The 72,089-nt window shown below is 39.0% G+C and overlaps 1 long non-coding RNA gene across 1 annotated transcript; it reads left to right on the forward strand.

Moving 5' to 3' along the window:
* The first annotated feature begins 3,738 nt into the window (after positions 1–3,738).
* On the forward strand, positions 3,739–39,578 carry LOC137188965 (uncharacterized). The gene is made up of 3 exons (XR_010929565.1): positions 3,739–4,448; positions 34,104–38,190; positions 38,295–39,578. It is a non-coding gene; the product is annotated as an uncharacterized lncRNA (long non-coding RNA).
* Positions 39,579–72,089: the final 32,511 nt, after the last annotated feature.

Consider the following 72,089-nt stretch of genomic DNA (forward strand, 5'->3'; position numbering starts at 1 on the left):
ATCATAATAATGATTATAATAAGAATCATTTAGGCCTCAAGACCCTTTCTAAACAAAGTTACAAGATGCTTCCCAATAAGCAAATTGTAGATTAGATTTAGATTATAAAAATTAGTGATTTCATGGTCATGCCTGTAATATGGAATTATTTTATTAAATCTTATACAATAGTGTTGTCTTTTTGGAGAAAGAGAGAGGACCCCATTGAGCACATGACCTACTGCCATACTTCCATTTTAATCTCAGATGGCATCTAAACCCAAGAGGCACTATTCCATGGGGGTTTGCCACTACATGTGTTTGGTCTACTGACGCTGGGAATAGCCCAGCCCCTAGGCAAAAGACATGGCATGACCTTTATCATAAGGTATAGCTATTTGTATATGTCAGTACCAACAATTAATGCCATGTATTCTGGTGATTTTTAATTTTGATTTGTTACAGATAGGAAAGTGTCCACTCCAACATCAGGGACAGATGTTTGTTTGGTGGAGCACAGGGCTGCCTGTGTGGATTTCACACTTGGAAGGTCAAGTTAATTGGGATACTTAAAGGATAGAAATAGACTAAAGATGCAACCATAATATATGTTGACTTGTATTCATGGGTGTGGGTATCTTTGTTATTTTATCAGACACCTCATGAGCAGACAGCCACATCTGCTGCTGCAGCTGGCCCAGCTCCTTCAACAGCTGCTGGCTCTGCTGCAGTTTCTACCAGTGGTGCTGTACCCTCTGCTGGTCAAGTGTGACCGAAACTAAACCTTGAAATGGTACTTAGCAGTACTAAAATCAAATCAAAAGCAAAACCTGCAAACTGTAGCAACACAATGACAAAGTTCCAAAACACTTTTTAAGTACATGTATATTGCTTAGACCTGTACACCTCTGTGATCATTTAATTTGTGACATTTCATACTCTCCCAGTTTGTCAAACCATGGTTTGGTGGCTCACGTAGCTCAGCACTGAAGCCTAACCTTAGTCTCGCCACACAGAGCCTGAGGCCTCCTCTGCTTCCACACGACCTGCGGCCTTCTCCGGCTCCACATAGCCTGCAGCCTTCTCTGCCTCCACACAGCCCACAGCCGCCTCTGTGTCCACCCAGCCTGCTGCCCTTTCTGTTAAACCCGCTGGCACCACTCCTGCATGAAGGACAGCTGGTAAGGGGGCTTGAACAAGAGCTGGAAAAGAAAATACCCAAAGGGTAATGATCCCATAGTATTGTTTACATAACATAAGTGATGCCATTACTTGTTTGTTGTCTTTTTTCAGGTTGTGGATGAGCCCAGTAGTCCTGTACAGCTTAACCTGCCCCCTAGCACTGCAGGATTGGCAAGGACGAAGTGGTGGGCTGAAGCTGTCACTGCTGCCCTACAGGCTATCGAGCCAAAGCCATCAACCCAGAAGCAGCTTTTTCCACAGCCTCCTGCTTCTGGTCCTGTTTGTCTTCCCCCAAGCAACCTCTGCCTGTCCTCAAGCCCCAACTACTTTCACTGCGATTGCTGTTCTGTATAGGGTGATGCATACCATTTATACTTTTTCAGCTATTTTAAGTTTTACACATTTTGTAGAATGTATGAGTTTGTTGTCTTGTTGTTGAGGCTCTCTCTTTCCTAACTGGTGTCAAACAATAAACTTTGATACAAAGTTTTGTTCTAAAACATGCAGTCAGTCATTTCTTTGAGTCTATGAAAATATTACTTGAATATGACGTAAACTAGTTGTACACTAGTGAAATCAGGGTGTCTGTGGGTCTAAAAAGTAATTGTCTTAAATTCAATTTTACAGATGTTGAGCCTTAAAAGTCATTAAATATGCCAGTTGTTTATGAATGAATGAGGTCTTGATTTCAGTGTCGTCCAAAATAGTCAAGTCTACATATAAAACCTGAAACTGCTGAGCTTAATACTTGCCTTTATACTTCCCTGTTAATGACCCTTCACACTTAACTGTAGTGAAGAGAGAAAAATCTAAGAGAATACTTGGTTTTACCTGTCAGACACTCTGTTTAAAAAAGAGAGAAATTATATTGCATTATCACCTTGATATGTGACCTTAACGAAACTGTTGTTCATACACTCACCTAGTTAACAGGCAACTGAATACATACCAAACTACTTTTAATAGTGACCAAATATAGTAGGATACATTTATACTTATCTGCAGTGCAAATTTAAATAAGAAACTTTGGATGATTTGTCCAAAAGTCAATCTCAAATTTATTTAGAATTTGTTTCACAAGCATCTTAAAAATATCAAAATAAACCAAAACAACATTGTTAGGTACACAGTAGTGGACAGTATTTCTTTCTAAGGTGTAAAGACAACTCACTAAGCTCACCAGTAAGCTTCAGATCCTCTGCGTTAGGTGGGAATTGAACCAGCAACCTTTGGATACGCATCAATCTTCCCATATCTAACAGAAACTGCACAATTTCAGCTATTAAATCAAAATTCCACTAAGTAGCAACTAGGAAACTTTTAAACAACTCGAGTATTTCAGCCTCTGTCTCATCTTTTCTCTCATTCTTTCTTTTTTCCTCATTTTCTCCTCATTTTTCCTCTTTCCCCTTCTCCCCCCACTTCTATTCAGAAGGTCAGTGGTTCCATTCCCGCCTCCTCCAGTCCGCATGACGCCCAAATTGCTGTGAGTGTGTGTGTGAATGAGCATTAGAAACTCCTCTTGATGAGCGGATTGGCACCTTGCATGGCAGCCTCTGTCATCAGTGTATGAATGTGTGTGTGTGTGAATGGGTGAATGTTGTCTTGTTGTGTTGTAAAGTGCTTTGAGTGGTCGGTAGACTAGAAAAGCGCTATATAAAAGCAGTCCATTTAATAACTGTCTTTGAAGTCGACAGACTGTAAAACCATTCAAATGAAAAGCTTTGTAATGCTGACAGAAATAAGAAGTGACACCACACAAACACGACACACAAACACACAGCAGATGGCAAAGTACACATTTCACAAGGCACTTTGTAATAATGCATGTGTTTTTGTTTTCTCTTTCCTCTCTGCACCCTGAAATTGTCAGTATGTGTTGCTGAAGCAGCGTGTGAATGGTACATAGCAAAGACAATAATACTGTAATATTGGATGTGCGAAAAGCTGTGTCTCAAGTATCTGTTATGGAGGTTGGACAGGAAGCAATCTTTACATCAAGTCCTCTGCACCTTTTCACCTCATAGCAACAGTATATCTACAGTGTTTCTGTACCCGCCTCACTCAACTTTTCTACCCTTTTTTTCCTGCTTGGTTTCCCTTCCTATTAAGTTGCTTATTTCTTTGGAAACTGTACAAGCCAGAGGCGCACACACACACACACGCAACCACAACCACACACACACACACAGAAGCTGGAGCAAAGCCAGATGAGTAAAGTAAGGGTTCGTCAGGGCATGTGCTGGAGGGATGGATAATAATCGACCCACACAACGTCTGATGCTACATCCTGTTCAGCTATGCGCTATAAACAAACAGGCTGTTTGCAGTGTGTGTGTGTGCATGTGTGTGTGCATGTGTGTGTATTTGCATTACAGTTTGTCTGCATTTGGTTACACCACTTTCTAATTACGGTTGTAGCCAGGTGTGAAAATAAGGGGTTAAAATAAGTTAGCTCCAAATAAAGTTAAAGGAAAACTTAGTAAAACCAGTAAACTAAAAGTAATTTAGTTTTAATAAAGGAAAGATGGTTAACTGAGATTTAAATAATTTATTCCTAAATTTGGGCGAGGCCAGCGGGGGAAACACTACTGCGCATATTCAGTGGGCCGCACAACGCGGAAGCAAACCCGGAAGCTAGAAACTTTTCTTGGCGTATGCGCCAGGCGAGCAATTCCTATAGGGCTGAGTGGGCGCCATTTTTAGTCCGGTATCCAGCTCTTCTAATACATCCATGGTGCCACCTGTGTTAATTGGTCGTAGGTAGGGAAGGGAACCACGAAGGGCGGGATTTGGAAAAAAAACAACAACGAGAGAGAGAGATACGAAAACAGAGAGAAACAGACGGAGCAGGAGAAATGCGGAGAGACGATAACTGAGATATTTTGGTGTATTTTTAGCTAAACAGAAGAAAAGTGTAGCTGTTGTCAACTACGCACATTTTTGCTTAATCACAGTTGATTAGCGAGACAGTTTATGCGAGTGTGTGGCTGTGCTAAGCTAAAGTCTGTGAGCTCTGGACCAGAGGACGCCGTTGCTGACCGGGAAGGACTGTCTGTGCTTTCTGACGGAGAGTTCACGTCCGCTGCCGTCTGGTTTTATTTTTCGGACCACGAAGTGTTGGTCCGGGACTGGCATCGAGCTGTTTGCGTCTTCGCTGTCGTCTGGTTTCCTACTGCTGACCAAGAACTGTTGTTCCAGGACTGACGTCGAACTGTTTCATCGTCGCTGCTGTCTGGTTTCATGTTTTGGACCACGGATTGTTTCCCCGTGTCTGACATCGAACTGTAAGTTGGATTTTCTGTGTCTTTGAGGTTAAGTCGGCCGCACCGCGACACACAGGCCTGCAACTTTGTTTATTTTGTGTTATATTAGTAAATATACTGTGAAGTTTGACATTTCATTTGTTTATTAGAGTATTGTTGCACACAAAACAGGTAAACCTTCGTGGTATCTACTTCATGAAACCAAACCCAAGCACCCCATCATTTCAGTCTAAAGTTAGTGAGAGCAACATGGGCACAGTATAGAGTCTCCCAGTGATGTTTTTTATATCAAGGTATACTACTTTATTGCTTTATCAAGTGGTATAAATGTAAAACGATAATAGCCAAACAATCAAAAACTGTATGCATAAAAAATAAATAAGCACCATAAACCAGATGTGAACACTATGTATGTAACATTTAAGTATCATTGGCACAAAAATATGTTAGTCGTCAATAACTGACAATTTGTGATTATGGATAAGACAGGATATTAATCAGCTATTTTACAGTTCTGAATTATAAGGGCCCTATTTTAACGATCTGAAGCGCATGGTCTGAAGTTCATGGTGCAAGTGCATTTAGGGTGTGTCTAAATCCACTTTCACTACTTTAATGGCAGAAAAAATGGTCGGAGCGCCAGGCACATGGTTCAAAGGGGTTCTTCATAGTCTCCTAATTAATCATGGATGCCTTTTTGGCGTAACATGCAATAAATCAGTCAGTGTCATCTCCCATTCCCTTTAAAAGCCATGTGTGCTGGCACCTTGACGGATTGCTATTATGATGGCGCATTTGCCAAGTAGTAAGAAGGAGCGCTTCTCTGCAGCGGAAATGGATCTGCTCATATGCAAAATGAAAGCACATGATCCATAACAAGCACACTGGCCCCTGCTGCTCCTGGACCCTCCCGTGGTCACCCCCAAACCACCAGTTTAACATCCTCTTCATTAATTTGTTACAAATTTATTTTCGTTTGGTTTTTGAAAAGGTTTATTAATTGTTTTGTTCAGTCATGGAACAACAGGTCAAATCAGCAGGGTTTTAACTGCTGAAAGTATGGAAACCTGATCGCTGTACTCTCAAAAATGTTAAAGAATATTTATTAAATATTGTTAGAAAATTAAATCATTAATTTTAATCATGTAAAGAATCACCAACACAGTTGTCAGGACTTGATCAGCTCTCCAAGGTTCTGATCCTGCTGCTGGCAGCAGCTAGAAGCTGTGCAGATTTATTTCCTTCTTTAGTTTAATCATTGTTTTCACCTCATTCATCTCCTCATATGTTCCTCATGTCATCATGTATTGATGCTGCAGGAAAGTTGATCTGTATCTGATCTGTTGTTGTCCGTCTGTTTAAATACCTATGTGTATTGCCAGGATTTGGTCAAACAATTTAATCTGTCATTACTGCGATTAGTTAATTCTGATAAATATCATGACTAAGCATTATGACATGTATTTTTAAAAATATGTTAATGTACACAATAATAGTCTTTCACATTGTAATCCTTTTATTTATCATCATTTGAATGCCTGTGCACTGCTGTGCGTCCTGTGTGTGTGTAACAAGCAGGGTTTATGTTGTGCACCCGCCTATGTAGGTTAGTATTACTGTCTTGAGAATGCTTCTTAAAATAACAGTGAAACACTGCGCCATTGACTTCAGATCAGGTTTTTGTTGGTCAATAGTGCAATCGCTCTCTGCTGCCTCAAGATAGCAATACCCAACAATGCACCTGACCACACTTCATTTTAAGACCAACACACCAATGGGTGCTCAGATGGGCACAAATGCATTTGCTATTTAAACAACGTGGGTGCTGGATGGGAAAATGACAACTGTGTTGGTCTTAAACTAACAAAGATACTTGCATCACGCCTGGCACTGCGTTGCGTTGGGCGTAAGATAGGGCCCTAAAATGACTTTATCAGAAGGGCCCCTTGAGAATGCTTCACCCCCTCTGTGCTGAGAGTCTAGCTCCGGCCCTGCTGTCAACCCTGATTTTACTTTATTATTTTATTAAAACAACATAAAGCCAAGCAACCACTACTGATTACCATTGTAGCTGTAGATGTACTGGTATGATTTGTAGCAATGCTAGCTGCATGGATCTGGATGGTAATGTTGGTCTATTGGTTGCTCTGGTGGAATATGAAATATTCCACTAAAATATTTTAACTATTGGAGAGATTAACATGATTTTTTCCCTTCTGAACCCGACTGACTTTTGTCATTGTTTGACTTTTCGGGTTGGTGCAAAACCACATTTTTGGTTTACAGTGAAATATATGGACAACTAATGGATGGGTTTCCATGAAATTTGAATGTCCTTTTAAAAAAAGAAAAATAAATGAATAAATTAGCCAAAATTTCAATTTGTACAATACTTTGGTTTATGACCAAATACCTACAAAAGTAATGATATTCCCATCAGCCTGTACTCTGCAGTACTAGCACATGGTAACATGCTAACACGATAAACTAAGATAGTGAACATGGTGAACATTATACCTGCTACATTACGAGTATGTTTCTCGTTATTTTATTATTCTATTATTGTTGCTTTCTTCTTTTGTTTCACTTTCATTGAACAAACTGAAGAGGAGAAACATGTCAGGATGAAACAGTTGTAAGGATCTCAAGTACAGTATATGTCCAGGTAAAAACCAAATGAACCGCAGCACTACCGTAGCAGTAACTCTTATGTTCCCTTGTAGATTTATGTCAGAGAATCATAAAGTTTGAACTCGGTCCAAACATGGCAGTGAGTAAGGCCTGGGAGCAGAGCAGCAGTGTATGTGCACAAAGGTCCTATCAGCACAGTGTGTATGTGCAGCGTGTAGTAATATCCTCTGATGGATTGCTGCCACATAAACTGTTAATTGGACTGTACAACACAGAGTGCCCTTAATTTCATTCCTGGATGACCTCAGTGGAAGGACTGTGCCAGGTGAAATTTGCAGTTTGTAGCTGTGTAAGAAAATTACCCCCCACTTTAATATACACATCTTAACCCCACTGAGGAAATATCCACATGGAGGTGTTACGTTCTTTTTTTACTCTTTACATGAGAGATGGGAAGTGTCATTGTTGTTAATAAGAACATGATTAAAGTTAATCATAATTTCTCTCTATGGGTTTTTTTAAAAAATATACTACGTAGTGTTCTATTGCATTTCTAAAATCAAATCTGCAGTGAGAGTAGCCACAGTGTGGACGTGTATCAAAGTGTCAGTGTGGATATGATTAATTGAAACTGTTGGCTGCCATTCATTTGTTTGTGCCACTCTGTGGTTGACTTGCTCGTAACACTGTGTGTTGGAAAACAGTTCCAGTGTTTTAACTGAGCACAGCGGGCTGCTTTTGATAGTTGGCACACACAGAGTACAAACACAGGATGGATCAGCTTTGTACTCATATCAATCAAATCTAAAATGCTTTGAATAGTCCAGATTCCGACTGTATTACAGACCTGGAATTAATGTAATTGCATCTGAGTGTTTTAAATAAATCAACACATAAATGAGAAAAAAAAATCAAACTCGCATGACAGAATGTTTGATTTATTCATGCAACATAAGACTGTTGCTTTTGGGAGGGAACATTTACTAGACTAAGTAGATTAAGACTTACTGTAAGTGAAGTGTTGTGGTGATTTTGATGATGCAAGACTAACCTCTGTGCATAGCCACGTTAGCAATTCAGCTAGTTTTCAAAAAAAAAGTGATGGCAGTATTCAAAAATGCACATAATGATAAAAATGTGAATTTGAAAATGACACCTGCATATGCAACCAGTGAACCATGATGAATGAAAAGCCTATCAAGTCAGGTTTCTCTGCGTTACATGTACTGACTGATCTGACTAGCCTCATGAAATCGAAAAATAAAAAAGACCAAAATTTGAAGTTTCATGGCTTAAACTACAGAATTGGCATTATCAATTTTTTTTTCCCATTTCACCTTTCATATAATTCCTCATACCTGGATTTCAAACCTGCTTGTTTTGCTCTGGCTAGGAAGTCATCCAAGAAAGCCCTCAAAATGAAGGCACTTTGGCTCGGTTACTGTCCCTTAATTAGAAGCAAATATTGTTGTAGACCTGATTACCATACACTCCATACACCCCAGAGCCAAGAAAACCAAAGCTACTATCATTTATTTCACAGGAATGCAGCATTAGCATTCAGCTGCACAACTTCACCAATACAGACAGTAAAAATGTTTTGCAACATATTTAATTGCTTCAATTTTGTGGTTAAAACTCTCAAAGCAGCTGCAAGTCTGTATGCTGTAGAAGAACAGTGAGTTATTCCTTTATATGCAATAAAGAAACCAGCAAAATACAACTATATCTAAATCAGTGGCCTGCATCATAAATGCTGTATGGAGACTGCCAGGAGTTACAGTGGTTGTTTTGTTTGGACATGGAAAATAAAAGTTTCAAATGAATGAAAATCACTTTTAATATTGTACTTTTCAAATCCAAGAAGTACAAGTAGCTAAAAAAAACAGATCAGGTTAAGGAAGCCCCAGTATGATGTTAGATGAGATTTGAAAAACTTTTTCTGATCCATTCCCAGAGTGAGACTGTTCCATAACCTGGGAGGAAAACCTCGGTCACCACAAGCCTTGGTCTTTGAATTGGACACCAACCGAAGCCCTTACTATAATGACCGAAGAGGCCTGGTAGACCTGTATGGGAGCAGCCACTGAATGAAATCAATGCTAAACTGGGAATCAAAAAATGGCTCTGAGTTAGATGCAAACACTGAGTTAGATGGATTTTACATGCTGTCAAAATTTTCAAAAGTCTGATTAGGGGCAAAGACAAGAACTTCAGTTTGGTTGGTATTTAACTGCAGAAAACTATGAGACACACATCTCTTCAGGACAATTAGCATGTGCAAAGTAGCCAAAGTTCCCCTGATTTCACAAGGACATAAAGCTGAACATCAGCATAGCAATGATAACAGATACAGCTAAACTACTAGATAAGGTGCACTGAAGAGAGCATGTAGAAGGAGATTAAGTAGTGCCAGGACTGACCTCAGTAGAACTCCACAGGTCAGAGGAGAACATTCAGACACTTTGTCAGCAGTGAATACAAAGAACTTGTGATTGGATAAATGTATAGAAAACCATCTAATTGCTGCACCAGCTATCGCAACCTTCTTCCTTGGACAATTTAACAAAATAGTACGATCTACAACAGGGATCTGCAATTAGGTTCAACTTGTTCCGCATTACTCATTGGGGGGGGCAACATTTCATAGGCTTGATGAAAATGCAGGGATGCATTTTTTCTATACACTTAATAGAAGAAGAAAATTGATTTATAAAACATTTCTTCCCATTGGTGAGGGCTAAGAGAGTTACAGCCGCTTAAAGTTACAAGGAATTTTTAACTGGTTGAATGAATCAGTCTCATGATGCCTCTGATGCCTCTATATGACCTACATATGCAAACGAGACCATCAGTGAGAAAATGTTTGTTGGCTGTTTATATATAATTATTCTAAATGCCTGCCACTGAACAATTTACAGCACATAGACCAGAAGAGCTGACGTTTACATTACATGTAGCATTGTAGCAAGAGGGAGTACAAAGATGTTACTAGGACAAGGCCATTTCTCTTCATTTCATAACATTAAATGTAAAGTTAGACTTGTTATATGGTGGTGAATGCAGCCTTACATGTAACCTGACCAGGTGTATGAACAGTACTAAAACAAAGTTTAGGCTACTTTGCTTCACAATCACCATATTACTATTATTAATCTTACATAGCCACAAATAGATACATTCCCTCATCACTATGCATCTTGCAAACAGCTGTGTCGAAAAAAAGAAAAATAGTATTCAAAATAAGTAGTCTTTCTTTCACTTCCAAAACAAATACAAATGCTAGCCAAGATTTTTATGACACGAGGTGGTGGTGCTCATGGGAAATGCAGTCTTCATTCTGGGAAAACACTACCGCTTTTGTCCACAGGGGGCACTAAAATCAACACAAAATGAAAGTTCCTTGTAGTAACTTTGAGTTGATACTCATTTAGCCAAAAATGCTTCACATACACAAATGTAAATTCTGTTTCGCACTATGAGACTGGAGATATAATTGATAAATAGTAGCCTGCTTCATTAATGATGAAAGGATATTAACAATACTGTTGTTGCCTTAAAAAAATGTCCTCAGCAAAATGCCACCTATTTGTGGAACAAGAAATTTATAGGCAAAAACCATGGAGTTAAAACAGTTTGAATCCATGAAGTACATGTTTAGTTTAAATGAAATGGATATCATTTATCTGAGTTATTCATCTGGCACATTCACCAGACCTTACTTCAGCACCATGCACTGTTCAAATAGTCTGGTGCAGAAGTTGCGGTTTGCCTGCCTCATTTCACGCAGTGTCATTGATTATATGTTATAAGGTCATTTAGGAGATCCGGTGCCCTCCCTCCTTTTCTTCTGCTAATGCCTTTGAAAGCCTAAAGAAGGTCTGGGCTTAATAAATGGTAGCCTTTAACCTCAAGAATATGGATGTATATTCAACTTTGGTTTGGAATTTCCTTCAAAGGTAAACTGAGAGTACTTTCTCAATGTTAAAGTGTCAGTCTGCCTCTTCACAGAACAATCCCCCTTTCATTCTGGCTCCAGAGACTCCCAGGCCGTGTCAGGAAGTGGGATTTATGACACAGACTAAAAAGCAGTTAAATTCTTTCATGAACTCTTCAAGTCTCAGAAAACACTGGATTAAAAGACTTTGGACTGTGTTACCATAATTTAACCTCAGCTTATTTTTGATGAGTTGGGACAATCCTATCACTAGGTTTCTATCTATCTAAAAATGTTCCTTCTCTCCCCTCTAACTCCATGCTCACACACACACCAACACACTTACTCTCCCCTTTGGTTTTTCACTCTGGTGTGACTTCAGATAAGAACATTTACCAGATGCAAGTTGTAAATTAAAGGAAAGGCTTTGCTTGAGTCTTCTGTGTGTCTTAGGCCATAGTTTGATTCAATGTTTATTAAGGATATAATCATCTTGCAACCTATTTATTATTGGTTACAAAGTAATGCCAGTGAAAATGGTCAAAGTCTGTATTTCCTATGATAGCTGCGTAATCATGGATAGATTAAATTGCCACACATTGCATGTACCAACATAGACCTCCAGTGGTCACTTTAGTAAAGTTTTGAACACTGACGAGAGACCTCATGTAAGAATGTAGGTTATTCACTAAAGTGTTGTTTACATGACTTGTAGTAGGAATTTTATTTGTATATGAAGGATTATTTAGAGGTGTAGTCTGATTGGGTGACAACCATGAAAAGTGTGGTGACTACTGGAGAGTCAGTGACAGCTTGGAGAGATGGCAAGCGGGGCAGAACGGGCTAGCAACCCAATCTGTGTCCTCTGTGAAGAGAGTCCCCACAAAAGCTACAATGAATTTAATGGAAAGATACCCCCAGGGTGCCCGAGGGGGGGGGGGGGGTGAGCACCCCAGTCTGATGGACACAACTGCATCAGAGCCAGGCAACAAACAAATGACAATGAGTAAGCAGTGAGCATGTGGCAAAATCTGCAAGAACAATTAAGGCTTGAAGATCCACCAAGCAAGGATGAAGTGTTTGGTGGGAACAGGAGCAGCACAATGCACAGATGTCCAACCTGGTGAGACACAGGAGGTGCCAGGCCTGGAGTCACCCTATAGTGCCTGGAAGTCTCCAAGTGTTGCAAACTAATCCCACTAACATCAAGTCTGAGAGGAGGCGGATCAAAGGGCCTGCAGCTAATATGACTTCACTGTGGAATCAGCTTGTCGAAGATGTCAGCCAAATTCTGGAGGCAACGGTAAAGGGAAATGCCAATAGGAAGCTACAAGCCATGACAACAATCATTGTCAGCATCGCAGCTGAATAGTTCAGAGAAGAGGAGAAGAAAGGCTCCAGAACACCTTACTCGGAGAACCAAAGAGCGGTGAGGATCCACAACATCAGGCAGGAGACGAAAACACTGCAGTCCCAGTACAAGGAGGTAGGAGAAGAGGAACGTATTGGCCTGGTCCAGCTCATGTGCATCCTATTAAAGAGGATCAGGGTCCTCCGCTGGGCAGAGTGGCATCAGAGGTGGTGTCGTGAAAGGCCCTGAAACCCCTTCAAGTTCACCAAAGAGTTGCTGGGGAGAAGTGCAGTGGGAGACTGGCCTGCTCACAGGATGACAGACTAACATCTGAAGCAGACATGCAGTGACCCTGAAAAAGAGCAGGAGTTGGGAGATTGCAACATCCTTATAGACCCCCCTGAACTGGATGTACAGTTCGACAACCATTACAGAGAAGCCAGAAGAGCTTAGGCAAGATTTTTGAAGGTTCTCCAAGGGACACAGCATCCACCCAGTCGACCTCCACTGAGTTGGATGGCTGACTGAAATCCCTGGACAAGTCTGACCTACCTGAGAAGTTCAAAGCATTAGTGTATCAGCTTGCCATTCTTCCTAGAATCCTGTGGCCCTTCCTCGGCTATGCAGTTCCAATGTCAATAGTTGAGACCTTAGAGAGGAGATGGCTGGGGCTGCTAAAGAGCCTGAGCAGTATCGCACTCTGCGGACACTACGATAAACTGCAATGCCCTTCAAATCCTTGGAGGAGGAAATGAGATTATAAGAGCCACCTTTGGATCACTCAAGTGATCCAAAGGTGTAAAGCAGGGATCCAAGTGAAGACTGGCAGGAAGTGGAGGCAGAGGAACCTGTTCAGGAAGCAGAGGCAAGGCTGTGTCACGGGAGGCTGGTGGGTAGTCACACAACACTGAGCTGGGCTAGGATCCTTTCCAACTCCCCAAATGAGCACCATCAGAGAGAAGTAAAGTTGCCACCTAGTTCAGGAGGAAGTGAGAGCTGCAGTGGAGGAGATGAGAACCTGCAAGTCGGTGGGAATGAAGCAACAGGGAGCTTGGACAAGATAGGAGAATGCAAAGAGGACCACGCAATGAAAAGTAGGATAAACAGACCTCTCCCGCTCTTCATTTGCTTCTGTGATTAGTGTCATTTAAATTAAACGCTCCAGTTAAATTCTTAGAGAAGTTGGTTTGTCAAATTATTTTAGCTTCAATTATAATTTTCAATAGTTACATTATCATTCCTACAAATTTTCACTATCGTCCATTCATAACGTCTAATTTGCCATTTACAACCTATCTCACTCATCCTGGTTGATAATTCATTTATCCCTCATTTATTCACTAGTTCACCAATTTAGTTAAATGAATATGCATTTATCAGTATGTCGTTGTCTGTGGCTTCAATTTAAAGTAGAAATTTAGATCCCTGTATCGTTACACACTACTTCAGGCGTGAAATTGATAAAAATAGTTTTCTGTGTCTCCTCTCAGCACAGGTGGAAAATAAAAGGGGGGGAGGTGTCTATTACACAACAGAGTTTTAATGTTTTTCATTTAACTATGGAACAGAAAACTTATTTTCACCTATTTATGTCAAAATAAGTCAAATTAGAATCAAGGGGAACTACAATGCCGATGTGTACATGGTACAAGTATTCCAGTGCCATAAAGCAGCAAAGAAGTGACAACTCAGGGGTTGATTTTCTTCTTTCCTTGCATGTGACACATTCAGCTAGATTAGGTATTCATCCATTACAACCCTAAAAATAACAATCATACACCAGCTACACACATTACACACAAACACACTACCAGCACTCCCTTCTGCTGGGCTCCCACAAACTGGAATTTACAAATATTTGCTCTTTTCTTGATTTGGATTCTGGATGCATCATTGCTTATCCTCTTTACAACCTGCATTTTAAACACACACACACACACACACACACACTAACACACACACAGTAGCTATTTGCACGACTCTCCCTCTCTATGTTGCTCACAATAAGCTGAATGTAACACCTCATGGTTGAGCAGGCAGGAATCAAATTTTCTTTTTAGAGTAAGCCTAATATACCGCCGGCTATGACAACTGAATCAAGTCAAAAGTTGCAAGATCCACAAATGTATTCTGACAATGAATGTGTGCGGTTTCGCTCACAGTGTGTGTGCACGCGGCACCACAGATTTTGGCCAACAGGGTCAAATCCTCACAGTGCGGTCAAATTGAGTCTAGTAAAAACAAGTAAACGGTGCATGTGTTTGTGTCTCTGTGAGTGTTAGCCCCCTAAAGATAATATTTTTTCAAAGGAATAAAATGTCATGAAAGTACAAGGCCAGATCTGGTTCACTGGAAACACTAAAATAAGAGCTCCTGTCTCTGAACACGTAGATGTGTCTCTGCAAAATGTTCCATTTTGTCAAGAAGCATGTGTAGTGTACACAAACACATCTCAGCAATGATTATCTCTTCACATAAACTTATTGTTAAGGCCCCATGAAATGAAAAATACATTTCACCAGTTTTAATCCTGTGTCCCTGTGTTAATTGTTCATTTATCTCTTGTTATATGTCAAATATATGTTAAAAAAAATCTGTATCAGAGTGTTTTTACATCAAAATCCCAGTCTTTTCTGTTCCTGTAAAACAGCTTGATGACTCATCCTGCACTCAGGGCGATTCACAAAAGTTCATCCAATCAAATGTGACTTTGGGCGAGTAGCTAGCCACACCGGCAATATATAACCACACTTCACCATTTGGGTCATAGTAGCTAACAGAGTAATATGGAGAGAGATAGAGAGAGATATGTGTGTGTACACTAAACTCTAAGCCCCACCCACTTTTATATCTATAAACTATAAATCTGTCTTGTTGAAATATTCTGTTTCACTGGGAAATACGTCTCCGTACAGAAGCTAAAGATGCTCTAGCTTCCGTTTCATGGAGCCTTTAACAATGCAAGCACCATCCCTGCAGCTTTGTCACGACAACATCAGTCCGCACCACGTGTTCTCGTCCGTCAGACTCCATGATTACATGCAGAAATAAATAAATCAGTTCATGTGCAGGCAACTGTGATAAATAAAGGGTGCGCACGTATTTTAAAGGTCTTCAGATGTCATAGAGTCGCATGCTAAATGTTTCCTGGCAACTATGTTGAGTGTGCCTGATGTATTTTGCTGGTGTGATTTTGATGCCCTGAACCCCCCCCCTGGTAGGAAACTCAAATGCCAAAAAACAAAACACAAAGGCACAGTGAGTGATCGTGTTCTTCCCTGTGGTGAAGCAGTTCTACACTAATGGGGGTGGAATCTTAGAAAATGAGAAAGCCTCCATCCATTTGGCACGAACATTTACTGAATAATTGGACGGGTATGAAAAGGATCTGGAGGTCTAATGTACGGTAAAGTGCATCTAAGTTGTACTGCGGTGCCTTATTTAGAAACTCTTTCAACATTTTGGCAGTTACCTGTGTGTCTGATTAGAGATTTGCATTACAAATTCAGCATGTGCAAGAATAAATAGACAAACAGTTCAGTGAGTGGATAAATATTCATCCTAAGCTCAGCCTTCTGCACTTTGGAGGTTTGTGTTAACTTATTCATATACTGTAGGCTCTGCAGCTGTAATGCAACTTCTCTAGAATGGACTATTAAAGGAGATAGAGTTAAGAGATAGATGTAAGGAAAATAAAAGGAATGCTATACAGTTAGATACTTAAGCAGATATTTATGTTAAACATAGTCAAAGTTCCAAAACCTGAGGTGCACATATGTAAAAATACTCCCTGAAAGTCAAAAGTCATTTGCAATGTTAACTCTACTTCATCCCCATGATGACGTCAGATTGTTCTCACGTGCCCATAAACGGCCGTCCATTCCACAGCCTTGGTTGCTAAGGTTGTTGCTAAGGTTTTTCCACAGGTTGTTCATCCACTCGTATATCTCTGTCTTAAAGGCTGTTCAGGCTCATTTCTGGCTCAAACATGTACAGATGTTTTTGAGAAGTTGACATTTTGAGTAAAGAACGAGAAAAAGAAGTGAAGTCTTGCTACTGTTGTTTGTTTACCATCAGAAGTCTGAAGCTAACCAATCAGAACAGAGTGGGCTCATCAGTAGGGGGAGATTAAAACAGCCTGTTTCAGACAGAGGTTGAACTGAGGGGCTGCATAGAGGGCCAGTATAAGATAAATAATAGGGATAAGCGAGTACAACATTATCTGTATCTGTATCTGTTCAACCAACTAAAGTATCTGTATCCATATCTGTACGACGTGGCTTAAACCAGAGGTGGACAAGGTTTAACCAGAAGTTGGTATTTTAAGTCTGAAGTGGATATGGTTGATCATAGTTTGCTATATAAATTGGTTATCAGCAAACTCTACAGAACAGCCTCAGAGTTGAGCCTCAGATCAATGTTTTTGATCACAAGAGTAAGAGAACTATAGAACAAGTTTTTATAATGAACAAACTTCAGTGAATCAATGAACACAACACATACAGTATTAAGAAGCATAGCAGGTTTGACACTTTTAAGTGAGAGGGATGCTGGCCAGAGTTATGTCTGACAAGTAATAATTATAAAGTAGAAAGAAAATAGCTCTGTTAAACCACACACAACAATAAAGCCAGTAGCAACGAAATATACGTCACCAAAAACCAGCACTGCATTAACAAACAGACCACAACTCAATTCACTTTTCAATAATTGTGTTAAATCAAGCAAGAATAGCAATATTGGTGTGTGTGTTGTGTGTATGTGTGTGTGTGTGTGTGTGTGTGTCTGTGTGTGTGTGTCTGTGTGTGTGTGTGTGTGTGTGTGTGTGTGTGTGTGTATGTGTGTGTGTGTGTGTGTGTGTGTGTGTGTGTGTGTGTGTGTGTGTGTACGTATGTAACTCGTCCCACAGGCTCTGAGTTCACTCCACTCGGTAAAGAGTTAGTTGAAGTCACTAAGTGTAAACGGCGTCCACTTAAAGAATATTAGGAGACGAGAGAAAAGGGAGAAAAATCGGAGACAAATAAAAGATCTGGATGTTTTTGGTAAGATTTGAGAGAAATTAAGGGAAACACACACCGGCAGTGTCTTGAGACGTGCCACTGGGGGGTCAACTGTTGAAACAGCAGCACTTTTATTACATTCACACATCTCTGCTACTGGACCACGACTACGTCTTCTGTCTGTATGATGTGTCCAGTGTGTGCCAGGGGGCATCTTTTCATGTACATAAAACCCCCCAAACATACAGAGGCAGTCCACAGTATGTTGCTGTACACCGGCTGTATTTAGTGAACAAACATGGACTCAAACAGTGGAGCAGTCAGAATAAAGTAAGATGACAGGTAGCTTTGTGTTCAGTTGAAACACATGTAGAAGTCAGGCTGTCAAAGTTGTAATATTGGCAAATATATAATAAATGTCCTCACTTAGAATCAGCTTTCTACACTGTCAACATCAGATGCTCATATTCCTCTATAAGATAATAAGGAAGAGTGTGTGTGTGTATGTGTAACTGAGTAGTGGGGTTAAGGGAAAGGGAGGGGGACAAGAGGGCAGAAATTGCAGTTTGGAGAGAAACTCCTAATCATGATGTGCTTGCACATTCAGCATGCATCACAGTTTTATCCTTTGAGTTTTAATTAATTGAAAGGAGGAAAATTGGATTCAATCAGAGGGAAAGAAAAGATAAAACATCCCCACATGTGTCTCTCTCTCTCTCTCACCTGCTGCGTTCCTGTGTCCCTCATCCTCTCTCTCTGTCTCTCTCCTCCGCCCTCCTCCCACAGCGCTTCTGTAACAAAGCAGAAGGATCCTGTTATTAAAACTCATTACAGAAAGATATTTGCATTGCAGCTTGTTCTAATGCACCTCATGGAGTTGTGAGCTTTGAGGAGGTGGGGGAGCTCTGCCTCTGTACGCTGGCTGTAAGGTAATGACAGTGTGACATCTAATTTCATCTCGACAGACGTGCAGATTTACAGCGAAGAAGGCCAACTTTTCAGCTCTCAGCTCGTTGCGCTACAGCAAGGCCTTGATGCATGGGAGTTTCCTGGAGGATTTAAGTCGTTTGAAATTCAAGTTGTGATCGCTCCTTTAATCTGACTGCGATGTGGTTATTGATTAAGAGAAATGATTTTACTTTTTTTTTGAAGTACTTCAAATGCTGTAGCCAGTGAAATACTAATGTATAGATCATAGAAATATAATATTGAATCTGATTTAACTTCGGCTCTACAGTAATTATAAATTACATTCAGTTTCACATCACTGGGTGTGTGTGCAGTGTGCAGTGTGGGTTTGCTTTTATTTCCAAATCACTTGGATTGTAATCTGTTTACTTTGACATATATTGCATGAACATGACTAATAAATAACAGCAGACAAAACATCTTGTTGATTTTTCACTGATTAATGAAGTAATAAAGTAAGAGTAATTGATTGAAAGAGCCCATTTCTGTCTGGGATTAACGTGATCTGGATCTTGAATCAAATTAGGTTGGCTGGACAATCAACATATAGACATTTGATGCTCTAGTGAGTATTTCTGGCAGCAATAAAGTATTACTACATTATTTGTTTTCATGGTAATGAAGGAACATGTCACCCAGTGCAACAGTAAGGCTCACTGATGTGTCGTAAATCATTTTTGGATGACAATAGAGGTCTACGGCACAGAGGAATTTGATATAGGCTATCAGAGTTTGATACACAAACACACATAATACTTGAAAGTAGTAGTAGAAAGTATTCATTGTTAGTTTGGTCTTTTCATGGGATTTGCCGATAATAATGAATGTGGACAAACTAAACAGATGACATTTCCTGGCTGAGGTTCAGCCAACATGTGGTCTGGTTGATCCAATCACATTCCCATCACAATGCACTCAAACTCCCAGGCCTCTAGTAGAGGACCCATTTTTTATATTTTGTTATATAATCCAACAGTGTAGATATTCCAGCTGTTTCTCAATCATACTCCAGTAGTCCAGATCAAATAATTCTTCTTTAATTTAATTTCTAGCAGACTAGATTTTAATTGGTTGGTTCTTATTGGGATTGAGCATATTCTTTAGCGTGATAGTCCAAAGAAAGCCCCACTACTCCCTCTTTATTTATCATAACTTTCTTTATTTCAGATTCCAGTAAGAGTACATAGTGCTCCTTCTTCATCTATAAAACACTTTGTATTGGAGTAAACCAACCGTCCATCAGTCAACACCACTACTGCTTGCTTCCAGGCAGCAGGAAGGGTTCCTTCTTTCCAAACAGTGTTTCATGTAACACTGAATCATCTTATCTCTTAAGTATCTCATCACTAAGACCTTTTCTTCCCCCCATTCTATAGCACTTCAGTTCCTCCACTGACAAACGCAGGTTAACGGCATCAGAAATATCTTCAAGTTCAAACTTGTGTTACCTTGGTGTTTCATTCCTTCTCCTGACACCCTTTACCCCTTTGTTAACCCCACTGTGAACAACTTCATATTTGCTTCTTTCAAATCACTTGTGACAACCGTCCCTCTTCCTCTAACACTAGCATCTCTGTTTTCCTTAACACACCTGACAAACAGTAAACTGCTACCCACTTGCAAACTTAACTTCCCTTGCCTTAGGTCTCAACTATTTTTATCTATTTTCCATCGACCACTTTCTCGATGTCCTGATTCCTGTCTAACAGCTTTATCACATTCTTTATTCCACCAAGGTACACTGAGTCTCCTTTTATCAGTTTTCTTTAAAAGGAAGGCATTGTGCTAAAGCCCAGCACATATACTCAATTCATCTATTCTTCCTCCCACATTTACCCTCTTGAGGTCCCTTCCAGAAATCTCAGCGAATCCCCTCCAGTTTGCCTTACTTTGCAGAAATATGTTGGTCCTTTTCACTCCTCAGTCAATAATTATTTCCCAGATCTCAATAATAATGCAAAGTGATCACTTTGTGTTGTGTATCTTTCCATAAAATCCTATTCTCCTACTCTTGAAACCACATTGGATGCTAATGCCAAAACTATAAATGAAACCTATTTCAAAACCTATCCGGTGTTATCATCAGTCAAGCCAACTAATCCATATCTATACATAAATTCCTCTACAGTGTTTCAGTTATTGTTGTTCAAATGACTGGTGTCTCTGTCTGTTCCATAACCTCCTTGAAATACCTGATGCTAATTATTCACCCATTTGTGCTTTTCCCATAACCTGACTACCACACACTCTAGTGAAGATTCAAGTTCCACCCTCTATTACTGCACATCTGAGGTCAGATGCATAAATGATGCGTACACACAAAACCATGCATACGCCATTTCCCGCACATAAATTGTTATTTATAAAGACAGAATGTGCACCTCATGCATTCTTCAGACTGTAACATGTTTTTCTAAAGGGATCAGAGGGTGGTGTGATGAGGTGGAGATGAAATATAAGGTGAGAGACACAATCTTTTTAGTAAAACATTGTTTGTTTTGGTTGATAATAGGGGTGTGCCCGAATACAAATATGTTATTCGGCAAAGCACAAATAGTGGGGTTTTTTTGTTTGTTTTTTTTAAGAATATTTGTTTCATACAAATATTTTAAAAATTATTTGTTTTCAGGAAGAAAAATAAACCATGTCAAATACCTGAGTGCAGGTCAGTGACATTGCTATCTCAGTCTCTCTCCTCTGCTCCGCTGTAATATCTATCAGCACGTCTCAGTGAGGGGATTCACATCCACCTGCTACATGACGCATATTTCCTAATCTGGACATGGACATCACTCCCAGAGTTGGGGGTGTTCCCCAGAGATAAGGCTGAGCTACTGACACGCTTCATGAACAAGCTTCATGAACACTTATTGTAACACTTTAATTAAAAGCGTAATAAAAACAAAAACAGGATTTTTAAGCCTCTTTCCACTTTTATTCGAATACAAATACAAATAATTTTGCTGCCTCAACAAATACAGATACAAATACAAATACTGGGCCCTCTGCTCATCCCTAGTTGATAACCAGCAGCACTGATTGTGTGATTTTTTTTTTTTTTTTTTTTTTTTTTTGTTTACAGAGATTTGTAAAATGCCAACCAAAGACACATTTACAGACATAATATTGATTAATCTTATTAATTAATTAATTATTGTATGATTCATTTTATCATTCTTTTAATTAACAGGGAGTCAACATTTGCTGTTAATACTCTTTTAATTTATCCTTAATTATGTCACACCTTGTAAAGTTGGTTTAGATATGAGAGCTACAAACTAATCATTGATGACATTTCTGAGATATCACTTCCGACGATGGTTTACATGTCCATGTGATGAATTAATTATATGGACAGAATAAAGATATGCACAGCCGTGTGTAATGGTCGTGTGTAATGACAGCTGTTCTGGCTGATGGAGAACCTCACTCGTGCAACACAATCTGTGAAACGACACGTCTTCTTTCTTGTCTGTTTCATTGGCAGGTGTGAAGTCTGGTGGAGCAGGTGGAAAATTGATATAAAAACCAGCTGGTTAAGGACGTGTCTTCATCCATTTATGGATAATTGTGGGAGTGAAAATGAGGCTCGTGCACATGCGCCCTGTTCCACAATGACTGAGATTCATGAGACAGAACCATGCCTTATGCACGACTGTACAAATCTGACAAAAACAATGCATATGCATATTTCTGGCTTTGTGTTTGCACACAGTTTTAGTCATGAATCTACAGATTTTTATGCATCTGGCAACAGATTTTACAAATATTGCACACACACCCCTGACTCTCTCTCACTCAGTTCAGTCCTCTCTGATACTGTCAAATCCTGCTACTGCAAAGTCCGCATGTTACCTCAGCCACTTCTGGCTTCTCTTAATACATCCACAAGCTCCTATCAGTTTGTCACTAAACTCCATTCATTGCATCTCCTTTCCCTTGCCTTCCCTCTCTCATGCATGTCCTTCTTATGTCTTATATAATTGTGCAGTTCCTCTGGGCCTTGTTGCACCTCCTCAAGAAGTCTTTCAGCAGCATCCACCACAACATTAATAATATCTGATCTTCTGGTTTGGTTTCTAGATACCCACAGAACATCTTCAATAAATGTAAGAATGAATGCACTCCATGACCCGTCTTCTTGTATGTTTGGACACAGACGGTAAAGACAGAGTACTAACTAGCCTAGTAGATTCCACTCCTCCCCTTACTTTCCTAAACGTGTCTGCAAGACACTTTCCCCACCAGCTCTCACTTTTTCAACTTCTTTTACATGATACTCACCTCCCTTGGAAGATGCCATATGGTTACTGGTACTCCAGGCTTACTCTTGATGGCATTGTGTTGTATTTGAATGTTAGCAATACAGTTGTTCCAGTCTCTTTTAATGTACAATAAGTCTCAGTTTCAGCTCGCTTTAAGCTTGTTACTATGGAACTTAAATTTATCTCCACTTCATTTGGTACACCTGTGCAATCTAATGCAATCCAATACAAAAGCTCTGCCATGAATTCTACTTTTAAGAAGCCTCTACATTTTCAGTTTTTGTTGACATTGTCAGAAAGGTGATAATTCTGCTTTATGTTTATTATTGAGTTCGTAGTGGGTGGTGTACTGGAGTGCATTATATTGAAAAGTATTCCTAATATTTTGCCCCCTCATGTATGTAAATGGAGTGGACAAAATATTAGGAACACTTTTCAAGATACGCACCCCAGTACACCACCATCACTAACACCATCCTGCCTTAGGTTAGACTGTTGTTGTTGGTTTTTAGGTGTAAAATCTGAATTCGTGGCCTACAGTAGAATCTTATAAATATATATATTTTTTTATACTAGGAGGTGCGGACGTGGCAGTTATATGGCATGCGTCTTATCCGATGGGCTACCAGGGCACACCAGAATGTTTAACATCAAGTAAGCATTTGAATTCTGTATCTAAACATGACAGAGCACCTCTGAGATCAGTTTACCTTGAAGATTTCAAGATGGCAAATGGGAGGTATAACCTGAGACCAGGTGTTGATGTCTGTGCTTGATAAGTTTATCAGATAATTTGAACACCGCTCTGACTCAGCTTATCCTTCACATTAGTTATAGCTGGCTCTTCAGTTAGTATAAGGCAGAATATATCATTGCCAATTAAAACTCTCCAAAACAGTGAAATTGTTTTTCTCTCAGCAAAATGTTACCACACATCCAGATGCACAACTTGAGACATATCCTTAGGATAAATTCTCTGTCTTCTGAATCACATATAACCAGTTAGAGAAAAAAAGCTGTAAAGTAGTGACAGTGGCAGACAGATATAATTGCATGTCTGGTGCTTGTCCATGACTTCATCATCAGTGTAGATATTTCACAGTTTAACTTCAGGTCCAGTCTAGACACGGTGTGATTTAAATATTACTAAATCCCAACAGTTTGCTGAAACGACATTAGGCGTAAGTATACTAAAAATGAGAGTTGATTTTATTCCTGTCTCATTCCTGATGCATATGTCACTCCAGTTTGCATAATCTCCCTGGAATCCTATTTCCATTTGCACAGGAAAGGCAAACATCCATATGTGGTAATAATCTCAGATATGGTGACTTCACACACATTCACACAGGGGAGTGGGTGATGGATATGCACATCGGATGATATGCATGCATTAAAGCCAAGCATGCAATACATCACATATAGCGCAAGCCTTCTGTCTGATGGAGTCAGAGGGTGGATGGATCTGCTCTGTCTTTGATGTGTTATGTAAAACCTGAAAGTGAGTTTTGGAGAAAAGGGAGCTTTCAAACTTAAATGAAGTGAGGAAACCTTTAAACTGAGTAGTTTGAATCCAATTTATGATTTTCAGACTAACTTTGACCCAGTAATATGATGCAATAAAGTGCAAAACATTTCTTTAAATTGCACTATTATAGTTAAATACTAAGATGGCCCTGAAACTGAACCACGACTGCACTTATCAATATTTTCATATTAATAATGGATCAAATGACTGATATGTAATGAAAGGCATTGTGCTTCAGAACCCACAGCTTGTGAAAGCGTTTCAGCATCTTTCAGCTCATTGTTTTGGCCAGCACTTTTTTTTCAATTTTTTGGTTGACTCTCTCAGCTCTCATCAGCCTTGTTTCCAGATGCAGCAAGCAGCTGTTTTCTGTGATAAGGCTTAGAAACAGCAGACATACTGTACAGTAATGAATGGAAGCTAACGGCTACCTGGGAGGCTAGAGCAATCAGTCACCTCCTCAAACATTTCAAACATCTAAAACACAACAAATGAGTAGAAAAGTGTAAAGTATGTGACTTCTAATACTAAAACTTGCAAAATAACTATAATCCTTTGGAGCTTTTTTTTTTGCTGGAAAGAGCTGCCTGCTGGGAAGGAGGTTGATTAAAGCTGAGCTGCAGGTTGGAAAACCAAAGCCTGCTGAAAAATAGACTCAAAGGTTCAATAGAACTGAAGGCTGCTGATTTGCTGATAATTCTCTATGGGTTCATCACTACAAGCAACACATTTCTCATTATACATACTATAGTCATTTGACACATTGTTAATATAAAAAATATTGATAAGTGCAGCTCTCAATCTGCACTTTTGCAATACAATTATAAACACTGGTCCAAAAGGACAGCATACATTAAGAATAAATACATAACCACAAGCCATGTCATTGTATACCAAATAAGCAGTGAAAGGTCAGTGAGTTTATTTCTCTGTTTGAAATACTTTCTCATTAATTTTTAGGATACATGTGTTTTCACCCTCCGTGAGTTTGTCAATTCTCCACTTCTTGTGAAAATTTCCCTCAGGTGACCTGAGAGACACCAGCATTAGTACATATTTATTGCATCCTAGTTTGTGAGAGGAAATGTTCCCTCTCAGCTGCAACCCCACTTTGTGATTTAGCTTGATAAAAGGGTGTATTTTTATATCAAGACCCTGCCGGCTGCAGCTTTAATCCCCAGAGAGCAGCAACTAAAGGCTGCAGCTGCACAGTGAAACTCCCAGGTGTGCATGTGTGGAACAAGATGATTGTCAAGTCCTGGCTATGAGCACTGAATAAAACTTTTCAAATGATTGTTCTTAGCCAAGGGTGTATATTTCATGTAATACAGCGATGTCAGGAATAAAACCGACTCCCTGCTGAGTCCCCAGTTACCATGGTAACCACTTGCTGAGCAGTCCCCGTGAGTCGAAGCAGTCGTTGTCATTATTTTGGAGCGTGTAAAAAAAAAAAAAAAAAAAAAAAAAAAGCCATTTACACCTCAAGCTACAATGAATTCTAATTTAACTTGACAGTCAATCAAGCCATGCTCAACTTTTTTTTTTTTCCTCCAGACCTGTCAATCTTCCTCCACTTTGTTGCCCTCGTGCTAATAGCGACTCTGGTAAGCAGCTAATGGCTGACTAACAAGTCACACACACACTTCCTGCTCTCATCCAGTTATCTCAGGTGGTAGTGTGTGATAGCACAGCAACAATTGTGTGACAGTGGGCAAACTCTCATTAACTTTGTATCCTCGTGCTTCTTCTTCCCTTCTTCTAACGTCCTCTCTCACTCACACACATGTTCACACGCATACACAGTCCTTCACAGTCTGCTGCTCAGATGGTCCTTATCACAGTTCTAGTCTGCTGTGTCAGTGACATTCTGGGTATGTACAGCCTCTCATTAGCCCCTCCCCCCCCCTCCCCTCCTCCCCCCTTTGCTGCTCTCTCTCCTTTGTCACTCTTTCTGGATTCTCTCTGTTCCTTCTTCCCTCATTAGTCCCTCTCTTTCAGCTTCTCTTTCTCTGTGTGTGTGTGTGTGCGTATGTATGTGCGTCTGTGTGTATGGTATCTATGCCTCTCTTTGTTTGTTCTTTGAGCTTAATGGCTTGTGTAATGTGAAACCAGCTATACCCGTGGCATAGGCAGAGAGAGAGAGAGAACTGTGTGTTCACTGTGGTTGTTTCAGTTGCTGCTGTTCTTATGAAAAAAAGTCTTCAAAAAATACAGAAAACAGAATGATACTGAATATTTACTGATATATACTGAACCCTCCCAAGTAAGAAGGCAGTATCATACACTCCATATGCATAACACTGGGTATATCTAGAGTGGATTTATGCTCAATGAGTGTAAGAAATCAATTCACTAACAGTCATATAGTTTTGATCACAAATGCTAGAAAGCTGGATCACCTATAGGATATATTGTAACCTAATCAGGTTCATTTTTGTCATAATAAGTTGTCTTCTTACGTTACATGAGTGGATCAGAAATGGTAGGCTTAAAAAAAATCCCCCTAGTTTGGCTTCATCCAGGAAAAGGAACCAAATGAGCATGACAGATCAAAGCTTTTCTAATAGAGAGAACTGACTGATCCTGAATTTAGAAGGCAGAGAGGAGGCTGTTGTCAAATTGGGGAATGTATGAGAGAAGTGATATGACCACTACTGTGGCCAAGTTTGCTCACAAGAAGAGATAAGTGAAGTCATTCAGAAATGAGTATCAAATAAGGAAATCATCTATGGCTTAAACTAATATCACAACTAAGTGAATTTTAGACTTCAGATTACATATAAAGACAATGCAAAGAAGTGAGAGAGTGCGAAGTTGTAACAAGTCCTCCAAATTAAATGACCACATACGACATTTGACCATGTGACTCCAGAACCACACATAGGAGCGTTTTCTAATCTGGCGCCCATATTGGCAGTAATGAGCAGGACGCTGTACTTAAGGTCAAGTTAGGTTTAGGCAAAAAAAACACTTAGTACGGTTTAGGGAAAGATCATGGTTTGGGTTAAAATGATCACTTTAAGGTTAGAGAAACATGTTAGGCAAACGTCGTTGTCTTGGCTACAAAAATAACCATGTGGTCATTGGTTACGATTTTTAAAAATCTGTCCCAACTCACAATTGTAAATGTATACACTGTTGGGTTATACCATCCACCCAACTCACCACCTCCAAATGATTTTGTCAACATATACAGTATATATGTCACCTGAACTGCCACTGCTCCGGGTCATAATTACTACGGCCACTAGATGGCATCTGTCACTACACAAACACAAACTATATGTTGTTTTTGGGCAACTGACAATACAACCTATTGTGTCGTGGAGAGTCTCTGAATTTGCCCTGCGCAGTTCAAATTTAGTTAAAGATGTATTCTCACACACATTTGCACAACAAAAATGTCCTTATCCCGAGGATTTCTGATTTATGTAAAGTACCAGGATGCTGGAAGTTGATCAGAAATGGGCGGACTGAGAGAAAGTCATTCTGTATAATGGTTTTTACATCTGTAATCCCTGGTCTCTGCCTCCATATTGAAGCTGTCCTCTGGCTCCGGCTACAGATTGTGACCATTTCAACGTCTTAACCAATAGTCAAAGGAGTTTATTGCACATATGTAATCAAGGAAATAGATTGGATCAACAGTGTGAAGGCCATGTGCTCGTCTATTCATTCCATACATCTTGCTTTTCTGGAAAATCAATATCAAGGTATTGCCATAAATTTTAAGGAAGGGGGTGCAGAAAGATAGTTCATTAATTGCAGTACATCTGGCTCCTACATCTACCAGCTGGCCTAGTACAAAAGCTCCTGAAAAGACCGCCAACTGCTGCTGTGATCTTGACCTCTGACCTCCTCCTCCTTTATCATCTCCTATCATTAACATTTTGCACACAGCAGACTAAATGCCGGTGAAAGTGCCAGAAAAAATGATGATGTTAAAGGGAAAAAATCATGCAAAGAAAGCTATTCAGTATTTATTGATTAGAACAGCGCTTTTTGCTGCCTGTTGGTCATGTATTTAAGTATTATTAGGGATAAGCTATTCTCAAAGGAGCACCACAATGCAGATTTGGGGAGAAAAAAAACTGCAAAGCCTCTACTGAACACCGCTTATGTTATCTCTCCTCGCTGTATTTCACAGTTCAAATTCAACCGTGGCCCACCTTTTCTCCTACATGACCACACAAATAGAGATAAGCAGAGGAAGAAGGCAGTAGATGAGGTTTTCTTTACATTAGAGGTCTGACATTGTTTGAAGGGAGCAGGAGACTGATTGAAAGAAGACTCAGACACAGAGAAAAGTGTCAAACAATAATAAGTAGGATCTCATTCTAAGAGAGAGAGAGTCAGAGATAGAGTAATGCTGTAGTTTATATTCTGTAGTCAACACCCATAAAAAGGAGTGCGAATGAGAAGCCGAGCGCACACAAGCAGCGAGAGAGAAAGCACGACTGAAAGTGTATTTATTGTAAGAGCCAGGATAAGAGCTGGAATGAGTTAGTAATAAGTAGGTTCCTGTTGCAACCTGCAAACGCACACGCCTTGTTACAGACTTCAGTTCACTTCAAAGTAGCTTGACAATTAAAGAAAAAAGAAAACATATTACTAATGAACAACAGCTGCTGAATAGTCATATTTAAACCATGAAGTTATAATTAGTGGGTTGCTTAGATGTGAAAGACAACAGAAAACTTGGGAAAGATTGAATTCCAAATGTGATGGTGGACTGAAAGAACCAGTCGATACCAGTACATAATTATAGCACGTCATTATATTTTTTCAAACTGTTGTTTTTGTCATGAGTACTTTCACACAGAAGGTGAATATTACACCGCAAGAAAGCAACTTTTTTTCTTTTTTTTTTTTTAACCTCAGAAAAGCTCGGAAAAATCTACCTTAATAGTTTGCATGCCGGCTCCACGAGAAGAAATCTACAGTGTTTGTATTTATAAATACATAATGATGATACATGATTGTATGTTTGAATACATATAGTTAAACAAAGCGGTCCGACCTATCTGATGTTTCTGCTGGCTTTATTTTAAGTGCTGTGTTGCTTTGCTAGCATTGTTGGTTTGTTTTGTTTTGTGGGATCAGCAGTAAAACCCAGAGCAGACTTTTGAGTTGTGTTTCTTTTATGTTTGTGAAACTGGGTTGAACTGATTTGGGGTCGTGGAGAAAACAAAACGGAGCCTTTACTGAGTGCATTGAACTCTGAGACAGTGGGATGAGTTACACACACACACACACACACACACTGAAAAAGCCGAACCTTTCTCCACTCTTTATTGACACGGTGCAACTAGCTTAAAAATGTCTGTGAAATTCACGGTCATAGTAGTTAAATCTGTCCATGGAAAAATAAATTTTCAGCAGATATCTTAGTTACAACAAGACTGAGCTAGCAAAGCAGTTTTGTGTTTTTATGTGAAGTATTTACTCAGTTTTGGGAATCCCACAGTCTCTAGAAAGCATTAGCTGAAGTTGGCTAGCTGACTCAACAGGGACTAGAAATTGTCTCTGTTGCTAGGTCGTTGCTAAGGGTGGGTCTACTTGCTGGAGTAGTTAAGTTAAGTTGGCTCTGTGTCAGTGTGGAGGAGACAATGAAGAATAGCTTCAACAACAAAACAATCAAACAAATGTGTTTCTGAAATAATTTTTTTGAAGTAAATCTTGGTGTTTGACACATTCTTTTTAAGCTAAGTAGCAAAGGTCATATTGACTATGTTTTTACTCTTCACAGTCACTGTATGTACTGTATTAAAGGTGCAATATATGACATTCAGCCTCACTAAATGACACACTACAGCACCAGAATCTAGGACTAAAACAACTGCGTGTCGTTTATGCAGTAAAGTTGGAAAACTTTATACAACTCATGAAACTCCAACATGCACCAACATACAGGCGCAGCCAGACTGGCTATCAAAACAAAGAACAGAGAAGCTGGGATAACAACACACACAGAGGAGTGTGACTTCAGTCTCTGGTCAGGTCGCCATTACTCCACTATATCTTTACATGGCAAACAGTTGTTTGCTGCTATATTAATCTTCAAAATGTCATATTTTGGACCTTTTATACAACACTCATGCAACAGACATGATATTATAAAGTCTAGCCTAAGTATTCAGATGCTGTGATTTCCTTCTCACAGCATCACTGAATTCACCAGTAACTATTCACCTGAACAGTTTATGATGATGTATAGTGTATCATTGTAACATAGGGATAGACATCACCTTTTCTCTGTTATCATGTTTGCTTCAAGAGATATAATGCAAAATACATAATTCAGTTATGGCGGAAAGTAAATTGGCCACCTCTAGGCGTTATTGCGATGACTCCGTTTCTGAAAATGTTCAGGGCCCCAAACTGTACAAGTGTGCCAAGTTTCATGCTTTTATGAAAAAGTGAACATATCACTTTAAATTTGGCACATATCACCTGGACTACCAAGCACAAAATAGAGCTTGTTCCAGGGTCACATAACAATAACAGGCCTGCAATTTCATCAGTTCAAAATGACAACGATGACCGCTAACAAGCTCACTCATGTAACCCCCATAGAAAGTGTCTTGAAACTGAATTGAAAAGTGAGTCATAGACAGACAGACAGACAGACAGCGAAAGTGGCCTCAGCAGTTTTCATAGTTATTCATAGAGTGAACAAGAGCCACAGAGCAAGTGAGATACAGTAATAAGTGGTTTCCAGTTTAAAGTGAACATTCTGAGTAACCCACCAGTCAGAATCCATTATCTCTCCACCTCCTGTGTCCCTGCTTATTGATAGTTTTAGGTTTGGAGCAAAGCAGAAACAGCACAATAACAAAAGTGAATTGTAACAGGTTTGCACCATGACTGATAGCGTGGGATCAAATGTAACTTTTGGGTGAGATTATGATGAACTACTCACCCCACTCAGAGCTCCTGACTCCCTGAAAACAAACCACCACCTACTCATGAGTCCTTATCGTGGGCATAACTATGCAGCGTGCTGACCTTTGTTACCACACATGGTTTTAATTTTCTCTTTCAGAGTAATACACATTATTAGTAATTAGATATAATTATTGCCATAACATTTGGTGCTGACATCCTTTAACCCTTCATCCCTTCAAACTTTTCCCAATACTTTGGTTTATGACCAAATAAATGACTCAGCTATGTGTTGAGTGCCATTAAGCAAATGTTAGCATGCTAAGCTGCTGAGCTAAGAATGTGGTAAATATTACACTACATAAGCATGTTAGCTCAATGCACCACTGTTCCTATACCATTAGATACCTTTTTAGATGTGGCACACTATCCAACTCAGTTTGTTTCAAGTCCCAAAATCTGACCCTGCAGGGTGACAACCGGTGCCTGTTGAGCTGAGTTGAGGTGTAAATGTGCTACACACTGTTTAGCTCTAATAACTTTCTCCGCTATGGCCTCACTATGTCACTGTGAGAATACTAAACCAAGGATTACAGCTTTCTCCACACTGCCAGGTGAATCTATTAAGGACATTCCCACCTAACTCTATCCACTGCAGAGGATGAGAAAGCTTTTCTTTACTTCTGTGACAATACAAATAGACCAAGAAGAGGATTTGGAGAGGTGATGAAGAGGAAACTTTAGTTTGTCGTTCCCTCATATTAGTTCCAGTCTGTTTGAGGACTCCTACGGCAGGTGCTGCCTTTTTGCATGAAACACATCAAATTAGTAAGATTATCCAATAAAGGAGCCAAAGAACACAGCCAAGTTACACTACCATATTGACTCTGCTTGTAAGACAACCCCCCACTTTTTCAAGACTCATTTTCGGAAAAAGACTTACAACTTGTATTAAATGACTCTTATTTGCTTTTTACTCGCACAACTTTTATTGCTCTATAGTTACGTAACAAGTGTAGTTAGTTATCAACTCAAGTACTTCACAGGGTTCACTGTGTCTGCTCTGCTCTGTGGAGCACACACACACACACTGCTTAGCCTCATTTGCGGTAAAACAGAAGGAGAGACTCAGTGCGTCCATAAATGACAATAAAATGCAGTAAAGACTATGTTTAGTTATTTACCACATTTATTTGCACTGCATTTTGCTGTCAGTTATGGTCACACTGAGTTTCTCTCCTCTCCTCTATTTCACTGTGGGCAAGCTGCCCCTCCACACACATATGGAGCTCAGCGCAGCAGAGGAGAGACAGTGAAGTAGTCAAGACGACGTTACGTTACTGTTACTCAGCTGTTGGTTAACTTACTTTTGAGCCACTTTGTTGGAGACGATCAGTATGTCTCTCCATCTCTCAGGCCCCCTGGCGCTGTAGGCTAGTTGTGAGGGACGGTGGCTCGCTCCAGTCAGGAGGGGAACACTCGTTTTACAGATTTTTGGCACCATCTGTTGTTGTGAATGTATATTGGCATTTAAAAGTCAAGACCCCAAATATAAGACGACCCCACTTTTTCAGATGTATTTCTCGGAAGAGTAAGGAATAATTAAAATCTTTTTCTCTCTCGTTTCTCTCGTTTATGAATTAAGTGGTCCTTTAGGTGTATTATAACATTTCGCCTCTCTTTATGTTTATCTTTTTAAATACATTTTGATACAATTGCTTTTGAAGCCATGTCTGTCTAATTTTCTTTATACTTTTCTGTGTGTTGACCTGTATAGAGCAGGTTAAGCTGTGGTTAGTAGTGCCTTACCCTCCAGATGGGCAGGTCACATATGTATTTCATTAATATGTAAATAACGTCTGTATGCATACATTTTTAGCTAGTTAGCATGCTAAATAATCATGCTAACATACAATGTGATTTAGAGTGGTGGAATGACAGTTTAACCCAACATAGCAACACAGCTAGAGCTACAAATCTATATATAGTAGCTGAATGGATGGAATAAATTATAGAATTGCAGACACTAGTGTATTTGGCCAGTGTGCAAACTAATCTAGAGGGATCTAAAGGCTAATCTTATATGTATGAACTATCAGTCAGTTCTTCTCAGGATAAGTGTTTTGCATATATTAGCACAGGTTTTCAAAACAGGAAATTTCCATAGGTCAATTGACAGAGGAGACTGTCAGTGTTTTCAAGGGATAGAAGCATATTAATTGGACATGCTATACATTATTACAGTGAAAAAGTTCTGGATTTTGTGTCTTTCATTTGGTGTGAATATTTTGAGGGTTTTTTGCTAATACCAATACACTGAAATAGGTCTTTCTTGCCATAATCATTCTTCCTGTTTATACCCCAGATAGCATATGGAAGTGGGCCACTTCAGGCAATCATGCAGCACTACTGGCCTTCTTCCTGGCCCGGACAAAATGGATGTGAGCCTGAAATGGTCCACATGTAAAATAGCAAATATGGCCCAAATATCCCAATCAAATGTTGGCCTTTTTTGGTAAAGATGTGGTGCTCTTGGGTATGTGTATTCTAGATGTGGGTCAGTTCTGGTTTATCTGGTTTGTTCTTGGTTGATATACGGCTTGCTTGTGGCCCAGATCTGGGAAACAGGAGCGGAGATGAAAGTGCCAAAAGTTTCGGGTGTGGGCCGGATCACAGTCCTCCTCCTGTGCAAAATAGTATTTAAAAGTTTATCTGACACTAATATGAAGCTTCAGCGTCCAATTGAGTCAAATCAAGTAGATATCTTTCAATGTTACAGTGTTTTTAGTGCCAGGGTTCCTCTTTTTGTTACTACTCTTCCACCGCAGCTCAACAGGGAAACACAAAGAGGGAATTTGATGCTAAAAAGACTGTACATGTGGCAGATATCCACTTGCTATGACTTACTCAGACTGCTGAAGCCTCATATAAGCTTCACATCAACTTTTAAATACATTTTTACACAAAATGACTGTGGACACACTGTCGATTTTGGCCTCCATCACTTAGATTGAGAGAGCTGAGCTAAGAAACTACTGTTTCTAAGGTAAATGGATGTAACTATATAGTAAAACACACAATTTTCTTCTCATTCACACACACCATCACAGGTGACAGCAAGCTGCCATGCAAGATACAGGCCTGACCATCAGGAGCAGTTCTGGGGTTCAGCGTCTTTCCCATGGACACTTGGTTGACAGGAGGAGCTGGGGATTGAACTGCAGACCCTGCAGTTAGTGGACAACTGGCTCTACCTCCTTAGCCACAGCCTCCCTGCAGGTACAGAACAAAGGTAAAGAGTCACTTGCCAGGTGATCAGGTGCACCTGGATAAAACTAATGCAGTATAAACAGCCCTGCAGTGAATCCTCCTTTCATGAAAGTTAAAAGGTCCCGTTTTTATTTAATCATTTTTTAACCATATTGAGTCATACTGAGAAGGTTTTCTACAATTTTGTCCAACCCATTATATGAATTAGAATAGACTAATTACAAACAACAGTAAATGAACACATCAACAACACTGAATCTGATTCTTCAGTTCAGCAGTATGTTCAGTCTGTTGCTGGTTCAAGCTGTTGCATTCAGTTCAGAACAAAACTAGATCTTTACAAGAACTGTTTATATGGTTAACAGCTCATAAGCCAACTATTTCAGCAGAGTTATCGCATTATGATTATGTCTGTGGGTTTTCATCATCTTTAAATAAGTTTTTAATGAGGAAGTAACATACTGTGAATCAGGGCTAATCTGACAAGGGCGCTCTCAGTCATCAATGAGGAGCTCCACCACTCAAAGCTACTGATTTGATTAGTGACAGTGGTGATTCAGTGAGCTCAGTTCTTGGTGTCAAAGATTCCTTTTGTACATGTACTGACCACCTCTAGAAACATACAAAGATATACATTCAGAATATGACTGACTGTGTCATGGCTTCATATAATTCATCTGCTTCTGTGTATTCCTGTTGCTGTGTTTTACCAATCTTTCCTGCTATTCCTCACCTGCCCACTAGCTGTACCCGTGGCGCTGTCAGATCAGATTTTGCTTCCCAGTAATCTATTTTTTTTTATTTTTTTCGGTTTCCTTTGTTGTTCCCAGTTTTTTATTACAAAAGACTTGACTGAGTGAAGATACAAATATGAGATACTTTGTGCAGCCTCTACCCACAGGATACAAAGAGGATAGTTATTGTCAAAGCATGGCTATGAGAAAGGACAATCTGTAGTTTTGGTCAATACTTACCTTGTGGGAGGCACACAGTGTAAACTGAGCTATATGAGAACCTCACTTGGATGTCAAGTGTGTATTGAATTAGGAATCATTTGTCTGTAATGCAGCAGGCCTGACACTCAAATTGAAATGTACTGTTTGGTTCTATTATCAAAACAGGCACTCTGAAGAAGTATGCAAAGTGCAAGCATACAGCTATAAACTAAATATATCAGAGATAAAACTCTGTGTAATTTACAACTTTGTGGACTGTCAGTTTGTTTACAACCCTACTCATGCTGTTGTCCTATTTCACACTATTGTCACACCACATGGGTAAATTTCCAGGGTGGATCTTGGTCTCACTGCAGCTTCATTGTTTCCTACCTATCATATGACCAGTCAGTCTGTGTCTAATTAGTCTCAGCCCAAGTATATATACTCCTCCAGCCAGTATTATCTAGCATGGCTGTATAGTTGTTTCTTTTTTCCCTGTGTGTTTGACCTCCTCTCTGCTTTTGAGACCTGCCTTTGCCCTTTAGATTTGTCTTCCTGCCTCTTCCTTCTCAGTAACCGCTGATATTTTTATCTTTGACCACGTTAAGGCAGTTTTTGCCTTTCAATCTCTGCCTCGTGATTCTGCATTTGAGTCCTCATTCCAGTGCCTGTTGCCCGAACCCTCACAACAGGGTGAAAATATGAATGTAATTACCTGTGGTATTTTCACTAAGTTGGTGAAATGGCTACAAATCAAGAGAAAATCAATGGCAAAAGGTGTTACTGTTTTTTTTTCATGCTTAAATTGATATTTAAATATTGTTATCTGTCACACAGAATGATGAACGGCGCAGCAAGAAAAGGTAAAATGTCAAATAAGTTACCGTGAAGGTTGGTTACAATGGAGGACTGCATCTAGGCTTACTGAATTTGCATTAAAAATATTGAAATATGAATAAAGACTGGAGTATTAACCATGAAGCTATGAATATGTGCATATTAATCCATGAAATCGAAATGGGCATTGGTGTACTCACATACTATAAATTGTCATACCAACATACTGCTGACCCTGACGTCTGACCTCCCTTTGGAAAAAGGTAGGAAAAAGATTAGTTCTCTTAAGAAATGAGTAAATTATTTAAATTGTTTTATTGAAAAATATTGATTGTGGTATACAGTTTACTATTTTGGCTTATCAAAATGTGTTTCCTGCCCACAGTGAACAATAATCAGGTCATTTTAAATGGAACTCTGAGACTTGTATTGTGAAAATGTTCTTGGCATTATCGCCAGTAACCACAGGTGTTCCAAATTCAACCAAGACTGAAATTTTAAGGTTTACATCTTTAAGATTACACAAAACCAGGAGCCTGAGGCAAGTTACACTTGATCTGGCTCTCTTTGGGTAACCTGACTTCACTGAGCTTCATAATTTACTGAGCTAATTAAGTGTGTGCACAATTAATATGCTACTATGATCAACATTCACTCTCTTGTTCAATGGTTTCCACTCTGGGAGACATGGGGTGCTTCTCACTAGTCTGAAATGTCTCCTCACTTGCATTGTAGAGATGCAAGGAAATTATGTCAGGGAAGAGGAATCAGGGAAACTCATTTTTAGGGAAATAAGATATCCCTCCATATCACGTGTCATTTGGAGATTCAATTTGTGATGATGGCAGCACACAAATATATTTTATATTATATACATATATAGATTATACTATACTATAATGTGTCTGTTCCACCCTACTAACCCTGAAAGCATGTTGTTTTATACAAATCCTATCAAACTGGCATTAATGTCCAAAGTAATGACAAAGTAGCAAATTGTATCAAAACAACTGGTTTCCAATCAGGCCACTAACCAAGAGGGTATTTAAGTAACAGAACATGTGCATCCATGCAACAACAAACATGGACAGACAAACCAGAATTTCTAGTGCCCTTATAATCTGGAACCAGCTCCAGGATGAACTACAGCATTCTATGTGCAGGAAAGCGTGTCTACATCGTGCAATCCTGCTCCTCCATGAGCTAATCATCATTTATGCTCCAAAGTTATTTAGAGAAAATGATGCTCATGACGCCACATGCATCATTGCAGGGGTGACATGCATCCATGGTTGGATTTTGGTTCCCAATTCACATAACATATGGCACTGTGTCATTCATGCAAAAGCGCAGAGCATATTAACTTAGATGGAATAATTTCACATGGATAATCAGAGACAAACACAACACACACATATCAATACTATAATTCTCAATGTGATCACAAAATATCACACACTTATAGTGCTTTTTAGAAATGTGCCCACAAGTGTATATCATGTTCAGAACTTGATATACACTTGTGAGCTTTTGCAGGCTGGAATCTCAGTAAGACTTTTGCTTTTTCACATATGTTGAAATCAGCCCGTGCCTGTCCTGGAAGTGTACTTCAGCCAACAAACAAACCTCATTCCAGACTGAGCCAGACCTCAATAGAGGATTTAATGAGGTTTTTGCCACCACCTGAGCAATGAGGCTGGGGACACCAAATTAATGCAGTGTATTGGCTTGCCCATGGCCAGTCCTACACAGTGGTGTCCCAGGCCTTTTAGGTCCCCAGGGTCACTGTGTGCAGAATGGGTTAGGGTTACACACTGGAGTCCAGAAGATTGCATCCCTTCGCCAGGAGGTTGTCATATTGCCCACCGCTGGAGCACCAGGGAGGGCTATTGAGGCCTTTACACAGCTAGCCAACACGAGTGTTCTCCAAGTGTGTGGATGCCATAGACAGCTGCCATGTCCATATAAATATCCCCCCATGGACCAAGCAGCCAGGATTACCTTAACAGGAAGCTCTTCCCATCAATACAGTCGCTTGCAGAATGTGATGGGAAGGGCCTCTTCATAAACGTCTTTGTGGGTTGTCCTGGCCCCATCAATGACACCAGAGTGTTGAAGAACAGCATCGAAGAGGCTCTGTATCCTCCTCCAGGTATAGCCAAGAGTCCGTTACCATCAAATAGCTTATCAGCATCCATATAATGCTGTAGTCACTGCAATATCAACCTTGTCCATGTTGTCCCATCTTACCTGCAGGGTCACTCATTGTGGGTGATGGTGGCTACCCCTGCATTGAACATCCTGTGGTTATCATCACCCCATGTAGGGAACCACCACAAGAGAGGATGCAAAGCCTTTTCAGCCAGCACCATACAAAGCACCGTGCCAGGTTGAAGACCCATTTAGGGGGGGCATGAAGCAGACATGGACAGCATGACCCTCTTTAGGGCTGCTCTATGTTCCACCAATGTACCCTGCACAGCTTCAAAACCACAACTACTTGTAGTAATTTATTCTTGATAGTCTAGTTTATTCTTGTTGTTTTAGTTAATCCATCTGAGTTCAATGGCATCTTATACTTATCCTGCAAGCTTTTTACTTTTGATGAGAATTCTATTAAAAAACAAAGCCTTTGTTCACAAGCAGATAATCCCTGCTTGAATCCATGGTGGCATTCATCTTTGTACCACTTATCAAATAAAGATGCAAAGCACAAATCTGATATATGAAATTCAAGCCACATGATTCAAAACTATGCCATCACACTGGTGGGAACAAGGTTTTGATCATGACCTTTTGACTTTTTGTTAAACTACTCTGTATGCAATGTGCTTTCTCAAAATACACCACTGCCTATGGTCCTGTAATACATAAATTTTGTACAATTAAAATCTTGGATTTTTTTCCTCAAGGGCTTAAAATCCTGTGTCTGAAGCAGTTGTCTTCTTGCAACTTTATGCTGTCTAATTCGACTCACACAAAGAGTCCAATTTTTTATGCCCTGTGGCATCACAATGTAATATTCAAACAATGTCCAACAAATTCAAAACAAAACTGTATAAAACAAAGTTATAATACAAAAACTAAAAGTAAAAGTCATGGCATAAACAGCATCTCAAACATTAGCTCTTGACAAGTTCTCTTAAAAAGTATCGAAAAATCTTTTCCTGGCCAGCCTTGAACTGCAGCTTCTTCTTGTAAGAGAGTCCTCAGTGAAGCTTTTAAAATTCTCACTTTTTTGCTGGCTGGGGGACAGGCTGAAGTGGGTAGCTCTTGAGCAGAGTTACTTATGCCTGGTTGTGTGGCCTCTTCAGCCACACATAGCCATTGTGCCTTTTGATTTTAGTATCTAATAACAAAATTCAGTTTCCTCGTACTGTGGATTTTAAACAGACCTGCACTGGGGGGAAAGATTAAAGACTAACTGGCAAAAATAAAAGATAAGTACAATGTCCGATAGTGCTCTGCCTATCCTCCAGCATGCAGTGGAAGGACCAAGTTCATTTACTGTCAAAGTCAAATTGGCTATATATATATATATATATATATATATATATATATATATATATATATATATATATATATATAATGGTTTGTCTTCCAGAGAAAGTCATTATAGATTATATAAAACAGGCTGAATAGACTATTTATAAGGATTTGTCTGACAGTTAAAGTCACACAGACTATACATAACTCCAGCTGATGTATGGCTGCCATTAGCCAGATGCTTTTAAACAGCTGTTAGGATGAATGCCTCTGGCAGTCTTTTCCTTTTCCTCCAGACTGGTGTCTTTTGTTATTTACAATGGAGAGGACATGTTTAGGAGAACAGCATGCACCTCGGGATCTGTGAGTTATAGTGCACACAGCAAGTTTGAGCCACTATAGAAGTCCCATGTCAGACATCTATTGTGCATTAGTACAGCAGCGGGAGTTGGAGCAGCCTCTGCATTTAGCCGCAGATCATCAAGTGCTTCATTAGAGCTTCAGGAATATATTGGGTTCCATTTACAAATCCAACACTTATGACTCCAGGGGCTAATAAGATGGTTTTGACAATAAGATCAAGTTTGTTATCTATTGTGTATATATATATGGATGAATTGAAAGATAACATTTTACTCAAGTTGATGACAACTATGCTCATTACTGTAAGTGCAACAAAACTGTTGTGAGTAAAAAGCCAAGTGCTTGATCAAACCATCTGTTCAACAAGCATAAACATGCAGAAAAATCATATTTCATATTTTCTGCTTTGCCTGCAGTGTCCCATCCACCACCAGTATGTTTTACACAACCACAGTACACTGGTTAAGATACGACAAGACATATCCCACACCGAAACTGAGAAATACCCATTTGATTTGTATCACTTTGAAATGAGGAGATTAACTGGAGAAAGGGTTAAAAATAGGGAGACTCCCATGAAAATTGGGAGTGTTGGCAGGTGTGGAGGAGTTTGTTGTGTTGGAGTACAGGAAGCGTAGCTTAGTGTTATCCAAAAGATTTTCAATGTTATGGCTGAATATTTAGCTGATTTTCACAACAATTCAGTTCTCACGAGTTTTCAGATCGAGATTCTCCTTGAGCGAGATTTGTTCAGGCACAACAACAAACAGACTGGATCAAGCGAAAGGTAAAGAAAAAGGTTTTATTTCTCTGTATGGTCCTTTCCATAATGTTGTCAGACATTTATAATAACAATCTGAGCCTGTCAGTGGCAAAAACAAGCACTTTATGTGGATTCAGTGATTGATTGATGGGGTGCTCTCACTCAGTACTGGACCAATGTAAAAAAATTGTTGCCCACATTAGTCACTTAGTCACTAGTCACACAAAAAGATGGAAAATAGTGTACAGGTTGAAAAATACCAAAGTTTCCCTTTAAGGCAGTTTGACCTGCTACAGTGATATACTTGACTGAAGTCCATTCGTCATGCTTCTGTTTCTTAATCTATGCTACACAGGTAGCAACAGTGCAGTGACCAATTGTGCATCTATCCCCAAAACACCATTTCCCCCCTTTTTAAAGCCAAACAGTGACTGTGTGACTGTCTAGTATTTTTCTACATTAAGACCAGGCTGACCAGGCTTACCAGGCATTAGCCATTTTACTTTCAGGAGTCTGAGTAAGTGTGAAAGCTACTTAAGGGCCCGTAGGGGAGTAATGGCCAAGTGAGTGCCTCTGCTACTTGTCTTTTATTGTCTGCCTTGATAAAATGGGTGGAGGACTGTGTATTGGTTCTGTCTGTCTGTTTCTCTCTCATGCTCAGTATCTCAGATGCTACTGGCTTAAAATTGACAAAACTTGACGGAGTGTTGTGTCATCACTTTCCTGTGTCATATTCAGATTGTGTTGATTGGTTAAAGGAGGTCTTTTTTTTAATAGTTTATACAGTTTAGCTCAAAATCTCACACAGTTGTTTGGCTATTTATGAAACTTAAGGGAATTATGTGTCTCATTTCCTCTGTGGTGTATTAGTTTCTTTGGCTTGAGGGTGTGTTAGTGTGTGTGGGGGGTTTATTTAATTGTTTGTATATCATGCACAATGTGATGTGCACTATTGATCATACTTTGCTGAAAACTGTCAAATGATGAGTGTCATTTCAGTGTTCCTTCATTAGAACTGCACCGATTGGCCTGAGGGGGCAGTCATAATGATTAGTTGTGTACGTGTCACACATAATAACTTTTAATTTAGGCTTTTATTATAGGGCTCCCTGTGCTTCCTGTCCTGCCTACAATGAACAAACACAAGCTAACACACTTATGGTTTATTGTATTTGCAGGGCATGTTATGGCCACCAGTGACATTTAGCAAAAAGGGGTTCAACTCTCAAATTGTTTTTTCTATTATTCTGAACTCTTGGTCTGCAATAATAAGAAACATGTACAGTCAAGGTTAATGTTCATGTGTGTTTGTCATGTAACAACCAAGATCCCCATGTTAGAGCTGTAGTTTTATTCACTAATGTGTGGAAATATATTATTTTCGCGTTAGCTTGTAACAATGTGAAACAATATTTCACTTCTATTATGATTTCCTTTTTTCAGAGCTGTTACCACAGTTTTAGTGAATAATGCAACTGTGGTCAACATAGTATTCACAGTGAACACAGGCTGGAAATATATAAACTATATTCCACATAGCTCTTTGGAACTTTACCAACCATATTATATTATTATTTTGTTTCAGAGCATCAGATACCATGGGCTGGCTCTTTATGGACAGGAAATTACCATCAAATACTTATATTTTTACTTAACTATCAAAGTTCATGTGGACAACCTAAGCTGATAAAGACTTAAAAGCAGCATTAATGCATTTTTAGCCACTAGGTGACTAACTTAAACTAAACTTAAACTAAACTTAAAAACAAGCACACAAATACACAGCCTCCATTGTATCCCTGGTTTATAAATGTGGTAAGGCTAATGTGTTAGCAAGAGATGAACTATTTCTAACTAACTGAACTATTTGGAGCTATGTTAGCATTCATTTATAGTTGTGTTTCTGAGCACCTGATGAATTTAATCTTAATTCTGCTTTCAGCTTTTCTCCTTAGAAATATACCTGGATCTTTAGCCAATGAATGCTTCACTATGTTCACTAGTTAGTTGATAACATTGACTGCATGTTTGGTACTGGGCAGGTAGGAGTTAGTTGGTTTATCAGAACTTTTTTGCTAACATGGTTAATGAGAGTTTAAACTGATCTGAAACAAAATAGTAAAGTTTCAGGCCATAAAACTAAACAAATGAGCTAAAAGAAGCTAAAAGGCTCCGTAGATCTGAGAGGAACTGCAGATTTTGGTTTGTCACTAGGAAATTTCACACCATATTGTCATTTGATTGTTAATATAAAGCTACTAATCCCAGCTGGGTCAAAAACCATGTGCCATGGTTTTGCCTGAGATTTATCTTCTATTTTTTCTGTTCCGTTCTGTAACAAATGGCTAGTATCCAGCACCACAAAACAAACGCTGCAGCAGAAGTTTGGAAAGCACTGAAGACTGTGTCCTGACATGATAGGAACTGTGGGAATACTGTACCTGCTGGCATCTATAGGTTGTATTCTGACCTGTGAAGCTCAGGCAGAGAGCACAAGGCACAGTAGCACAGACAGTAATATAGCAGTCATCAAATCCTGTCTGACATATGTGGGTGTGCATCTCTCATAAACACTATATATATATATATCTATTTAAACCCCCTTCTCTCTCACACACACACACACACACACACACACACATACACACACTATTGAGGAGCTGTTTCTTAGCAACGGTTTTAGACTGCAGAACGAAAACGGGTTCCTTCTCTCCCTCAAGTGTCTGTCATACTGATACCAATTAGCAGTCGTCATGGTGATACCATTTAGTGTCTGTTACAGTAATACTGGTTACTGTATCTGCCATAGTGAAACCAATTAGATCCTTACTCTTCACTAATTACCATGTAAGCTTTAACACCATTTCACACCAGTCACTGAACAGGTTGTGTGAAAATGGGGAAGGTGTCATGTCTATAGTCAGGAGCAGGTTTCACTTTAAACACCACATGCAAATGTACATGTCTCTGTCTTACATGACATGGAACCTTAATAAGCCTGTTAACATAATTAAGATTTCTTGAGGTTAGGATTAGAGGGGTTTTGCTTTTACTTTCATCACACTCATCCATGTATACATAATGGTTTTATTACCGATAATATGCCGTTTAACCCTAATGTGAAATTCAAATTTTTTTCAGAGGTCAGGGTCAACAACACAAGTAGGAATTACTCACTCACTTTCATACTAGGCAGTATTAGGGCTGCACCTTGGGGGGATCTGAGATTTTGAGAATGAATTCTTAATATTTTGATTAAAAAAGTCATAATATTAGGAGAATAAAGTTGCAATATTTTGAGTGAAAGGTCAAGAATGATGATGATATTATCAGCTTTAAGAACCAAATGGGCGAGAGGAAGAGTCGGTAGCAGCCTGAGCCTGCTTCTTATGGCAGCCACCATGTGCCTCAGGTGACAAGCCATATACATCAGTCAACAGGTAATGGAGCTTGATCATCTCATCGTGAAACATTTGATTAATACAGTTTCTCTTGCTGAGTGTTATTTGACGCCACTTGTTGAGAAATTCTATCTAACTTTCAAATACGTTAATGTTTAGGGATGTGAAGGAATGTTAGTCTGCTCATCACTCCACAAAGATCTGATGTATGTCATTATTTATTTGCTAAGTTTGTTTACTTTTGCTTTTATTAATCTCTATCATTATTTCTACTTCAGGTAAGTATAAAAGCTTTTTTGCAATATTTATAGATTTTTTTCTGCGTTTTTTCATGTGCAAATTAAAAATGTGAATAAAAAGAGGAAGAAGGAAAAATACCAAATGTTACTAATATGCAATACAGGCTTGTGACTTTTTTTGGGAAGGCCTTTATTGCTTTACAGTCACATACACCAGTTGTAAAAGCTTGTCCAGGCATCCAGTGCAACACAATTTTTCTTTCCTATATAAAGTATTTGTTGCATCTAAAAAATACATAAGCCAATGAGAAAAGCAAGCACAGTTTTCCATAGGTACCCAGTTCCTCCTTTTAATATGTCAACAGCACTGTGGCCATCTCATTATCATATAATGAGATGTCCAAATACTCACATTTTTTCATATTAAAATTAACTCTTTGTAATTGATGTATAGTGACTTTGTAATTCTGATACAGAGTGTTTCTGCATATACATTATTCATAGTACTTTCCTGCTTAATCGTATCTGCGACTCCTGAGTTTGCTGAATTGAATCTGTCCTCTTGGTTATTTGGCTCTACAAGTCCATGTGATGGCAGAGAAACTGTCAGGAATTGTGATTTTCTTAAGAGGTTGAAGTGTCTCGGAGGAAACAATTAATTTGACTGAAGAGCAGAAGATGATGTTCTGAATATGAGATGAAGTTAGTCAGTTTCCTTGTGTTACTCTGGACAGGATCTTCAGTTACATTTTCTGAGCCATAGTAACAGATATTTCTGAACAGTACGTGACAGTCATTCTCGACCACAGACTGTATAAAAATATGGACGTAGTTACCGTGACGTCACCCGTTGGTTTCTGAAGAGCAGTTTTGAAGCTCAAAGTGAGCCGCTCTGGCCGTCACCATCTTGGCAGTACGTGACTCTGCCTAACTCCCAGCCAATCAAAAATGGACTAAGAGGCGGGTTGAAGTTTTTGGCACTTCCGCATTGGCTTCATTTTTCAACCCCGGAGGTTGCTGCTTGTTCTCGACCTGTTAAATCTACTTAACAACAATGAATGTATGCCAGCTCAGTGTCATGTTTTCACTGTAGTTTAGTACCTCTTTGTCAGATGTCTGATGATGACCCTGGCTGTTATGGTTCTGTCTTTGAGCCTGATTAAGAACCAGGTGCTTAAAGATCAAGAGTTGAGTTCACAATGGATAGAAATTATAAGCAAGATTCACCAGGTGAGCCTCATGTCTGCTTTTCAGATGTATTAATTGTTTCTGGAGATATCATCAGTCTTCAATAATTCAGTAACCAGAGAAAACCCTGCAAGCTCAAGTCATGTAGCAAGAACAATGGTCAATGTCATCAGTGATCCCATGACCTTCTCTGTGGATACTGTTGTGGAAACATTGAGCAATGGTCAGCACCTCAGTGGAGAACGTGTACAAGAGCCTTTGATGTCTTAATGCTGAAAATGTTTATTGCACCTGATCAAGGAGAAACTGAAACAGCAAACATCGAAGTGCTCTGCTCTGATGTTGTCTCTTTCTGTTCTGCCCTCTGAGGGTCTGACTCTTAGTCTTTAACCTCAACAGATCAGCCTACAATATGAAACATTAGTCTAATTGGTTCACTAGTTTCTAAACAAGGAACTGCATTTTTATCCGTGTTAGTTCAGGTCATGTTGCATGGAACTTCAGGTCACCATCAGCACATTCTGCCTACACATTCACCTATCTGTGTGGTCTAGGAAGGCCCCCTCCGACCTTGGTAACCATGGCAATGCTGATTTACACTTTATAAGAGAGGCCTCTGCTTCCCCCAAAGATCACAGAGGGTTCTTGAGTCTCAAGGAGAGGAGAGAATGTCTCCTTTCTACTCAGGAATTACAGTGTGACCCAGGCTTGACCCAATGTAACCCAATTTACAACCCCTAAAGATGGAAAATTCCATAACAGATACACACTGTACTATTTTAGAACATGATTCAGAAGCGATAGATGCTCTGACCCTGAGATCATTCTTGTGAGCACAGAAAATAGTAAACAATGACACACTGATCTATCAATCTGATAGCGCTCTTCATATTAATCATGAAATAAAAATTTTTCTGACTGCGGCTTTGAGCAAAACATTGAAAGTGAAATGTCTTCTTCCTGACAGCTCGATAATAATTATAATAACTTAATATTTACCCCTTGACTTTGTATGACATTGTAAGTTGTAAAGAACTTCAGTACGAAGTCAAGAGGTTCTGATGATGACAAAATAAGCTAGTGAAGCTTTGTAAAGAGAAATGCATGTGCAGCGGTGTCTGCCAGGTTGCACTGTTGCAAAAACAGTCTCATCACAGGGGTACTGCCCTCTACTTCATAGAGGTATGGCATCATATTATTGTTCATCTATTGTGCATTTTTAGTAACATTTTACCACACTAAAAAAATCAGCAACATTCACATTAATTACTAATACTCTTTTCTGATTGGCCAGCAGCTGTTTGTTAAAATTGTTTAATGCACACCTAGTTCGGCTCAAGTTTAATCAACATTCTAAATTCATCTGCTACCTAACCTGTAACCATAGCAACATTAAAGAGCACAGCTGTCAAAGCTTACTCGTTATCAACTGTGGCAAGCACAGCTGAGTTGTCAACTTGATAAACTAATGACCAGGAAGGAAAACACACCAATGACTGATTTTAACATTTCTTTCAATCTATTTAGATAATATAACAATTTTGAAGAATAGGAGGCAGCAGAGGAAAGAGAAATGGAGGAGAAAAGAAAGAAACCAAGTGAAAAATGGCACAGGGAACTGACACCTGAAGAGCTTAAAATGATAGAGGAAGAGAAGGATGAGATTAATACAAAAAAGGCAACAAAACGGGCAGTTAATACACTGAGAGACTTTCTCTACCAAAAACAAAAGAACTCTGATTTGGAGACATACTTTGTGTTCATGCTTAATGACACCTTATGTGAATTTTATGCCTTGGTTCAGTCCACTAAGGCTGGTGGCAAGTACAGTGTGGCAAGTTTAATGAACATTACAGCTGTTATCAACTGCCATATATCACATTTCAATATGATAAGTGATGCGGAGTTCAAGTCAAGCAATGCTGTCTTTAAAGCCATGTTGAAACACTACAGGAAAAGTGGCAAAGACGCCAGGAAATTATTAGAAATTCAGCTATACCATCCCCTGATACACCTGCAGGCCTGGTGAAAAAGGTACAGTTCGACATCCAGCTTTGTATGGAAGGACAGAGAAGGGAACCGGGAGCTGACAAAATAACTTAAGTAAGTGGATTTTAAGATTATTAACTTCCATGCTCAACATCAAAAATGTTTGATTTTGTCATAAAAGTTGAGAGAAAATGGACAACTCATAGATTCCTTGCAGGAATTAGTTTAAAACTCTAAAGATCTAAAATTGCTTTTATTTTATAAGGTCTTATCTTAAAAACACTATGCGTGAATCTATAGGACATCTTACCACTGCTTTAGATTCTTATAGCAAGGGGAAATGATAGATGTGAAGTTTCAAATAATGTTGAAACAAAATGAATCACGGATTTTGATCATTATTTGTAGTTTTATGTATATTTTTATTATTTATTTATTTTTATTTAGGTTCTCAAATGGAGGATTCGCTGTTTTTTATGTTATCTTGGGTTTCAGACAAAAGCAATTTGTAAACATTGTGTTCAGGGAAATTGTGATGAACTTTATATTTGTTATAATTGTTTACATTTCATAAATCAAGCTAATGAAAAGCAATCAACAGAGTGAAAATGAATAATTGTTTCCCTATTTTTGAAGAACAGCGTCTCCTTATATAGTAGATATGATAACATGAGGGGAATAAATACAGAAAGGAGGTCAGAGGAGGGGGGAAGCAGAGGGATTAGGTTTTTTTAATTCTCCCACCTACAGGCATGTAGAGTAGACATCAGTAGACCCCTGCTGAGTTAGAAGGGGTTACAGTGTGGTCCCTGCTGGTTTGTACAGTAGAGAACAAAACAAGTACCTCAGCATGCTGTCATGCTCCTTTCTGCAGTGTGGGGTTTGCCACCTGCTGTGTGTGTGTGTGTGTGTGTGACTTAGCCTACTTTCAGGGACACATTTCAGACTCAAGAACAACTAATTCGGGATGGCTTGTCCAATTGAGGACAGAAGCCATGTCCCCAATTGGGAAAAAGCTGATTTTTGGGTCAGTGGTTAAGGTTAGGGTAAGGTTTAGGGTCAGGCAAGTAGTGTGTAGAGGACAGTCTGTTCCTTTTCTTTAATTTTCAGGAGAAAGGAAGGTTTTCTTATTTCAGATACAACCCTTTCCAGAGACATGGGGTGAGTGTCTCACCCCAGGACCTACATGAACTGACCTCTTCACCCAAGTGGGGTCTGACAGCATGACACTAGCCAGAATCAAACACTGTGTCTAAAGTCTTGGAAAGCCAGATGGCTAAGAAAATAACTAAAAATAATGATTGGACTAAAAGCATTTAAATCACCTTAAATTCTGACACTCAACAAGATCACACACACTCAGTGAAAGCCTGAATTCCACGCCTGCTCACGTCACTCTGAAAAAGACAGCAATGCCTCAGCTGGACCGCTGGTTGTCTGTTAAAACTAGACGACCACACTGACTGTTAAGTAACTAGCTGTCGCGCCCACATGCTGAGCAACTCATTACCCAACATTGCTTGGGAGCTCAGTCGAAAGCGAAGGTTATTCACAGCACCATCTGAAACAAGACTAAGCTGCTGTATCCACCTAAAACTCATCCACAGCACGGCCCAAGGCTGAGCTGCACCAGTTGTCCAAGCCTGCACAACCACAGCTAACTACCACCTCAACCCAACACAATGCCTGACCTGCATGGTTCCCTTTGACCACAGCAGACAGAGGTCAATGTTTTGAAAAGAACTTATGAGTAATTTGAAACTTATCAATTGAACATGTTTCCTCCTAATATTATAAAGGAGGTGGTGCCCTGAGCTGAATTAAAGAATAAAAGTAGAGATTACCCCTACAAATGGTTAGGGTTAGGGTTAGGTTAGGTCTCCAGGAAATGAATGTAAGTCTATGTAATGTCCCTAAAAGTAACCTAAGTAAAGTAAAAGTGTGTGTGTGTGTGTGTGTGTGTGTCTGAGACCGCACATGACAGTCAAAACTCTGTATGGGACAGAGAGAAGGAGAGGATAGATGTGACTACAGTGACAGTAGAGAGACAAAAGTGGTGAAAAACAATATTTTACTGATTAAAGGGCTCCTGTATTGTCTGAACAGTCACTCATGTCAGCTGAATCTGCAGTTTTTCTTCTCCATGCAGACATGAGGCTTAGATTGCTTAGATTGAGATAGATGAAGGCACTTGGACATGACAGAGGGGGAAAGGAAGGATGGTAGGATTACTCCTTTTCTTAAATATTTTACTTTCCTCTTGTTGTCTTCCATCTCTTTATACTGTGATTGACTGGTGTCAGCTGAAACTGTGAGCAGCCCAACTTTCTCTGTGTTGTGTCGCAGCAGCGCTGTCACCTCCTGTCACCGTTGCGTCATGCTGTCGCCTCGTTGTGACACACCAAACAAGCTCAAAGATTCAGTTTTTAGTGGGGAGTTTTCTACATATTGCATGACACTTGCCTCATGTTGCATCAATGACACAGTTAGAGATAGTGACTTCGCTGTTGTGGTCTCTGAAAAAAAAAATAACGGGACCATGCTGTTTTTAACCATAAATGACACAATATGGAGCTTGCTTCTAACACGAGCAATGACAAGAAACTGCGTACTGTAATTTAATGTTGGTCTGTTTGCTAAGACTAGCCACACTAAGCTACTGGTCATACCAGACCAAGTAAGTCTGTACCAGCAAAAGTATTAAAAAGTGCTGGACTTATTAATGGTATGTTTTATTGTTTGTGAGTACAATTTGTCAGTTAAGAAGACACTGTGCTACTTCTCAGCAGTCTTCAGTTTAAGTTTAATATTCTAATAGATAAATTGCAGTATCAGACTAGACAATGAGAAGAAAAAGTGGAACAAAAAGATTTGTTCTAAAGTGGAAGGTATGAGTGACATCAGAGAATTCATGGCATTGACGAATGTTCTTGTGATTATTTGGACTATTATCCTAAAACAACAGTCAGGTGCCTGAATGAACACTGACACATGTTCTTCTTACTGTAATCATTCCTCCTGTTCTTAATGACATTAGACATTAAGGGCTCTATTTTAACAATCTAAGCGCACAGTCTGAAGCGCATGGTGCAACTGAATTTAGGCCGTGTCCAAATCCACTTTAGCTAGTTTAACAGCTGAAAAAATGGTTGCTGAGCCAGGTGCATGGTTCAAAAGGATTGTACTTCGTCTCTTGATTGATCATGGAAGTGTTTCGGGCATAATATGCAATAAACCAATGAGAAGTAGTAAGAAGGAATGCTTCTCTGTAGAGGAAATGGTTCTGCTTGTGCACGAAGTGAAAGCATGCAAGCAGAACATCTACAGCAACAGCAGGATTCCACCAAAGCTCCCTGAGGTGAAGCAGGCGTGGGAGGAGGTAGCAGTGAGCAGCATGTCCTCGTCTTTTGACGTCACCAGAACAGCCGCACATTGCCAAAAGTGGTACAATGATGTCAGGAGACGAGGAAAACAAAAGCTCACTGCTCACTGAAAACAGCTACTGGAAACAGGAAGAGGACCACCAACAACTACAGAGGATCTGATGTCAGCGGAGGACATCGCTGCCTCTACTCAGTGCCAAAAGCTTTGAGGGTTTGGGGGGCTAGAGGTCAGCGTCCAAGGAATGCAATGATAACAATAAATCAATGTGTACAAACCATGCAGGCTTCTTGAAAAACTGTTTATTTTACATAAAGACCTGCAACAAAGCCATTCAATAAATTAATAGTAAATGTAATGCAGCTCCGCTGGCTGAAGATCCTGAGGCCGGACCAAGTAGGCAGGAGCAGGGGGTAGTTGTGGAGGGAGAAGGTTCACTCACCTGTGAACCTGAAGAGGAAGAAGACTGCCAGTTTACGATCCTGTTCATTAATTTGTTGCAAATTTGTTTTTTGAAAAGGTTTATTTTTTTAATTACAGCTTTGGTTCTCTTTTAAATTGTTTTGTTCAATCATGGAGTAACAGGTAAAATCAGCAGGATTATAATTGCTGAAAGTATGGAAACCTGATCACTGTAATCTCAAAAATGTTAAAGAATATTTGTTAAATATTGTTCAAAAATGGTTTTAATCATGTAAAAAATCATCATACTCAGTTATCAGGACTGTGTGCAGTGGCGCTCTCCAAGGTGCTGATCTTGCTGCTGGCAGCAGTGAGGAGCTGTCCAGAGTTCTTTCTTTCTCCCCCACCTACAGTAGTGGAAGGCTCCTGCCAGCTGTAGATTCCAGCCAATGCAATGTGCATTTGCTAGTTAAACAACGAGGGCACTGGTCGGGAAATGACAACTGTCAGTCTTAAACCAGCAAAGACACTTGCGACACTCTTGACACCGCTTTGCTCCAGGCGTAAGGTAGGGCCCTTAGAGATACCTTCATAATGCACTTACAATCTAAGGGATAGGAGACAAAATCCACAGTCCTCCTTCAGCACAAAAATGTATTTAAAAGTTTATTTGAAACTAATATGAGACTTCAGTTGTCCAAATTATTCAAATCAAGAAGATATCCTTCAACAGTAGTCTTTGTTGTGCCAAAGTTCCTCTTTTTGTTATGATCCTTCCACTGCAGCTCAACAGGGAAACAACTGAATAAAACTGATTTTTTTTTTTTACTAAAAAGACTAACTCTGGAAGATATCCACTTTATTTGACCACGTCATATTATCTACAGATGAACTTTTTAATGCATTTCCGCTCAAAACAAGGCTTGTGGATTTTGTCCCTATCACTTACATTGTAAGTGCATTATGAAGGGATCTGAATAGGTATGAATAGGAGGAGTGATTACATCAACAAAAACGTGTCAATGTTCATTTGGGATCCTGACTGTTGTTTGAAGACAAACTTGATTGAAGATTGTGAACCTACCCTTTCGGTGAGCAACTATACAGCAACTCTCAGCAACTATAACACTTCAGAAATTCAGAGAATTCATATTGAATGGTGAAACTTTTAAGGTTACAATCACCACTGAGGTTAACTATTAACATTATTTTATAATTAAAGGTTATACAACAAAGAGTTGTACAGGGTAAGCATGTGGGACTTTAAAAATTATTCTGCTGTAACTCACTGAAGCATGAAGACATATTTAATTGGACTGTTGTGACCCTAAAAATATTCACTCTCATTATGCCACATGTTAAAAGAAGTCACAGAGGAATAAAACAGACTAATTGAGTTGAGATACTGAAATTATTCACACTCTTCCTTACGTAATGTTAATGAGGCAACAGCAGTTTTCCTTCCCTCACTCCTTCAGATTGACTAGATTTAGCTTTTAATTGCCATTTACTTGCTTTTATTCATAGCAAATGTTGGCTACCATAAAGAGCGCTTTTGAACCTGCATGTCACAGTCTGTTACTAAGTTAAACATGTCAGATGTCTATGTAGGATATCTGCAGAATGTAAGAAGTTTAACATTTATGCAGTTGGGGATAAGATTAAAAACAATATACTGAAGCCATTGAATTAAAAGTTTTCTTGGACATCAATATTCAATGCACTCCATGACAGATATTTTTGTGCAATAAGTTTTCCAACCGTATAAGTAACCAATATACAATAAACACTAAAAATGCTCAACATAGGGGAGATGAGAAGGAGTACAAGTCATCCTCACAAGTGTGTGTAGACCTGTAGACTTTGTTTTCTGTTTGTGCAACTTACCATAATTCAAACTTTTACAAATTTAATGAGAGAAGAAAAAACAAATTAAGTGACATGGGGAAGAGCTTGTGAGTTGAAACTTGAGAGCTGCAGGAAATCAACATTTGGACTCGTCTCTAGCAGGGATCTGTTCCAGGACATCTCTTTGGACAGATGTCTTCAGAGATTCCCAAAGCTGTCACTGTCTGCATCAAGTCGCCATAGTCTTTGAAATCTCAAGACAAATCATAAAGGTCTCAATGGCGGTTTCTTTGATAGCACCCCTTTGGACAGACTTGACATCAAGTCAGCATTATCTTTGAAATTCCATTTCATTAATTTATTTATAAGGACAATAATATTGTGTAGTTTTATGTAGTGTAATTGTTGTTCTGTGGTTGTTTTTTGTCTACCTGCCCAGGGACAACAGATGTAAATGTGCTACTAGCTAACTCTGGTGCAATTATTTTTAATTGTGCACTGTCCCTGTAAAAATAAACAATAAAAAGAAAGGAAGAAAAAGTAAGAATTCAAAGGAGTGTTACATCATTCTATGGAATTACCTGAGCTACGTAGGTATGAAAGCTATAATACGTAACTATTCTGCTTAAAATGTCTGAAAACAATTAGACCTATGTTAAATATTTTGTTGTGTACTTACATTATCTCAAATGTTTCCAACAATTTTCAAACCCAGAGAAATCCATAATTTAATCAAGGTAACAGTCTGTTTCATTTGGTCGCCTGTCAGTGACGTCATACCTCTTCTATCAAAGAGTTTATGTGCACAAGATGCATGTTTCGGCATTGTGGTTTTCTGCCACATTGGCGTCTACCAAAGAATATATGCCTACAAGATAATACATCAGCGTTGTGGTTGTCCGCCAGAAACTGTCATAAATTGACTTTTATTCAGTTTTAAGCCACATCTTATGATAAGCTTATTTTCACTTGAATCTCCTTTATTCAGCGTTTTTACCCTTTTTAGTCTTCATGTACGTCTTTTTCGAGAGGAGGAGATCTCTGCGGATAATTCAGCCCCCGGTAGAAACCTGCTGAACGTCTGGATCTTGAGTTCTCAGAGAAACAAGCTTGGCAAATGTTAGCAGTAGCTCGGCTAGCAGCCCCTACCAGATGTCCTGTGTCCGCAAAAACAGCATCAGAAAAACATAGTTTTTTTTTTTTTTTTTTTACTTGAAACTGCTTTATTCAGTGTTTTTACATGTTTTAATCACTGGGTCTATTTGTTCTGGAGAGGAGGAGACCTCTGCAAATATTTTGGCTCCCGGTAAAAACATCCTGAACAATGGACACTGTAGTTATCCTAACCTGGAGAACATGGTTGTTTAATAATGAAGACATCAACTCCCATGATCCCACACTACTTCGCAGTGTCATCAAACTCCGTCTTTTGTTATTGTTTTGATTGAGAGACCTCTAGTGGCAGAAATTACATATTGTGCATTGAATAACTAGCTTTAATAACTTCAACTAAGAATATTAAAAATATATTTAAAAAAAGTAAATGATGTCTCATCAGCTCAAATCATGTAATAAACCCATCAAAAAGAGACAACATTCACATATTTTACTTTTAAGTTTATAAGGTGAACTTGTTATCAAACCGTTAACACATTTCTGTTCACCTGGTGGTGGTCTTGTATTCACTCTTCTTTTGTTCTAGTTTGCGCTATACCAACCCCTGAGGGAAATATATGGCTCTTTAGCTGCTAAATACTCAAAGATCCTCTCCAGAGGTGTAATATGATATATAGAAATACTCTGCTTTCAATAATTTTGTGCCTAATACTGTTTTCTCACAAGAAAATGTTTAATTATCTCATTAAATTCCGTAAAATTACATCTACTCTTCCTCCCTCACTGAAAAATCTAGAATCTATGAACATGCAAATAATGTTCATTCCAAAAGTTGAGCTGCTGGACACAAGATGTCTCCTACTTCACTGTGAAGTCCATTCTTAGTGTGTGTGCGCACTGTAGGCTTCAAGTTTCCACATCACACCTACAGGGCTTACACTTCAGTTGCATACCGGACCACGGTCGTGATGTGTAGGTAGAGTTAAGGTGAGCACAGAGAAACTCCCTCCCTCTAGCAGATGAATGTGAAAATAAACTCTGCACATATTTCATCATTCTATTCTACACAGACAAGAGAAAAACATCCAAGTGAAGAGAAACACATTTTTGACTGGAGGGGGACTTTAATTCAAAGTTAGTCAACACATACTGCACCTGTAAGAGGGAGGTTTTTTTTCTGAGACATTGATTCTATGCACAAAATGGCCTAAGTTGGAATAGTTAGACAGTTTATAACCACTTTACAAATTAGTCTGAAAGTTGGTACCTGCCTTGTCATATGATTACATCAAATACAGTAAGGCTAAAGAACAATTCACTTAATGTAGTGCTACTGGGAAGCTGTTAATCAATCATTAAAGCAGTCTCAGTCAGCATATTGCTTTTAAAATGTGACAGTGAGGAATTGTTCTAATAAATAATACATTATATTAATGACTCTTCTACCAAATAATGTACTTTAGCTCACAGAAATGCCTGGAAAGAGAGACATGTAGACTTCAATCATTTTTTCCCCCTGTGAGTCAGATACTAAACTAATTTGGCCAATCACACATGAGAATAAAGGCTAGTTTTAACTAACTCATCCCAAAGAGGAATAGAGTATGTCCACTGTCCAAGGTGTATCCAAAATCACTTTCTGCAACAAATACAAGCAGTTTTCCTTTACATCCGTTGTATTCATATGAAAAGATATTCAGAAAATTGTCAAACTAAAACAATTTCCAGTCAAAAATGTAATGTGTCTTCATGCATTCTGATATGGTAAAAATGAAAGTGGCTTTCACTCAGGGTCTCAGCATCACATATACTCATTTTTCTTTTTCAATGTGTGCATCAAACAGGTTGAAGTTGCACATGGTTCTTTATTTTTAATAAAGTTTTACAACCTGGTAAATAAATACACAATGCTAGAACTATATCTATACTCTATCTGTTAAATTTATTGGAACATTATTACTTGAAAAGCTGACTTCAGCTTTACAGTTGATCAGATATACAAGTGCTGTCTTTATGGTTTGGGCACACATTTTGGGAGAAAGAAATGTTGGATGCAAAGTGGAAAGGACCCCGACAGAGGAGAATTTTAGAGCAGCTCTCCCCCTGCTGTTTTTCAAACGATAGAACTGTCAGCTGCCTTTGGCTCAAGACCAGTGGCGGCTGATGACTCCAAAAATTGGGGAGGAAATCCAACCCATGGCTTCATGTTATTTTACTATAGTTGGCTACTTATCGCTACTTTCTTATGTTCAAGTTATGTAATTTTCTTGTGTTTAAATGCAGGACACTAAAAACATTCACAGATCAAAAAGTATTAAAGCATGTATCAAATACATGACTTACACACTCTCATCTATATGTAAGACATACAAAATATAGTCTACAAAGCTGACATGTTAACACTGTTGTTATTCTAGTTGCTTCTAGTATTTTAACAGTCTAAATTCTATTTACCTTAAGCTTATTACTCAATATATGTCTAAGCTAATAAAACAAACAATGAAGAAATTCTCATGAGCAAGCAGCCAGACTTCTTGCAAAAACAACCACTCAATTAAAAACTGGATAAATTCCAAATGAATCAGGCTCTTTCCATGTGAGTCCAGACAGCTCTCTGTAACTCTTCAACAGCTTCACTGTCCAGTGTTCAGGAGATAAATTCACACAACAGCCACAGAGACATTTAACCATCAGAGAAGAAATTACTGACCAAGGAGACAGAGAGAGAGAAGCTACATCTGACTCATGTTATCTGATGTCTTCTTCTGTCTTTCATGGAGATGAAGTATTCATGTCATAATGTTCCACTGCATCTGTGGCTGTTGGTCATCTTCTTTGTTTGTTAACAGAACTTTTTTGCTGCTGGTTATCCAGTCTGATATCATTAGCAACAATGATAAATAAGCTAACTCTCCTGGTTGTTTAATTTAAACCATGTTGTTAACTTTCTATTGTTGCAAGGATTTCACTTCAGAGCAGCAGCACATCACCGTAGTCCTGCTGAGGGTCCAGCCTGGACAGTTGAGGCAGTGAGGCCCAAGGCTGCGCCAGCAAAGCGGAGCTATCCAGCCGCTCCCCAGCGGTGTCCTGCTGCTGCTGCACCGCCCATTCCAAATCCATTCTCCTGTTAGCATAACAGCAGTCCTTAACAGTCCTTCAGGGCTGCTACAACAAACCAACTGTTGAGTTGCAAGTAGCTATCTGATGTGTTTAAATGTAGTTTGCAATTTGCACTTTATAATTTCTTTTCTAATATGCAAATATATGAATCTATCTATCGCTTTACCAAACAGTGGCAGAGAACTGAAGATGAAATATAGAAATTATGATTGGACCAACGTCATGTCAATATTGTATCTGGTTGTTGATTGGTTAGGGAGGATATCCTCCCTTAGGGCATCATTTTACCTGTTTTGGCCATAACAGATTAGTATGAAAAAATGAAGTACATTAAATTGATATAAGAGATTCCGCCCTGAGGAGGACAGAAGGAGCCCTTCCTCCTCTGCCCCCCACTGCCCCCCACCACCACTACACACACTGTCCTTTCTCCTCTTGCCTTGCAGGTGTCACTGTTGAAGCATTTTAATCAGAATTTCAATAATAGATTATTTCCAAAGAAGAGAGAAAAGTTATTTTATAAATGATACTGAGATTTGGTAATGGTTTATTTTAACCAATTACTCTTTTTTATATTTTGATTATCTCCCTCTTGCCTCTCAAAAATAGAGGAGGAACAACCTCCTCTGCCTCCATGGACCAGCCTTCTCTGCTCAAGACTCAATACACCACAGAGAGCTGGACTCCTGTTTGTTTTCCCCTGTCGAGTTCACTTCAGTTCATTTCTGGTCACTTCAGTTCAGTGTAGAGCAATGCAGTTTATACCAAGCATGAATGCTGTAGATCCTCATATTAATTGTACTGTTATGTACTGAAATTGTGCAACAAAAGTCACTTAATGTATTGCTGGTCTGCAAGTGCCCCTTCAATGGCAGAATTAGACAACCCACTTGTGAAGAGCCAGTACCTCCTTCAATTTGTGTTCTTATGTAACATTATTTTATTAACAATATATGTTGTGGGGGGAAATGAAAGAACATTTTTCCTCAGCCTTAGTTATTTCTACAGTACTTCTACTACTTCATTTTAATAGTATTAAAAATTACCCGTGGATACAACTTGGGGACATTGAGATGAATTGTATCAAAGCCACACATAGACTATGCTGGGACTGTTTCTCTACATTCACATCAGAATAATTAGGTAAATACTGAAATCAAATATTTTACATATACTGGGCTTTATGTATCACATGGTTAAAGTATGATTAAGTTAAAACTAAAACCAGCTGGTACATACTTTGTGAAAGATCATGCTCATGCCTAAATACAAATGTCAGAGACTACTAGCATGAGGTGGAGCTCATGTACCTGTGCTGAAAATGACACTATGGGGCCAGTGTGTGTTGCCCTTTACAAATACCTCTCCTGCTGTTCAGGAAGTCATTTGTCATGTTTGGAAAATATGTGAACATGCTGTTATACACAGTCACCAGATGTTGTTTACATATCCTGAGTCCTTACCTTAATCCTAAAACACATAGTGACATACTGCATGGAGCTGCTAATGCTCAGGAGCAAGGTTGGAAAATCTTTCATGCATTTTAACTAATAATCTAAATGTCATAATGGCCAATCCACTCCACTTTCATGAGTGCTGACATTTATTATCTATTCATAGCTATTAAGGAATCTGATTATGAATTGTGGTGAATGTCTTGTTTTGAGTGGATAAGGTTTTCAAAATTCAGATAAACATGAAGCCAAACAAACATAAATGTAAATTCTCTCATGTAAAAACTGTAACAAAACTAAAGTTGATAGTCAATTGAGGAGCAATGTTTTTCTCCAGTCACTCAAAATGATGTAACCTGCTGCAACACGACCAACTAATTTCCATTCATTACTTTCCATGACTGAGTGTCTGTGTGTGCGCCATTGTGTGTGTGTGTGTGTGTGTGTGTGTGTGTGTGTGTGTGTGTTGCTCTCCTCTTTGAACTAAAGTGTGTTTAGTTCCCCTGTCTTCTCAGTCCAGACCTTTCTGCTGTAGGCGAGAGTTGTTCTTTGTGTGTGTGTGTGTGTGTGTGTGTGTGTGTGTGTTTTTATTATGCTTTTTCGTGTGAGTGTGGCTCATGACAAATTGTCACTATCACTTTGCCTCGACTTCTGTTTACATACACACACAAAGTTTCCATCATGACACATGCATGTTAGATATGATTAATCCCCTGCAGTGCGCAACAGTAAGCATGACATCACTGCCTTAAAATTACATTACACACATAATCAAAAAGTACACTCTGTGCCTAGCAAATTCCATGTATCATCCTGTAAACTCCTGCTGAGCTATCATTACCCTCCCCTTTCTCCCACAGAAAATGTATCATCACCCTAATTCAAATCAAAACCAGCACATCTGAAACATCCTCACACTAATGAGTCTTGTCAAAGACAGCCTAATTATTTCGCTTAGATGAGATGGTCCCTCTCACCATGTTAAGACTCCCGGTCCTCAGCAGAATGTGTAATCAGCTGCAGCTCCTTTCTTCTTTGTATTTGTTGGACTTTATCTCTCAGGCCCTCAGTGTCTTTCATCTGTCTCCTCTCTGGCTGATATCAAGCTTTTATTAAAAATCAGATTTTATGAAGTCATTGTGTTCCATCTCTGATGTGATGGAGGTGCCTCATTGCTCAGTCAATAGGTTTTTCAGTCATTCTGACTTTTTGTTAAATCGAATGCATTCTGGTGTTTTATGGAATACAGTATAAAAAACATCAGTGAGACCTGCCTCACCATGATTAAAGGAGCTACTCAGCCTTCTAACACCATTGATGTGGCACAACTGATGTGACTTTTAATGGAGAATTTCAGTTTTGAAGTGTTTTCAACCCTGACAAACGGAATCTGCTGTTAGAGACACTGATTACTTGAACAGTTTGACTTCTGCCATCATAAGCATCCAGAATTTAAAATAGTACCCACATATTCCTACCATTCAAACCTTAAAGGACTCAGGACTTGGAGGAGTACACATCTACTGTACTCTGCTACATACAGAACTGCGTTGACAGTGTCACTGTCAACAAACAGATCCAAGTGTTCCCCAACCAGAAGCCCTGGATGACAAAGGAGGTCAAAACTCTCCTCAGGGACAGTAAAACTGCCTTCAGGTCCAGCAGCAGAGCCCTATACAACACTGCTAGAGCCAACCTGAAGGTGTCAGGGATGCTAAAGCGACCTACAAGAGGAAGATTGAGGACTTCCCCAACAACAACCCACAGCGGGTGTGGCAGGGCATATAGCACATTACCAACCACAAGACCAGCAACCGCACAACTGTCAATGGTGACACCTTGCTGGCAGAGGAACTTCATTATTTCTTTAAGGTGAAAGCAGCGCAGACAGACACAACAACACCTTCATCAGCCTCCAACAGCCAAACCTCACTGTGCATGATGTGAGGCGTGTGCTCAGAGTGGTGAACCAGAGGAAATCTGCCAACCCTGATGGTGTGATAGGAAGATCTGAAGATCCTCAGAAAAACCAACCTGCAGGAGAAGCTGCTGGTGTCCTTCTACCGCTGCTCCATGGAGAGTGTGCTGGCATACTGTATCTGTGCAGTATGCCAGCTGCTCAGCAGTGGACAGAGGAGCCCTTCAGAGGGTCATCAATACCACCCAGAAGATCATTAGCTGCTCACTGCCCTCTTTTGAAGACTTATTCAGCTCCTGCTGCCTCAGTAGAGCAGCCAACACACTGAAAGACCCATCCCACCCTGGACACCATCTGTTTGACCTGCTGCCCTCTGGTAGACGCCTCAGGTCCATCACACCACAGACAAACAGACTTAAGAACAGCTTCTACCCCAGAGCCAGAAATGAACACTGCCAAACTCTGACACTGACTGTCTGGGACCTGTGTGACTATCAGCACTACAATATTTACAGTTGCATTTATAGAACTGCACAGATGTCTCCATTCCAACTGCATCTTTGTATGTACATATTCCTAACTGCTATTGTAATTCAGCAAATGTGCAATATCTCAGCTGCTAACATTTTTTTTATTGTATTGTTTTATATCTTATTGTTGTATAGGTTACAGCAAATATATATTTTATTTATATATTAAGCACATTCAATTAGTTTTGGAAAAAATGATGAATTATGGCATTTCTGTTTGTTTCATGTATTAATTTGAGGGACATTAGTCTCCTCATCGGTTCACACAGATCTGATATTTTGGACTTTTGGCCATTTTGTTATCATTACACACTTTTCTACCACAACCAGTAAGGAGTAAAAATGTTTTTTGCGATATTTTCACTTTTATTAAGAATGTTTCCACTTTCCATTTATGCATAAATTGAAAATATGGATGAAAACACACTTACTGAAACATTGCCATAATGGTCAGTGAGGATGAAAAAGTTTATGATGTCAATATGTTAGTAATCCTTCATAAAGAATCCCACCTGCACATTTGTATACATTAAGGTTCAGTGTTAATTTTAATGGTCATTACACAATGAAATTCAGTTGAAATTCAATGAAAAAAAAAGTAAGCGAGATACTTAATAATCAGTTTACATAGAGCATTAGAACCCTGAGTTTTTGTTTGTTTGTCTTACATGGAATTCAACAGCTGCTTAATGTTATACTTTGTCAGGATTCCATTTTCAAGTTTTACAGAGACTGTAGTTCTTGTACTGAAGCAGGGCAATCCATCTGTGGCAAGAGCTACTGCCAGGGCAGTGGATAATTCCTAGACAACTGCATCTTGGTGTAGGTTAATACAAGATCATCTCAATTCCCTCCCACCGCAGATGCATGGAAAGACACAAGGAAACCATCTGAGGAGAGATGAAACAAGGAAATATGTTTTTAGAGAAATGAGGCGTCCTTTCCTCTGAAGTGTCACGTGAAGTCTTGTCTGTTTCTGATGACGGTGACAGCTGATCACAGTTGGATCAGTTGTCAGTTGGCTTTAACAGCTGTAGAGACTTCTGATGGAGTTTGTGTCTGCACACACGTGCACTGTGCTAGTACTAATAAAGGTGCACACTTATCACTGCCAAAGCAGCAGGGTTTTCTCTCTGTAGCCTGTTACCTATTTAACAAACACCTGCATATGAATAAAAACCTGTGTTCTGTATTTATACTGTCTACTGTGTCCTGCTCAGAGGCACATCAACCATTTCTACTGGCAGAATGCGTTTATATTATTTATTATTTTTTATTATTTATTATTTGCATCTGTAGTTATTGATATTCTGATTTGATCAGGGTGTCTTTTGAACACTGGAAATTATCTAAAAACTGAAATGATGTAACTCATACCAAACCTGACGCTCAGGAATTTTCAGCCTCATACGTGACTGAATGGAAATGACAATAAATTATGTAAAATATGAACGTGTTTAAAATGTGTTTTTTGCTGACAGACAGACTCTCCCTGACTTTAATTTTATCCTTAATAAAATAAAAATAATAATAAATAACAAGATCATTAAAAGAAAACTCTTTCTAATAAATGAAGAAAGGTGTTAATGGTTGTTTTGTTGTTCAGACCGACAATTAATACAAATGCACTATTTTTAACTAGATGGTGAATCAGAAAACAAAATACAAAACTTGGGAGTGATACACTTGAGTTTAATCTGTACTCTGTCTCCATTTAGTGATGTTGTGATGTATCAGATCAGTCCGATCATCTGCAGCATCCAATCAATAACTGATTTCCAATAAGGAGGCATGTCGGTCGGTAAAAGATTTTCATGAAAGCTGCTCTTGTGTATCTTCACTCATGGCTCCTCAGAGATCCCTCCTTGCTCTTCGCTCCTCGATCCTCGGAGCAGAAATAAGAGCTTTTTGACAGCCTTAAAGATGGTGGACCGGATCAAGCAAGGAGTGAGGAAAGATCAAATCAGGGAATGGAGATGCACCAAGGGTTTCCACAATGGACTGACAAATGTAGATGTAAAAGGAACATTCTAGCAGTCTCATATGTGTTTGCCATAAGAGCTAGACATCCAGGGGATAACAAGACATCCTCTAGCTAAAGGACAAAAACTGTCCCACTGCCAAAGCTGTCTTATGCTAAGATGTAGACCTAATTAGACAGTACTGAGCTAATTTGACTTTTTTTTCTCCATTAAAAGTCGCCCATCAAATCAAACATCTTGTACCAAACTGTTTGAGACCCCATGGCCTTTCCTGTAGCAAGACTGACAAGAACCAAGGACTCCCAGACAGTTTAGACTATTTATACTCGCTCTGTATTTAATGAGTGTTTTGATCCATAGACAGTACTGTCTAACACTTGCACATTTACAGAAATATTGATGTAAAGGGCTTTATCCTTATGAATATAGAAAATGAAATGAAATTATTAAGTTTATTTTGATTTGGGTCACGTTTAATTTGAGGTCATGTTTAATGTTGTATTACAGTATAGAAAAATATATTTTCAGTTTGACAAGTGATATGGCCCAGTTTGACTGACTGAGCAGAATTTGCCTCTTTAATACCACATTGCCAACAGTGAAAACTATGACATTTGTGACATAACTGTGGAATATGCGCTGATGGATTAGGGGGAAACAAGTTCTGCCCCTTGCAAATGTCTAATTGACAGGCATGCCCAGAAGCTAACCAGGGTGGTTTGCCATTGACCTGTCCTCGCTGTTTCAGAGATTTAAATGTCATCATTCTTTACTACCCACTGGGCAGGTGAGGATCCTCGTCACTTGAAAAATCCCTATCTAAATCAAGATATATGCGGTGTAGTTTAAACATATACTGATCTATAATAAACCATTAAAACTTGAGCTCTGTGTAACATGCTGTTTTCTGGGCCAACACATTTGACATTTGCCTTGATTGGAAAACAGCAGGAGTAGGCATGCGCCATCTCAGTAGGGGTCCTTTTAACTTGGCATCAAATACTTCAGACAAATAATAAATGAATAAATAAATAAATAAATAGATGAGTGAAAAGGAAAATAAAATGCGAAACTATTTTTTATTTCTGATTGCACGCAGCCTGAAGCAGAGATAAACTGTAATGTTGCTGTCACATGGTTGTCAGCTCCAAAGAATATGCTTTTCTTCTCATAGTACAGCAAGAGAAATACCAATTGCTTTTTTGCTTAAAAGGCTTAAGGATGGCAAAGTTGGTCAGTTGGTTGACCAATCAGTCAATTCAGCACTTTGGTTCTGAACAAGAAAACTCAGCAAGTACAGGCCAGATTGCCATAAAGTTTACTGTTGAGAGGCTGTTTGAGGCCTACAGACCTTTGCTATTTTTACCATTTGGTCAAAAAGCCCGTTGACAAACACTTCAGTCATAAAAATGTCTTTCTAAACATTTCCATGAAATCTGCTGTGTACACCCATATCCCCAGAGACCAATTTTTCAAATCATCAGGTAAGAATTTCCACTTGTGCATAATAAATATAAAAATCTAATGGAAAGAATGCCATGAACTTTATTAAACAGGTTCAAGCTCCCATGATGATCAACCTGTTTGATTTTACTGGCCCTAGTTCCCTTTGCTCTAGTGCCACCAATAGCAAATGAACCATATATAGGTTTTCTAGCATTTTTGTACTGTGATGTAAATAACGTTTGGAGCCTCTAGCAGCCACAAGTAGGGCATTAGACTATGATGGAAGGGACCACAATTTAAAATGGACTAATTATATTACAGTAACCAATCCTAGTAACTATTTGTTACTTTACCATTTTGAGGGTTTGACTTGTTTGCAGTCTTATTGGAAGTTGGATGGATGAGTTGATATCAATCTCGCCTGTTTAGTCAGTGGAGGTGGGGAAGGCAGCTAGCTTCCACCTACAGAGGGAATATTAGCTGCTAGCTAACCACCGGTCAGCTACATTCAGGAATACCCTGGCTATTGTAGGTACATTGACCCCCCTATTTTGCTGTGAGTACTTCTAGAGTGCTGCATATGGTCACCAGTGCCCAGTTACCTGTTGATGGTCAGTAAATACCTACATATCATAGGCTAGTTGATTATTATACAACAATGTGAAGATAGTTTTATATCTACAGTTTCAGACATACTGCATAATCCAGTTATCCAACAAACATGTATAAGCATTCACTGGAAAGTGCTTACTCACTACAAATCATGTTAGCATAAAGTAAACCTTAATCATATTACACCTTCCAGCACTTTTAGCATGCCTCTGCTTTCATACAGCACATCTGCTTTACATTTGGCTGACCTCAGGGTCTTTCTAATACATGCACTGGCACAGAACATTAAAAGACTATCAGACTAAGACATGTACAGGTCACAACCATTTTAGTTGAGATACTTAAAAGATTGTGTAGTGACTCAGAGTGGGTCACTCAGGTTATGCTTAAGGCCTCAGTGTGTTTCAAATGAAGTGCTTGTTGAATCATGTAACAGCATCCAAAAACCCCTTTTGTGGATTCAGGAGGACCAGCATAATTTTTTAGTACAATTTGAAAATCACAGCCACTTAACACAGGTATTTGCAATGTGTCAAGAGGTGTAGCAAGGGGGGTTTTAACTTCTCTCTCAAAGTCTTGTTTTTCATTCTTTATACAACTACTTTCATCAATTTTCACATGCACAGCCAAGTGCAACACCACAAAAGCCTTAAGCTTCATTTATACTCCGGAGTGGACGCGTACATGGATAGCTGCGGATAATAGGGATGGGTAGTCGTTCTGTTTATACTACCTTCTGGGGTCCACTTGGAGGACACATTCCTCACATGTGCAGTAGATTGCCATCTACAGGAACGCAGACTGGTGTGGACTGGTATGCGGATGTCTGCACAGACCCCATGCGTACACCCTCTGATGACGAAATTACGTCACACAGACCCTTGCGGACTCACAGAAAGTATAATTTCAGCTTTCAGGGTGCAGTTTTATCCCCAATCGTATTTTTTGATGAATTTATTGAAATACAGAGAAACAAAAGGACAGTTCTTGGAGAGAAACTGGTGAGGCAGTGTCTGTGCCTTTAAATGTGGTTGGATGACACGTAGTTTGAACAAGATAGTTTGAAGCGTGCCGAACCCTTTAGTCAGATTTTAATGTTATTGGGCCTTTGAGGGATTTACATTTTTTAACAGCTATACATGTTTTATTTAAGTGTATTAACATCTAATGTGGTATCAGGACACCCGATTAAAACATGGAGAGACACTTTCAGTCTGAGCGCTGAAGACACTCTGAAATGTACTGCTATGGAGCTCCCTTGATTATACAGTAACAGAATCCACCGAGAATAGAACACACATCAATGTAACAGGACTGTGTATTTATGTTATGGGATTAGCAGCTTTGAAGTGCATGGAGAATTAACACTGCAGGATTTTCCACTTAGCTGGATGTAAAGCAGGATATATTTAAAAGGTGATTCCAACCGAAAATAGATTTTAAAATTGTATTCCTGAATGTCAATACACCAGATTGAGACAAAAATAGGAATTAGATACGCAGTCTCATTTGATGCATGTGACAAGGCTGGTTATAATTGAAATAACATAAAAACTGTAAGCGTACTCTGTCTGAAGTCTTCCATTGCTGAGCTACTCAGGAAAAAAGTCTATGGCAGCCATCTTGTGCTCCAGCCTATGTGTCATATGAAGCAGCCAAATAACAGCTCAAGAATGTGGGTCTGAATACACATTCCCTTTTTATCTTGTTTGCATTTGGAAGAGACGGCAATGTAGTGAAGGCGGTAGAAAGGAGAACACATCTGACAACATTATACTGTAGTTATTATACACTCACTGCAAAAATGTCTGCCTTAGCAAATTAATTAGCCTGGTTTCCAGTCTTAAATGTAGTAGTGTGAGGCAATTATACTTGTTTTAAGACAGTTTGGGTTAAAAATTCATTAGTCTAGAAATATTACATGTCCAATGCCAAACTCATCATATATGTAAGGTTTGTCAAAGCTTAACAGGGTTTTTATTTAGAGGCATTTTTTAGCAGCAGGAGTGCTTAATGTAGTGTTTATGATATATTAATGTTAGCTTAACATCATTTGGAGAAAAACGGCAAAGTGGAACACCTGACATGACTTTTGGTGTAGATGGAATTAGTGCTGCTGAATTGGAAATTATACTGAATCTATCAAGACATATTCCATATCGACCCAAATATAAGGCAACCCTGATTATAAGACCAGAGACAAATAATTCTGACTGCTTCAAAGAGCCAGAGGAGAGTGTGCAAGTATGTATGGTGGCCCCTAAGGACAAAGCATACAGAGTGAAAGCATGAAAACAAAAAACATACACTCCAAAACACAAAATGCTACAAATATCAAAAACTCACGCAACAAGAAAAATGGTATAAAGCTAATCGCTGCACTGGAGTTGCTCCAGGCTGATATAGGTGGAGTGATGGGCTTGAACTGACTAGCAGCTACACAGATAGACCGTAATCATAGATATATACTGTATCTATGGGCAGTAACAACAAATAAAAACATGTCAACAAGTCACACTGCTACACTGAGTAACGTGTTCATTTGAATCAAGAGTGTGATCACCGTAGTTTGTTTAGAAATGGCTCCAAAGACTGATGGCGATCACCTTTTCCATCTCTCTTCATAGCTTTGCTAGCTTGTTGTGTTACATATGATAACCTCTTGACTCTCAAATAACGTCTGTACAAAGTCAAGAGGTTGTGATACGTAGCACAAGAACCTAGTGAAGCTCTGTAAATGTAAAATGTGGCTGAGCTGGCTGTTTATGGTACAATACAGTACAAATGTATACATGTTTTTAGCGGTGATGCTTGATGTCTAACAATCATTTATTCAATATCAAAATGTTGAATGGGGTGTTATAGTGGATGATCTTTACACTGTAAGTAATTTGCCATTGGGCTATTGCAGTTTTTTCAGTTTATCGTGTTAGTTAAGGAGAGGCACACAGCAGTGAGGAGAGGTGGATTTACTGTATGGAAGTACTAATGTAGGGAGGAGGGTGAGGTAGGGACAGCAGAGCAAGACAGCGAGTTTATCTCCCACCAGATAAGTTCATCTTTCCCACGTCGACTGAAGCCTTTATGACACATCCAACCTTTGGCAGACATTTGGAAGGTCAATGATAATAATGTAATCTCTTTAAATGTCTCACTCTCAGTTTTGGACTGTGTGCCTCTCTAAGCACTTCCTCATTTTCCCTCAGCCTGACTCCCAAAATCAAGACTCACCAGTGGTGGACATTCATTGGGAGAAGTTGCTTTTTACCCCCACAGCGGAGCTGTTTCATTATGGGTTATGAAGAAAATTACACTCAATTATCTCATTCTTGAGGACAAAAAGTGGACTTTTTTTTAGTCCTTCTCTTTCTGGTAAATCCAGCTGTCTCCACTATTCATTGGCCAATATCCCAGAAACTTCACTTCAAATCGACCTGAATGTGTGCACAAGTGTGTACAAAGGAAATGCTGACAAAGGAAAATAAAGAGAGAAACTGGCCAATGGAGAAACAGAAACACATTTACAAACCATTATGAGCTCCACATCGGGGCTCCAAATGTCAAGCAGAAACAATAATCTTTTCAGGTGAGCGAAATCCGAGATCCAGGCAGAGCATTTATCATCGTAGTATTTCTTTTTCCAAATGTCACTCTGATTTCAGTCTGCCTAGCCCTGGCTATGGGCTTTATCAATATTCATAGTGACAATGAGAATAATAAAAACGGCATACTCATACTGCTGACAGATGTTGAATAGGCTGAGAGAGAGATGGATTTTGAAGCAGTAACAGGAAATGAGCCATTCATGCACTGACTCAATGCTGCTGAAAAGAAACGAGCAGCAGGATAAAGTTGTGAAGTTCTCATTGTATAAGCACAAGGACAAGGTATTGCTGTATCATTAAGCCTGTAAAGATGTTCCAGGTGGTATTTTTTTCAGAGTATGAGGTCTTGATTCAATTCCAGTTTGTCATAAAAGATACTGCTAGGCGACTAGGGACAGCATCAAGTTGGAGATAATTTATCAAGCATGTCCAAGGCTAGTCTGTTACTTCAAAACGTGTGTTGTTCAAGCAGGCATATTGCCCAGTACAGGCAAACAGCTTAGTGATATTAGGCTCATAGACAAACAGAATTTGCTGGCAAACGTCAGGGACAGCGTGGCTACTGGAGCTGATGGCGTCAATCAACCTGTTGAACTCTTCATTAAAGTGAAAAAAAAAAACACCGTAAAGAACAGCTTCAGTGCTCTTTCTCAGTCAAGCCACATCATTCACATAATTTTCATATTCATCAAACTGTTCAAAGAGCCTTCCTCTTTTGTATGGAAGCATCTGCATTTGCCATGTTTCTCCACTGAATTATTGAACTTTTCCCCTCCTTTTCTTCATTAAATTCGTCACTTGTCGTGTGTCTGATTGGTGAGGTAAATCATACGAGGAGTCTCACATTAACCTCCTAGCTGTATCTGTTCTGTATTCTGATTTACATTGGATGTTGTCAAATGGTCTTAACTACTTCATTTTTTTGAATAAAAATTGTTTGCCATTTTAAACTCCTCACGTGCATGAGTTTAGCTGCCCACAATGTTCAAAGTTCCATAATGTTGTTCCTCAATTCAAAACTCAAATCATAAATCATCTATATTTGAACCCCCCTTTCAAACAATGAACTTTGATACTAAAAAAAAAAGTATGATTTGAATCTGTACAGGGTGGATTATCTACTAATATCAAAGTAATGTGTTTGTATTTGGTTACTTCCCATCATCCTTTCACACTAAAGCACAGTAAAGTTGACAATAGTGAAGTTTCCATTTAAATGTTATGTACATCTTAACTGAAACTAAGTCTGTTTCAAGTGTACTTTGTCACATTTTCTTTTTATTGATACACCAACTTTTACACCTCAGTCTTTGAAAATAAAATTACTAATATCAGTAAATAATTTTACCAATCAAAAACCTGCTAGTGCTTCTCAGAGAAATCTAAATTCCTTTTGTAAAATTAGTGAAGGGGAACTCTGGAAAATAATTACGCAGCTGAAATCCTCCACTTGCTCCCTCAGTGCCATTCCCACTTTCTTTTTTAAGAAGGTTTTAGATAGTTTTATCTACGATGTACTTGACATTGTAAACTGCTTTCTAGAGACAGGCATCTTCCCGGATACACTCAAAACAGCTCTTGTCAGGCCTTTACTCAAAAAGCATACTCTTGACCCTTCTGTTTTGAGTAATTTTAGGCCCATATCAAACAACAAGATCCATGAAAAAGTTCAGTCTGGTTTTAGAAGAGGACATAGTATCGAGACAGTACTTATAAAAGTAATAAATGATCGTACATTGAGTGCAGATATTCTTGATCTAAGTGCTGTGTTTGATACAGTCAACCATGAGATACTCCTAGACAGACTTGAGAGTTGGATTAGACTCTCTGGAACTGCGCTGAACTGGCTTAATACTGACCTCACTGGCAGAAGCTATTTTGTTAGTGTGATTTTCTCTTTGGTGTTCCTCATGGTTCAATTCTTGGTCCGTTACTGTTTTCCCTGTATATGTTTCAGATGGGAAAAACTGTTCACAACTGTGGTGTAAATTTTCATTGTTAAGCAGATGACAACCAGTTATTCTTATTATTAAATGGTCCACAAATAAAATGCAAAAAGTATGGTGAGGCAGCTTTTTGTAGCTACGCGCCAAAGATTTGAAACAAACAGCTCAAAACTTATTTTGATGGTCTTGCTTTTAATTAACTCAACCTTTCATTTTATATTTCTTTTATATTGTTTTGTGGTTTTTATATCTTAAAATCGGCTTTTGCTGTTATTAGCTATTTTTACTACCAGTACTATATTTCTTATCTCCTCATGATTTTACCTCTTTTTATCTTCTTGCCTGTTTTTATCGTCTTATATTGTTTTTTGTTGTTTTAATGTTTCCTATTTTTAAACATCTTTTTTTTTTTTTCTTGTAAAACACTTTGAGCTGCATTTTATATTATGAAAGGTGCTATATAAATGAAATTTATCATTATTATTATTATTATTATTATTATAAAAGTGAAAACTTATTTCTACTTTCTTTTTTAATTCCGTTGTTTCCACACAGGTGGTAACTGGTACAAAACCTCTAATGTGCTGTCAAAAAACTGCAGCCATGAAACTTGAGTGCAAAACATAACCTACAAGTGAACATAAGCAAAGATGCTTCTAGCTATACAAAACTGATTTCACACATGATTTGTGCTGTCATTTGTACTTAAATTGCTGTCAGTCTCTCGCTGTATTGCCCTCTTGAGGACTTGTAGTTTTACTTTCACAGATACATTAAAACTTAAAATATACAGTACAGCCGTGCCATGATTTTCAATACATAAGCATTTGTGTCATAAATGCTTATACACATAAGTATGTTTGTGTTATTATATTAACTTGAATTCTGAAATAGTGGCTTTTTTTTACCTCAACTGTAGAGAGAACCAGGCTTTTATCTGAGACAACAGCTTTACTCCTAATGTCCCCCATTCCCTGATAAATACAGACACCTTCCTTGTGTTGACCTGTTATCTCACCTTCTCTACCATCAATGAAACTTCCTGCAAAGATGCTTCACATTAAATGTTTTCCAGAGCATAATCCAACCCTTTCTTAGTAGGCATTTACTGTGAAATACCAGCAGAACTTAAGTTTTATTGACAGTAGCTTATATATTCTTCTACTCAGTTATGTACTGTGATACACAACATATAAAGATATTTTTATTTTCATTTTGAAATTTGACTGATTATATAAAAAAACAACAAGCAGTAAATCAGC

The sequence above is a fragment of the Thunnus thynnus genome, chromosome 9 (assembly GCF_963924715.1).
Source record: "Thunnus thynnus chromosome 9, fThuThy2.1, whole genome shotgun sequence".
Classification (NCBI taxonomy): Eukaryota; Metazoa; Chordata; class Actinopteri; order Scombriformes; family Scombridae; genus Thunnus; species Thunnus thynnus.